This window comes from Natrix helvetica (genome assembly GCF_964273705.1).
Source record: "Natrix helvetica genome assembly, chromosome: 1".
Taxonomy (NCBI): domain Eukaryota; kingdom Metazoa; phylum Chordata; class Lepidosauria; order Squamata; family Natricidae; genus Natrix; species Natrix helvetica.
Genome location: NC_138548.1, coordinates 101,189,419 through 101,261,507, shown reverse-complemented (window position 1 = coordinate 101,261,507; position 72,089 = coordinate 101,189,419). Strand labels below are relative to the sequence as shown.

The following is a 72,089-nucleotide window of genomic DNA, read 5'->3' as shown; positions in this document are numbered from 1 at the left end:
CGCACCTTTTTTTCCTCAAAAAAGAGGCTGAAAATCTGGGTACGTCTTATACATTGAATATAGCATTTTTTTCCTCCCAAAGCTCCGCCCCAACACCAAAATGGCCGTGCATACCCTTATGGAGACTTTCAGAGACCTCCTGGGGGCTGGGGAGGACAGAAATGAGCAAAAAATAGGCCATTTTTGCCCCCCAGCCCCCAGCAGCACTCTATAAGCTTCCATAAGGCTATGCATGCAATGTTTTGACAAAAAATGGGCCAGTTTTCACGAAAAATGGGTCGTTTTTTGCTCATTTTTGCCACCCCAGGAGCACTCTGCAAGCCCCCCCCCCAAGGCTATTCATGCCCTCTTTTTAAAAAACGGGGCCGTTTTCACGAAAAATGGGCCATTCTTTTCTTGTTTTTGGTCCCTCCACCCCCCAGGAGCAAGCCCTCCCCCCGAAGCCTATTTATGCCTTTTTTTAAAAAACGGGCCCGTTTTCGTGAAAAACAGGCCATTTTTGGGAGGTTTGCAGAATGCAAAAACTTTTTTTACACATACCTACCTACTCTCTCTCTCTTCCTACCTCTCTACTGTATTTCTCTCCCCCCTCTATCTATCTACATACCTACCTACTCACTCTCTTCCCCTACCTATCTACTGTATTTCTCTCTCTCTCCCTCCCTCTACCTACCAACCTACTTACACTCTCTCCCTCCCTCCCTCCCTTCTGTCTCTCTCTCTTTCTCTCTCTCCCTTTATCTACCTAACTACTCTCTCTCTCTCTCCCTATCTACCTATTGTATTTCTCTCTCCTCTCCCTCTCTCACTCTATCTACCTACCTACTTTTTTTTAACTTGCCTCTTCAAAACCTTGGTGCGTCTTATACTCTGAAAAATACGGTAGTTGGAAAAAGGATGTAACCATTACAATACTAATATCTCTTGCTCACTCATGCTGATTTTATAATAGAGGGGTGTTCCTGGGAGTGCTTCAACACAAAGCAGTTCATCGTCTTTATTCTTCATAATTCCTCTAGACTTCACATTCTTAAGAAGTCAAGCTAAAAGGTGGCCAGAGGGCCGTGCTTTATTTTAATGTGTTCCTATTGCTTCCTTTCCCATGAAAGGAGGATATACACCACTTGCCAGACAAAAGAGGAAGTCAGTAGAAATGGGATAGCAGTGGGGTGAGGAATGGTGGAGATTAGAAATAACTTATTTGAGGGACAAGGAAAGTCCTCAGTTAATAGCACTAAATGGAAACTTCATTACTAAGCAATGCAGTTGTAAAGTGTGGTGTCATATGACCGCACCGACTTACAACAGCAGTTCCTGCATGTCTGGTTACAACCATTAAACAAATCCTCTGTGGTTGTTAAGTGCGAAGTCATGTGGACATCATTTGTGACCTCCTGCTGGCTTCCCCATTAATTTGGCTTGTTGGAAGCTGGTAATGAAGTCACAAATGTTGATCATGTGACTGCAGGATGCTACAACCATCAAAATTGCTAATTGATAAATTATACCAGAAGGGGGTGTGGTTTAGATGGTTGATGCCTGAAGGTATGCTGATATTCTGGGAGGAGACAAGAATTAGAATCAATACACCCATAGAGGCACAGGCCTTTATGGAAAAAAACAAAACAAACCTAGAAAAAACAGAAGACTCTACAACGGATATGCAGGACACGGGAGGGGCCGGAGCTCTGTCAGCGGGGGGAGAAGGGGCAATACCAAGAAAACTCAGATCACAAAAATGAATAAGAAAATCACATTGTTATAAACAGACCGAAAGTAATATGGAATTATATATAGATCATATACTACAATATATAAACTGATTGAAAATATTTTTAGAATTAATATGCTGATTTTATATAATTATGTATTAATGTTTTATACTCAGATGTACTCTATGAGTTTGGAGGGAGGGGGCGCCTGCCACACTTTGCAACTTCCAAAATTTGTATACCTTTCCATCTACCTTTTCCCCTATAAATGTTAAAAAAACCAATAAATTTTTTTGGAAAAAAAAATTGCTAATTGATTGTCAAGTGCCCAAATCGCAATCACATAACTGCAGTGACGCTGCAACAGCCACAACTTTTAAGATCAGTTCAGTCTCCTAGCATCAGTCACTCAACAAATGGTCATTAACCAAGGACAACCTCTTTTTGGTCTGGGAAGGGGGATATTGCAGAATATAACTGGGAGTCTTGCATGTTAACAAAATTCAGGAGAAAGTTAGAAAGGAAAACATCAGAGTGCTGAGCTTAGAAGAGAACTATGACTTTCTGGGATGAATAGATCACTTTTGTTTGAGAAATGTGAGTTGGAAAAGAGGGAATTGAGTTGAGGGATAATCCTGAATTACAATAAATGCTCAAGATAAATTTTTAATTGCATGCAGTCAGTTTCTTTGTTTTTTAGTCCTTGGAGTTTACTGTTCTCTGGGATTAGCTGCATCCATCACAAATGCTGCCAATCATCCATTTTATGATCAAATTTCAGTCACTTTCTCCAAACAACTCTGTCTGCAAAATGTTTGGATGGTTCTGTTTTATTATAAAGCCATTCCATCATTGCTGTGCTTTACAAATGTGGTGTTGGGTGGGAGGATTTGAATAGAAGATGTTTCCTGCAAAATTTCTAATACTTTCTCCAAGTATATGTTAGCTAGTGTGTCTTTATTCTTGCTTTGTGTAATTATTTATACTCTGCAACAGGTTATTCATTCTCCTCTTTCCTGTGAGCTGCTGAGAAATTTTCAAAGGGTGTGGTTGCCCTTTTCAGTGGCTGTGTTGAAGAATATTGGGCAATCGTACTTATTCTTCAATGACATATGGCATATACAGTAGCTATATTTTCACGCCTATGAATTTAAAACAATAATCACTCTGAGCTGTTTTTACAAGTTTCTGCAATTAAATGAATTATAACGTATTTTCCCAATGATCTAAACTCTACCTGTGCCACCTGAATTTGTGAGATTGTCCTTATTATTTGTGGTGGATTATTATATAAACAGTGTATGATATGATTCATTATTGGCATGTGGAATTATTGAATGTTTTCTTGAAAAGCAAAGAGAACCCTAACCCAAGCAAATAAAGGGCTACATATTTTAGCTCTTTTCATTTCAAAGGATGACTTATTTATATGTATCCAGTTCAAGTTGGGGGAAAAGAGATATTCTTCCCATTGAATAGCTATAGCCCCTTAATTCTTTGAGTTAGAAACTGGATAGTTCAAAAAGTCAAAACCTTTATGGGCCAGGAATTTTGAATCCAAACCTTAGATGAAATAACCATGCCTTTCAAAATTGCAGTGGAAAGTCACTTGGCAACAAATATACACCTGCAGTGAAAATCAAGGCAATATATTTCTTTGCATATAACTGAACTGTTTTTGGTTCTAGGGTGGCCTACATAAAGGTAGAATGCTAATTGCTTCTTATGTAAATGCTGTTTTTCTTACAGGCGGATTTAAATTGCAACATCCAAGATGATACAGGAGCATTCTATGGTGTAACTAGTCAATATGAAAGTTCAGAAAACATGACAATCACCTGTTCCACCAAAGTCTGCTCATTTGGAAAGCAAGTGGTGGAAAAAGTAGAGGTAAGGATTATTGTTGCTATCTCATACTTCTCTTTTTTTTAAAAAAAAAAAAAGAAATGCCATCTTTCAAATTGTGCATCTGAATCAATGCAGCTACAGTTGCGCTAATATAAAATTGTTGTGTATATTTTCTCCATATACAGGTATCTTTTGGGGGGGGAAAGTGGCTAGAAAAATGGAATATGCTCCCTGCTATTCAACTTGAACTAATTTGCTAGAAGAATTTTCTTTAATGAATGCCCTTTAAAATCCTTAAAGCAGTCTGGCTGTTTGGCAGCTGTAGTATTTTGTATTGCAGCTTGCTCATTATGAAATCTCTTTGTGTCTCAGATATGTAAGCATGCATCCCTGTAACAGCCTTTTCCACTATTTTTTGAGAAGTCTAAAATGCTGTTTTAGCCTACATATTTCCTCTGCTGAATCATAATATAGTACTTAGCAATAGCACTTATATATCGCCCCATAATACTTTACTGCATTCTCTGGGTGTTTCCAATGTCAGCATATTGCCCCTAACAGTTTGGATTGTCATTTTACTGACTTTGGAAGGATGAGTTCAACCTTGAGCCCCATCGGGATTGAACTATGGGCTGGGGCATAGTTTGCCTGCAATACACCACATTCTATTCTGCCACTAGAGCTCCTGATATACTTGCTTTTAGCTCAAGAATTAAGAACTCTTACCTAAATTCTTGGAACTATGAACAATCTGTTTTATAGATTTGAGAATCCACCACATACTGAATAGGGAATATTTCAAAATCTTTCTTAATGTTCTCAACTGATAAAATATGGATAATGATTAGGTTTAGTTTAGGTTTATTAAATTTATAGACCGCCCCCTCTCCCCGCAGGGACTCGATGATATAGGTATCTGCACCAAAAGCCCTCTGCCAAGGACACGTTTCCATTACGCTGTATATGAAGCTTCATTTGGCAGGCAAACACACCAAAACAATGATGCTTGTTGCTAAAAATGCATCTGTGGATTATAAAATTTAAACTATTAAATTAAATTGGGATTGACTTCTTAGTATATCAAACGAGCAACAGTGTTCCACTATTCTTATTTTGGCTTACTGCAATGATCAAAGCTCTGCTTAAGATGATGGGTTAAACAATGTCATATTTTCCACCATATCTTTTATGACAAAGTAACATTTCAGCTCCATTGTATGCTTAATTCAGTAGAATTATGCATTTAATTAAGAGCCACAGTTGACAATAATATGAATAACTTTGGTTTATGCAAGTGGAGTTTTCCTTGCTATCTTGATTTCTTATATTTTCTCCCCATATACACTCCTAACCTCTCATTTTCTTCAGAGGGTCTTCCCCATCTATTTTAGACGGTTGAAGATTTGCATTGGGTTGCAGAGGGAGAGAAAGTTAATTCCATTGTTGGGCGTAGTCTAAATAAAGACTCTTAATTTGTTATGCTTTTACAGTATTTAATTTATTATATTTAAGCGCTGGTTTAATTTAATGGGAAAATCAAATTATTTCTAAATAATTATTTGCAATAGTTCAATTTTCAACTTTATTTTTGCTTTGTTTTTCTTAGACGGAATATGCACGGTTCGAGAATGGTCGGTTTGTGTTCAGAATAAATCGCTCCCCAATGTGTGAATATATGATCAACTTCATCCACAAGCTCAAGCATTTACCAGAGAAATATATGATGAACAGTGTGTTGGAAAACTTTACAATTTTATTGGTAATAATTTTCTTCCCTTTGCTCACTGTTCTCTGGAGTGTGTTGGGAGGAGGTAGATGTTTCTTATGATTTGTTTTAATGAGTTAGAAATGCCACATCCTTCAGCTGAGAGGTATGTCATTTAAAGAACGGTTCTGATTTTTAATCTTGCCTGATAGGACAATATTTGAAACTTTATGTATTGAGGAGTCGGGGGGTTTTAAATAAAATTTTAGGAGTCAGAAACGGACAACGCTAACGTAGGATTTTTAAACATGATCTGTTGAACAAGCCATTGTTCCTACCTCAAATATGAAATCAAGGCACAATGGAATGGTTGCATAGTGCATTAAATGAAACAAAAAGCAAATTTCATTACGGCTTAATATTTCATGTGAATTTAGGCTGATTTGTGTCTTTATGGTAGAAATTTGGCTGTGTTTATACTTGGAGCTTTTTCCTCTTAGCCCTCATCTGTGAAGGCTAATAGGAATGAGATACTGACATTCACATAAGCCTGTTATACACTTTCAGATCTAGTGTGTGACTATTAATTATGTTAGCAATGGAGTTTACATGTTTTCTTTGGACTGGGTACCCAATGTGTTTATCTCATAGTATTCTGAGTGATGAAGTGGGATTCAGGGAAGAAGCTGGCACCTCTTTAGTACAAAGTGCAAGGAAGGTAATGTTTCCTTACGGCGTTTGGCAGTTTACTGATTTCAAGCAATGTTCGGTGTTAGCTATCGATTTTCACAACAGGCTGTATTTCAGAAGCTCCTGAAATTCTTGAGAACTTAGAAAGATTGGATATCAGGACATCTGATATAATTCAGATCTGTCTCTGTAACTTACTATCCCTCTGTTTTGTCATTTCTCTTCTCCAATACTCCAAACTCTACCCCATTTCTGAGCACTTTAGAGAAGCTCAAATAGCTCAAGCCATATGCCAAGCCTACAGTAGAAGAGCTTTGGAGTAGCTGTGTGTATTCTCTTGGGGCTTTAAAGCAAGATAGTAGAATGGAACTGCTCACTAACAGTTCCAAAATTCTAAGTTGGAGTAGGTTTGGTTCCATTTAAAAAGTGGTTGGAAATTCAGATTTCCACATGTTAGGATGGAACAGGTTATTAAAAAGTTAGGTGGTTCTACAATTGCACTATTATATTCTCTTTTATTTTAAGGAGCACGATAATATAGCATTTAAAGACACTGAGTTTGTCAGCTGGAAAACTGACAGCCTCGGTTTGAGACCGAGTGCCTCATGATGAGATGATCTCAGCTGCAGCTCCTACAAATCTAGCAGTTTAAAAGCATGAAAAAATGAGTAGATAAACAGGTAGCATTTTGGTGGGAAGGTAACAGTGGTCCACGTGCCTTGGCGTATAGTCATGCTGGTCACATGATCATTCATAGAAGTGTCCTTGGACAATAGTGCCTTTCTCAGCTAAGAAACGGAGAGGAGTACTGCCCCCTAGAATCAGACACAACCGAAAGGGGAAACCTTTATCTTTACTTTTATGCTGTTTTTAAAAAGTAGAAAATATCTGTGAACTGTTTTTTTTTAATCTTTATGAAAGCTTCTATGTTATTCTCAAAGTATCCCAAAACATATGAAGCACGTCTTGCAGGAAGGTTGCAGAAGGAGAAGGAACTACCCTGTTTCTCTGAAAACAAGACCTCCCCAGATAATAAGCCCAATTGGGTTTTTGAGCACATTCACTAAAATAAGTCCTCCCCAAAAATATTGAAATACAGCAGCAGCCATAAGGTGACCACGCTCGCCACCTCCTGCACCTCAAAAATAATAAGACCTCCCCGAAAATAAGACCAAGTACTTATTTTGGGTTTCAAAAGAAAATAAGACCCTGTCTTATTTTGGAGGAAACACAGTAATGTTCCCACCTCTTTGAATTCATGGATGCTTCAGTTGTTGTTTTTTAATTAACTAATGGACAGGGTTTAACCATTATTTTCCTTAAGAAAATTCCAAAAATATTCCTTCAGAGTTTGACATTGAACCAATTCCATCTTGCCTTGTTCTCATGTGAAGGTAGAATTGGAAAAAAATCTAACTTAAAAACTGCTTGTTTAACAGACTGGGTAAAAGTTTAGAAATATGTTATTTGTTGATATACAAATTGAAAAAGATGCCTGCTTTTGAAATTACATCCTTTTGTGTCTTTGTATACAGGTTTCTAACATGACATCTTTCTTTCTTCTTTCTTTTTTTCATAAAAAAAACCAAACAAACAGGTTGTAACAAACAGGGACACTCAAGAAACGCTCCTTTGCATGGCTTGTGTATTTGAAGTTTCAAACAGCGAACATGGTGCACAGCATCACATCTACAGGCTTGTAAAGGACTGAACAGTTATTTATAGACACCTTTTCAATATGACTCCTTATGAAAATACAGACTGTCAACCTCAACACTAAGTGGCAGTTTTCTTTGGCTGAGCTGTCCCCAACATTTTTCTAAACCTCATTGGAGTGTGTTGATAAATATTGTAGCTGTGAAATTCTGGTACAGTTGTACAAATTCTTTTTTAAAACAAAGTGTTCTTTAAATTTATAAAGCCACCCTTTTGGAGGGAGACTATATTTAAAAGAATTTGTGGAAGTTTTAATTTGTTGTATTAGAAAAATGTAAGACAGAGCAATTGCCATGGAAAAGCTTAACAGCAGTTTTAAGAATTTATGAGGTGTTTTGTCTAAATTAATAAAATCACGTTTCTAAGGTGCAAGAATGAAATGAATTTTGACTAAGCATAAATTAGCACACAAATTCTTTTTTTTAAAGTATCTTCATAACTGATTACTGTGGAAAATACAGACGAATGTAAATCACTAAATTATTTTATACTGCAACTCAATTTCTGTTTGAAGCCAAATGACAAACTTAGCCTTAAGAAATGCCTGATGGGAATGGATAGGTCCTTAAAGTAGGCAAAATATATTTTTTTTCTTTCCCTCTATATTAACTAATATTCTAATTCACTGAAACTTTCAAGCAGGTATTGCAAAGCGAGAAGACTTCCTTTCTTTTACTAATTTTATCTAGTGCGTTAAAAAATATAAAATATTTGTACTAATAAGGACATTCAATTATTTAATTAAAAGATGGCTCGTTTTTCAATAACTAGACAAATACTGAAAGATTAGACTTACAGTGTATGTAATCCTGTGTGCGTGATTATATATTATATGAAATGGTTTTGTTTTGTTTTTCTTAACTCAAATTGCAACACCCAAATTACCAATTATATGGGAGAGGGATTTGAAAGTGTTATTTTTTTAATTACATTGTCAGATAAAAGCCACAATTATTGTAATTGGTGGGGGGGGGGGGGGACAATAGAAGGTCTAAAACAAAAGGTTCATCTGTTTTAATGTTTTTAGAATCCTAAAAATATTTGACATTGACAAAAGACTGATTGGTTTCCTTAAGCTATTCTTGCGCAATGTGATCCACCAGACAATATATATAAAAACATCAGCTATTTGTGGAAGCCACATTAAGGACTTAATATATTTCAGAACTGTTTTACACTGACTCAGAAGACTGTTTCACCTAGCTCAGGTTTGCCAGTAGGGATTGAGAGTTATTTTCTAGAATTGTACAATGGCTGGAGAATTCTGGGAGTTGAAGTCCACATATCTTAAAGTTGCCAAAAATAAGAAACATTGCTCTAGGATATCAAGCATGTTTTTTTTTAAAAAAAAATCATAAAAAAATAAAAAAATAAAAATAAAAGTCAAGACTGGACCTTCTATATATAATGCCAGCATGACTATATCCCTTCACAAATAAGTAGCTTCTATGATTATTTGAAATCAATCCAAGACTGTCCAAAGTTAGCTGCCCAGAATGCATATCTGGTGAGCTACAGGTGGCTTGGTAGAATCTGTCTTAAAATTGCCATGATGAATATAACTTTCCCCAGCCGTATGCCCCTCCAGATGGGTTGGACTATAATTCTCTGAACATCCAACCAGCACTCATAGTTGAGTTTATGACCAACTTTTCTTTTGTAAACTTCTCAAAATATCTGTCTCAATCCCTGTTTTTCTTTTCCTGTCCACAATTCTGCTTGTCAGGGAAAGGAACACAGCGCTCCTGCCAAATGTTTGAATAGATTATTTACATAGAGCTTTCTACACAAGTCCTCCTCTTCATCTCTTCATTTTGGCTCCTGTACTATAATTTCTCTTCATCTGAGCTTTCCCCCCTCCCCCACTGTTTAGATATCCATAGTTCATATTGCTTAGGCACGCAATCTGATTGTACCTCTGCGGGCTTGTTTTTCCTTCAGTAACATCTTATGTACAAAATTTATGAAAATCTTCATAAAAGAGCAAGGCTGAAATGTGGCTTAATCAAGATTATATTAAGACATGCAATTTAGGAAGAGTACATGCTCACAAGATGGTTTGATACCTGCTTTACACAACTACTCTGATTCTAAGCCATCTCCTTGTGTGCCATAATTCAACTTAGTGGTTTGAAATGCTGGCACATGAAAATATTAGCCACAAATAACAACTAAGTCTGTCTTTGTTTCTTCACTTGTGGAATCAGATTTACTTGAGAAGTTTTCAGAAGCGTAGCAGTAGATAAATGCTGGAATGCAATTTCCATCTTCACACACTTGCACTCCAACATCTGAGACAAGGACATAAGTTATCGTTTTTCCATCATGATGTTAATTTGCACATTTTGTCATTGCACCCCTTGCCCTTTTTTGTGGGTGTTTTTGCACCTGGCAGTTCTGCTTCATAGCTCTAAATTTAAGTTTCTTTGGTTTGGGATTTTTTGAGGCATTTAGAATGAAAATTTAGCCTCCAGCTATCCAAAGCTGCAAATTGGGAAAAGTTCCTGAAAGAAATACAGACACTTTCCTCCTTCATATTGATTTTACATTCATGATAGAATGACAACAGTTGCTGCTCTTAGAGTCACAATTCCCTACAGTTTTGAAATTTTGGAGTCACTCTTAGGGTAAATGCTATATATAACATTTTAGGCACAGTGTTAATAAACTTCCACAATTAAAAACATTTGCATCAAAGACTGAGGATGTGTCATGGTACAGTTCATCTGGAAGGTTCTCTTTAACTTCATTGTTGAAGATTATGGTGCTTAACATCTGGAAGGCTGCATAATGCTGTGGTCTTCTGTCCATGAATGCATTCACCTGTCTAGTGGATTGTTGCAGGACAGGGCTCCTGAAACATTTTCTAACATATGCGTTTCACAAAAGTAAGAGGGTAGGCCAGCAGTAGAATGGAAGGCCAAGAAGAACGTTGAAATGCTTGGTAAACTGAGCATCTTTTGACTAGTAGATGTTAAGGCAGATGAACCTCTTGGGCTGCAATCAACTGGATGTCAATCCTGTTGAACTAAATAGGACTTACTTCTGGGTATATATGCACACAGGATTGTGCTGTCAGTCATTTTGTCTGCGAGCACTAGAACTGAACATTTATGGTTGGGTCTCTTCACGTGTTTCTAACACAGGCAAAGTATCTTAAATAGAAGCACTGCATTTAACCTAGCAGAAAGAGCCCTTTATTTGAAGCACTTGGTGTTACAGGTCTAAAATTCTCTTTTTCACAGTCAAGTATTATAAGGCTTTGGGTTTTAGATTTATTTATTTTAGGGGGGGGGGAGTTTTAAAACATTAGGATCTCTTTTCACACGTGAAACAGATTGGTTTGCAAAATAGGCACAGTTTTTTTTTCTTCTTCTGATAATGCAGCCTGCAACAAAACATATGTAATGACTATACAGTCTGAAGCATCCTGATGCTTCTTGATGTTTGTTTTTGTAAAAATGTATGGGGAACTGTTTGCCTTGTCAGTCACTTATTTGTGAATGTAAACGATTCATCCCCTGAGCATGTTTCTTCCTCAAGCCTTAAGTCTGTCAAAGGTTTTGTGTCTGGTCCCCCAAACGCTGCCTGGCAACTGTGAGCTCTTTTGTAAGCTGGAAGCATCTCTCTTGTTACTGTTATTTGTGGTAGGAACTTCTTAATTCCAAGCTGCCAAAGCATTACAATATGCAGTGCCTTAGTGCTATAGTAGGAGTACCTTCTAGCCTATCATGCCAATCATATGTAGTCCATTAATTTGGTTTATTTATGTATATATATAAAAAAATAATCTCCTAGAGGAAACGCTTTTGGTCAAAGAAACCTTCCTACACAAGTCAGTCCCCATTACCACATAGTTGGAATCTTTATACCAAAATGAAACAAAACAGTTCTAGAATTTTCTGCAGAAAGTGAATTGTATAAATAATGCTGCCTTTTCCAGTTCTCATGACCAAATACTTAGTTTTGACTCTGCACTCGTGCATGCAAGTGCCTTTGGTTTTGAAGTTCCAGCTTAGAAAAGTGCTGCCATAATAATGACAAATTGTAGAGACCAAAAATATTTAGAGATCACCATAATGCCTTTGGTTTATTGGACACAGTCAAAACTAACAGGCCTCCGTTCTCAAAGAGTATCTTTTTATAGTAGCATGCTTTTTTCAAATCACAAGAGTGCATAATACTGGAAACTAATACCCCTCTTGTTGTTTCTGAGGCTTTGATAACTAGCATTAAAAAGAAAAAAAAATCAGTATTTCACCTTTGCCATGTCGTTCTCCATCCAATTTGACATTTCTCCATAATTAGCAGAAAATTAAGCAAAGGACAAATGGGATTTTATTAATGTACTAACTAGTTCTGTGAAGGTGGCCCTCTTCTCCATCTTAAATTTGCACTTATTTTGTTTACAAACTTGAGCAATTGGATGTCTAAAATTGAAAAGCATGGATCAAAATGTTTCTGAAATTTAACCCATGCTTTTGGACACCATTTTTTTTTAGAAATGAATAAGAAATATTGTTAGAAAATCCTTTAGACTGGTATCATTCAGTCTGTTACTGTCACATTACTAGACAGGCAGCTTCTTTAATTAAAGGGTGCCATTTAACACAGTTTGTGAATTTGAAGAATAATGCTTATTTCAAGAGACATTGACAACGTTGGTACTGATGTACTCATTCAAAAAGGTATGTGTGCTTATGTGTATACATGCACACATACACACATGAGAAAACTGATAGCAGTAAAACCAAAAGTTGGCAGAGAGAATTGTAGCTATTCTGGTTTTAATAGTTTTTTTAAAAAATTAAAATTGCTGTGCAGCACAAAGTAGTAACATTTGTGATTGTTCCCCTTCTCTCTTTCATTTGCATTCATATTGGTTTTCTTGTTCTTCAAAGATTTAAATCTCCCTCACTCTCTTCTTGCATCTAATCCACCAAGGATTGCTTGGCCTCAAAAGTAAACTATATATATTTACAACTATTAAATATATCTGCTGAGACAGATATGAGTAAGGAAGTGGGCGGAGTATATTTTATTGCAAAGGAATCATTTTTATTTATTGTCTTATGTATAAATTGAGAGAAAAAAAGAAATGGTACAAGTTGTTGCAGTTGAAACATAGCTTTTACAAATGTAATTTTATACTTACTTGAATTCTAGAATGGCTTATTTAGGTACTGTACCACTATGTTGTGTAATTTGCAAGTTTCATATCTATTTTCTCACTTACTACTAGAGTCCATTCAGTTTGGCAACTCCCTTGAACTCAATCTTCTTGTTTTTATCACCTTCAAGTAACAGAGACAATTAAATGTAACAAAAGCAACCAAGTATATGAAGGTGATTTATAGAATTTCAAAAGCTGCAAAGTGGTAAATTTTAGTCTCGGTTCAATTCTTAGGGTATGCTTCATTTTGTTTAGTTTAGACATCATGCCAAACCAGGAAGGAAATTTAATGATGTTTTGGAAATGGTTCACACAACAACTGATTAAATCTTTGTTTGCTTAATGATGATTGTCAAATAAGCCATATTGGCTCGATTCATGTTACACATTAAAGTTTAACAAACAGTTTATAAAACATATTGGCTTGGATCTACTAAATAAAAACTAATCATATTGTAGTGTATGAACCAGTTTTTAAGTAATACCAAATTTTATGAAATCTAATCACAATTTTCCAAGTACAGTGAATCAGAATCATAGAGTGGAATGTTATGTGAATCAGTGTTTTATTCATTCTATACTTGATAAAACATCTGCATTAATGACCTTTTATTAAAAAGGTTCTTTACTCATCCTGCAGGAGCTGTGCATCATAGCACTTTCAAATCTCTGAACAATCATATAATCAAACATAGTAACTCATAATCATGATTTGCATACTATATTTTGTATCTCAAACCATAAATTAAGCTACCTAGAATTGGCAGTACATACATGAGTATGAGGAAGCCATTATTAAACATCTGAATTAAACATGTTAAAATAAAAATAGGTCAAACCTCAGAATCCCACAAATCTCACAAGCTGTTGTTTATATTTACAATATAAACAATTTACAATATAAACAATTGGTTTGGGCAAGTGAGAAGATTGATGGACATTTCATGTAATTTCATTATTTTTCCTCATGAAAGATTTTCTGTTCCCAAAAGGCTGCTCGAAAAATTTGCTGTTCGGTTTTTGGATTCTAGGTTGTAGGAAACAAAAACAAAAACACATGGTTTTGGCATGTTTTCTAAACTGACCTTGTCTTTTGACATTGTAGGAAAATCAGTTACAAATCAATCAACTTTAACACAATGCTAGCATCAGGTAACATGTTTCTGTTATAGGAGCGGTCAACATATGGGTTGCACCACCTTGTTTGCAGTTCCTCGTGGCTGGGTCTGAAATGCGGATCCAGTTTTTGGGGTAGTGGGCTGAAGGGTGAAGACTTGCACCCAATTCACCCATTAAAAGTCCTCTAATCCCTCCGCCAAATGGGCTCATTCTTCCCATGTTGGTGGAAGGGGGTTAAGGCCAGAGCAGATGGTATGGGCATCTGCCTAATACTGAAAAGCAAGGTTGAAAGGTAGGGCCTCACCCACTCCGCCCATACTTTCTACAGCCCCTGGGCATGATGCAGATACCAAGGACATCAACACAGGCTAAAAACTAGCCCATGTGTGTTCTATAGGACAGATATAATGTCCTACTGTTCTGTAGGATAGAGATACGTGGCATCCTTGTTCTGTAGGACACATATATGTGATTAATATATGCTAATCCAGGAAAGAACACTCCACGATCTGCAGTAGGTAGTGATTTAATTGCCTGCAATGCTCACACCCCAATTCCCATGTAAGGGGATTAGAGCACCCGAGGAGGCATTAAAGCATCACTCCCTGCCCACCTCCAAATGGGATATCCATAACAACATAAATTGGTTCCCCTTTTTCTCTCTACTCAGGTTAATTATTATTAATATTATCATTACTATTATTATTTTGGTTGCTATATAGAAATCTTGTTTGACTTTTTTTTTAGTCCTGGCCATTTCCATGAATAGAAAGACTGAATAATTGAAAGTACAGTGTAAATTTGGATTTGTTGATCTCCAATTGAGTGGATTACTATGGCTGTGAGAGTTTCCCAAAAGGTTGTTCTGCTGTATCAATTCCAAAATGCACTCACTTCACAAAGGACATACATCCTGTTACCTCCTCCCACGGTAGTTTTCTTTTTGTTTCTCATTTTGTTTTCTTTCTTTTACACGGGCCTCTCAATCAAGGCTCCTAACTGCAAAAGAAAAGCCTACAATATGTGCCTGAAAAAGACAAAATAATTTTATAACAGTTTTTAAAACCTGAATAGCCTTTAATTTTTTAATATCAGTACATTTTATGTAAAAACAAAAGGTTTTCTTTCTGTTTCCTTTTTTTTAATTTGACACACACATTTGTTCACATTTGTAAATGACTTAATGGAATTCTCACTTTGTTTCTTTGTGTAATGTGTATAAACTGGGTTTGTGACTTAAGCATATTCATATATGGTCAGTGGTTATTTTAATATTGTACTGCTGCTGGTTACTTTGGGAATAGGGGTGTCAATCTGCCTTGGATGACAAAGTACCTCTTGCTTAGGCATTGAGGGAAAGCTCTATTTTAAAAAGGAAAATGAACCTTGGCAAATTGTGTCTTAACATATTTTGAAGTTTTCAAAACAACTTTCAATCAAACCTTTTGGCAGTACAGTATTCTTGTATTTGTCGTCTGTGTGTAGGTACTGGTACCTTCTTTGTTTTTAAAAACGTTTTAAGTGTTGGCTTTAAAGTGACTTTATCTTTAGTATGATAGTAATATGAAATTATAGGGTTTGTGTGCAGAGAATTTTGTTATAAAAGTGCTTTGTAAAAAAAATTGTATTCTAGCTTTCGCGGTACATATGTGTGATACCTTTAATATCCATGACAGTTAAGTGCAATTATTTCATCACTCTAAAAATGCTATTTTTGTGTCGGTTACTGCAGGTGTTCATGTCTTTGCAAAGTGACACATTTTGATGCCTTCTTGATAAAGTGGTAGATTTTTTTGTAGCTTTCTAGAAAATTTGTATTCCTACAGTATTGATTGGAAATAAAGGAAATAAAATCATTGTCAGTTTTGTTTTAATTTGCTTCACGGTTGTCAGTTAGGCCCTGAGCCAGGGACTCTTTACACATCAGGTGCCCCTGGTGGGTGTGCAGGCAGAGTTTGGCTTGTAGGTCGTGAGATCTCACCCTGACACTTTTATCTTCTCAAAAGATAAGTGCTTTCAAAAAGCTGGATGTTAAACACATCATAATAAAGGGTCTTCCTATTATACATTAAAGCCTTGTGAACAACATCTTCCAATGGTCAAACCTTGGTAAAGAAGTTTAGAAGAATGTTAATTCCATGCACATACTTTCTTCAGTGGCAAGTAAAGAGCATACCAACTATATCTTACCTACAATATATCTATTGAGCATCTCTGTTGTGCTATTGTTGTTATCATTTTGTTGCTTGTATTGCCTTATACAGAGCACCAAATTACTACAGGATAGAGGTGAAAGGGTTGTGTAGAGCCTGGGTCCCCAACCTACTAACAGGCCTTGAGCCTTTCATTACTGGGCCGTGGAAGTGCTGGGCGAGCATGCTCAAGCATGTACCCCCACTTATGCAAGCAGTGTGTAAGTGCATGTGCTCTTTGCTTGAGCGGCGTGCCTGCGTTCCCACTGCTCACACAAAACCATTTCCTTTCCTACCCCCTGCTGGTCTGCTAAGCCAGAAACTCTGGTATAGAAAAGAACAGAAATGAAAATCCAACAGTGTTTCGTAGAACTTGCAGAAGTTCAGTGAAGACCATTTACAAAACATGAGCTCCATCTGGGAAAACAAAATAAGTGTGGAAAATAACCTTACAGTAGCCCCACCTTGTCTTTCTTTCATATAATAGGGAGGGTAGGGGAAGGGGCAACACTGTCTGATTTTCAATGTGTTTTTATTATAAAGTTAGCTTCTAGTATTTCTTCTGGATCCTGTTCCCAACCTGGCCCAACTCGAAGAATTGAGAGCTGGCTTACCTGAAGAAAAGATTCAGTGTACATAAAGACTTCTCTTAGCAAAGGATCACATGGAGATATTTTGCATAGAGATAGGCAGGTCAACATATATATCAGTGATGGTGAACCTTTTTTGCCACAGGTGCCAAAGGAACGTCCCCGCACTATTGCACGCATGCCCACACCGATAATTTAATAAGTCCTCCCCTGCACTGTGCCCCCTGGTTATGTGTGCATAACCCCCCCCACACGCTGCCCCACGCATGCACACATGGCTTTTTTGGAGCCTGGAGAGGGTGAAAACAACCTTCCCCACCCGCTGGAGGCCCTCCAGAGGCTGGAAATGGCCTGTTTACCAACTTCTGTTGGGCCCAGTAGGTCTGTTTTTCACCCTCCCCGGGCTCCAGAGGGTGAAAATGCCCCCCGCGCCCCCTCCCCAGAGGCCCTCTGGAGGTTGAAAATGCCCTCGGAAAGCCTCCACATGAGCTCTGTACTTACCTGGCATCGCATGGAGAGTCCTGGGAAGGGAAGGGCAGCATGGGTGGCCCAGCCAAAAGCCAGCTGTCACGCTGGAGCCGAGCTAGGACAACAGCTCAAGTGCCCGCTGATAAGGCTCTTTGTGCCACCTGTGGCATGCGTGCCATAAATTCACCATCATGGACATATATAGTGTCAAGCATAGAGCTACTAGTTAGTTGGTTTTGTTCCTTATTCACATCTTTGCAAATGGTTGGGAATAATGAGCAGGACTGCCACGAGGGAAATGTATTTCTCAGAAAATATTTTGAGGTTTAAAAATAAAGAGTTCCTAAAACTGAGCCAATTTTTAATGAACCTATTGACACCTCTACCTATTTTTCTTGCCCGTATGGAGGTGCTTCGTCATGCCGTCTTCTGGAAACTTTATGTAGGCTTGGACTCCTTAAATACTTTAAAATTATTTAATCTTCAGTTCAGTCTTTCAGCAATAGGCTTGTTTTTTAGATTTGGATCGACTTTGCTGTTCCACAAATATTAGGGGCCCAACAGTTCATAAAGGGATCTTTTCAGTAGAAGCTATTTTCATCTGGGAATTTCCTGACTCTTATCTTCTATGGCAACTCTTCCAAATGCACCAAGTCGCCAGAGCAGATTTAAAAAGGCTTTCAGGGGAAAGATTGCTTTGTCTCTTTTATCACTGACAACATCCTGTGATCAGAGTTCTGTGCAGGATTTCAAAGTTCAATCTGGCACAGAGGATCAGGACCATAAACTTCCAAATACAGGGTCTGGATCTTGACCCTCACGTGCTGCAAATAAGGCTGTAAGCTACAGATGGTGGTGGTGGTGGTGGTGACATAATATAAAGTTCAGGAAATAAAAGCCAAATAATTGTATTAAGCATAACACACAAATTCTTTCAAATAAAATGTCACATTTTACAGAATATGTTGGAAAAATAGCCTCTACTATTCCCTGATGGGTGGAAAAAGAACCGAGACGAGGCCATGCTAGATAAGCTGAACACATCACTTTCTGAGTTATACAGGGTATATTCACGCAACATATTAAGCAGCGCAGTATACTTTATTTCACTGTATGCAGGGGTGGACTGCTGGTGGTTTGGGAGAACCTCTAGCTAAGATTCTTGCAGTTCAGAGAACTCCCAAATCCCACTCCTGGCTGGCCCTGCCCACCCCGCCCCACTCCTCTCAGGAGTCCCCACGCGACCTGTTTAGGATGCAGGTAAGTGCAGGGCGCATGCAGAGGCTTGGGGAGGGCAAAAAATGGGCTTACTGGAAGTTCAGGAAGGCTGGAAACAGGCCCGTTTCTGACCTCTAGAGGGCCTCCGGAGTGTGGGGAGGCTGTTTTCGTCCTCCCAGAGCCTTGAGGAGGGCAAAAATGCCCCCCCCTCACTGCCATGGTGTATGAGGCCAACTAGGCAACACCCACCCAGCAACTGGGCAGAAAACCCCTTGCTAAATTTTTTGAACCCCACCCCTGATGGTATGTACCACCCCCAAACTCTGTTCTTAACAGCCATTTCACCATGCCTGTTTTCTGGGTATATCTTTCTTGCAATCGTAATGGAGCAATTTCTATTTTGGTTTAATATTTGACCAGCATTAGAAGCCCAATGTTTGCAAATTCTGGTAAGCAACAGCTGTTCCACACTTGTATGTATGCTTAGCCCATAGGAGAGCTATGCCAGGTATGGATAACAATGCATTACAAATGCTTGATTTAAAGTAACACATGTACAGAGCTGCAGCAAAAATGGGCAGACTTAAAGCTTAAAGTACAGAAAATAAACTGGAAATGCAAGCATACCTAAACTCTAAAATAAGCTAAAATGATTTCAGAAGTCATTTTTCCTAAACAAGAACCCCTCAAAAGCAGGAAAAGCATCCAAATATGTGGCTTTTCCATAACTCTTGCACTGCTCACTCTTCAAGCTGTGATAAGACAAAGCATTTTTGGAGGTGTAAAAAAAGCCTATAAATGAGGTGAGGTTATCATGGACAGGGAGCATCAAAGTTTTTTTAAAAAAAAACATTAAGGAAAGACATTTTCTATCTATGCAGAGACCTTTAAAAATCTCTCTGCTTTGTAATATGAATCGATTTTCATTCAAATCTAAACTATACTCAAGAAATGAATTTAGACTATTAGGACATCCCAGAGTGATAGCTATAGGATTTGTGTCAATAATATATCTGTAAGGGTTATCTTGCAATAGTGGTTAATGCATCAGGCTAGAACTTGGGAAATTGTGTATTCTAGTCCTGCCTTAGGCGTAAAGCCACCTGGATGACCTTGGGCCAATCACTCACTCAACCCAAGGAAGCAATGAAAAATCACATCTGAAAAACCTCACCAAGAAAACTGCTGGGTCTTGACAGTCTCCAAGAACCGGACAATGATTGAACAGAAGAATAAAATAATGAGATTGCACTGAAAAATATTTTGGCATCATATATCTGTATTGCTGTGTGTCTCAATTTCAACCTACTTTCATGTGGGAAAGGGCCATTGTAAAAAATATAATACTAAAAATAATCAAACCCCTTTCTTATTGCTCTGGCTGTTTTCTTTATAATTTCCAGAATCCTCCCTACCGTTTTCCTTATAATTTCTCTCCTGTGCCAAATGCATATTTTTCCTGTATAGGAGCCATGCAAGAGCCCTGCCAGACCAACATTTTGCTACTCACAGAAGCCAGCCAGATGTTTCAGATGTTCAGAAGTTGGAGGGGGAGGTAACCTTCTCTTTGTGCCATTGTTTGAATAAAATGTGCATCATCAAACTTCTGAGCTTTTTTTTTATCTCCTCCTACTTTTTTATTTGATTTTGTTTGATATTACCATTACTATATTTATTGCATAGCTTGGTAACAATTGGATGAGCCCATTCTTTCTCTTGAATTGTTGCGTAGAGTTTCAACAAATCTGTTTCACTAGGATTAACTTACATTCCATGAGAAACAATTGTGTTTCAAAGTAGTAAAGAACACTGGAAAATTTCAGAAATGCTGGCCTTTTCATATCTAACTACATAGTTCAGAGATGATGATTTGGCTTTGTTCCAAAGTATGTTTGTGTTTCATTCACGTTGACAGGATAATTGGGAGAACTGTGTATTTAGAGGAATGTTGGAGAAATTATTAAACTGACCTACATGTGTTTTGCATTTTTGCTTTTATTTTGCTTTTCTGTTCAGTGTGGGTTTTTTTTTTTTTTTTTGGCTTTGTTTTCTTCTCCAGATCATTTTGGTTCCTCCTGGCAAGAGATGCCAAGGCGAGACATTACAATGGGCAGATCCAAGGCTTTCCTACCCAAGCTTTAAGTACTATGTTCACTGTTTTCTTGGAGTAGTTGGTATGTGTTAGAGGCTCTGTCGTTTCTCTTAATTACCCAGATATTGTGAATACCCACAATATTTGGGCCACCATAGAGTGGAATGTCAGATCCTAGACAGTCTCAACTCTGTGTGGTCACTGCATGGACAGGAGCAAATGTGAAGACCAACTGACTTTACAGTATAATTGAACCCTTACCTGGCCTTGGGAGCAGACAATAGCAATCTACAAGTTCTGATGGAGAGTGTTCCGTTATTGCAAAAGCCTATGTCTCTTCCCTAGGACATTGCTGCCACTCTTTAATTTGCTAAAACACCTTTAGGATTTCCTAATTGCCTGTGATCAAATGACTAATAAAACCAGTCAGGTATGTGAACCCTGGATTTAATGGCTTAACCATCTCAATACTTTTGCAGTATAGTGTAGTGTAGTGGCACAAAAGGCCAATTAAGGGATACATACAGGGATACACAATCAGAGGCCCTGGGGCTGTGTAATGCTCTGTAAACTTTGGGCAGTGCGTCTCAGACAAATAAGCAAATAAAATAATCAGTGTATCAGTGCAAGAAATGAGTGGTGCGGTGGCCTGGAAGTGGAGCTCTCATCTCACAATCAGGAGGCTGTGAGTTCGATCCTAGGTAGAGGCAGATATTTCTCTCTCTGGGCACACTGAGAATATATCTGCTGAATATAACTCCGCATTGGCGACAGGAAGGGCATCCTGCCAGTAAACACCCAGTTCCATTCAGTTGCCCAGACTCCACCCCACAAGGAATTATAAAGTCGTTAAAAGAGGATGATGATCTGTGCAAGAAACATGATATTGGGTCAACTTTGGATGCTCATAATGGAAAATCATCTGTTAGAATTGTCCAGTGAGTGAAGGTCTTATCACGGCTGAGCAATGAATACCTAAAGAACGCTGGTGCCTTTGGGCAACCTGGCCCACAGATGAGTAACTATTAAATTTAGTTAGGAAAGGAGAAGAATCATGCACAGAATGTGTATTGATTCATAATATCACACACCAGGATCCTGCTGAAGAAAATGGCTGAGAAGGCAGCGGTGTCGCATAGACTTTTTGACAATTCAAGTACCACAAACGTGTCTCCCTTGTGTGACAGCAGTAAAGCCGGCCATAAATCCACACAGCCTTTTTGGCTTGCCAGCATGTACTTAATATAAACCTTGTCTTAGTAAGGAGGGGGAAATATGCTTTCGTGGCAAAGGGAGCTTTTCATGACAAAATTCAGTTTATTTTACAGCAGGTGTCTCTCCTTTAGTCCTGTATCATGCGAGTAAACTATATTGGAACTGGTGGAAAACGGAAGGTGGACTACTGAGGGAAATGATGTTTTACACATACCAGATAAGAAATAGTTACTGTCTGCAAAAGGCCGTTTGCTATTATTCTGGCTTCAAATGAACATGCCAGAAAGTCCCTTTCCCTTTATTGTGTACTATAAATTCAGCAACCATATTTTCTTGAAACAAATAAAGAACAAACCCAAAAAGAGGGCTCATCTGAAATAGGCTCATCGGGATTAAGAAATTGTCATGTTTATAACATTGCTTTACAAAGGAAAATCCGAGAGCAAAGCCAAGAAAACCTTTTAATAAACTCCTCTTCTAATAAAACTATCTAAATTCAAACAGTACAGAGTCACCTGGTAGTGAGGTGAGCGGCATATACATGTAATAAATAAATAAATAAAAATTTTAAAAAGACAATTCAATTTCAATCTTTTTCACAGGTACATGAAATCCTATGCACGAAGTGGTAGTATTTGTATAGTAAAAGTTAAGTCAAAAGTGAACCTTTGAAAAACAAAATCTAAAGGACATGGCTCTGAAAAAAAGAACTGTCTTTTGTAATAAAGGATGCATAGTTACAGCAGCTATACATTTATCTATTTCTAGGCTAACATTTGGTGTATTGCAAAATTTTGTGTATTGCAAAAGTGTGTGGTAGTGTTTTGGTTTTTTGTTTTAATATTTGCTCTTCAAAGAGCTTTAAGTATTTAGGGATAGAGTCTTAATTTTACTGCCTTTTGTTTTTCACACCTCTTTTAAATGCCACTTTGCCTCTCTTTGGAGAGTCATGTAAATAAATGATAAATGAATCCTTCGTGTAGAAAACAGTGATTTCCTTTACATAGAACTCTTTATTTTCATAAACCTAGATCATAATGGAAACTAAATCTGGAAGCAACTTAAATATTTATACTTGATTAAGCATTGCCTTTTAATCTATTTTACACTCCATGACAATGCAAGACAGAGCAGGAGAAATCTTATTCTTCTTTTACTATTTTTTTTAAAATGACAATTCTGTGGCTGTAAGCAGATCTTACGGCATTTTGGTTTCATTTTTGTTAAAAATGCGCTATTTAAAAATACTTGGAATATTTATAAAAATGCCTTTACAAATACATAATTAGATACACATATAGGAAGTTTTAGAAACAAAAAGAAACACGCAAGGTGAAAACGTACTAAACAAAAGCAACTTGCCTGTGCTTGAAATTATATCTTTTTCTCCCCTGCCATTAGAAAGCAAAATCAAAGTGGCTTCCAACAACAAATAAGTTCACCCTTAGTAATCATCCTCAACACATAAAAAATGAATGTCACTTATAACTGATGCCCACAAAGGAAGCAATTGATTCATGGGCTGACTAATAATTGATTGAACTATATAACTTGAAGCCAAGAATATTCCCCTAATATCATATGCTTTCTTCAGCAAAAAGTTCACTCCTTATTATAGAGTACATTAGTCCCAGTTTAGGATAAGAGGTATCCCAATTTCCTGGAATCAGGGAGTGTGCCGATTGCAAAAGTGAACAGCACCAAATCAGAGGTGTCATCCTAACAGGCAGGGGAGCAGGATGGAATCTCATGTAGCTTGAAGACTTGGAAAGTGTAACCTACACACTTGAAGGAACTGGTCAAAACAACTCTGTTTCACCCTGCAATTTGTTTTCATACAACAGGCCAAGTTGTTGGCAGGAAGTGTATTTTCAACCCAGGCCTGGGAGACAGCTGCTCTCAGAAGAGCGACACTTGGAATGCCTGACAGGGGTAACAATGAAGGGCCCCCTTTTCCTGCAGCCACTTTTCAAGAGCAACAGATTGCGAAGCATCCAGCACGGGTCTCTGATGTGGCAAAATGTACGGGGCTGCACCAAGCTGGGCTACATGTGGCAATATGGCCAAACAGATTGTGTAGCATTAGCACTGCTGACAAAGGGCCATTCATTATAGGGAACAGCAGGGTCAGGGAAGAGTTTGACGGAACTCCATTGGCCAGGCTCAGCTTAGCATATGTAGATTAGAGTGACATATGGCAGCTAGTGACTCTCCTGTCATTGATATGAAAGCTTTTGTTTTGATTGAATGCTTCACGGCCATCCAGTATATATATATATTTTCCTTTCCTCTTTCACGGGTGACCAAACCGAAAGAAGTGCAAAGTTCGCAATCCATGCTTCGGTTTGGATTGCAGGAAATTTGTCTTTTTGTTTCATTTTTCACTGGCATTCGTTTCATCGCTGCTGAAATTCTGCTTACTGTACCAACCTTAATGGAAAAGTAAATTGAGCTTCAAGCATGTGGAAGTCAGCATCTTCAGTGCCTCTTGAAAATCACAGATTGATTTTTTTTATTTTCCTGTTAGAATTTATTAGACAGATATTTGGAACCTTTATGTGTGTGTGTGTGTGTGAAAAAGTTCCCCTTGCACATATGTGCTAGTTGTTCCTGACTCTAGGGGGCGGTGCTCATCTCCGTTTCAAAGCCGAAGAGCCAGCGCTATCCGAAGACCTCTCTGTGATCATGTTGCCCGCATGACTAAATGCCGAAGGCGCACGGAATGCTGTTACCTTCCCACCAAAGGTGATCCCTATTTTTCTACTAGCATTTTAACATGCTTTTGAACTGCTAGGTTGGCAGAAGCTGGGACAAGTAATGGGAGCTCACTCCATTAGGTGGGGCTAGGGATTTGAGCCACCAACCTTCTGATCAACAAGCTCAGCGTCTTAGCCATTGAGCACAATATCATAGATGTGTGTGTGTGTGTGAGAGAGAGTGTGTATCTATACCTACCTACCTACACGCATGCATGTGTACGCATGCGCGCGCGCACACACACACACATTTGGAGTTGGCTTTCAAAAATATGCAGGCACTACATTCATTAGTAAATTATCCCTTCATAATTGAACACTCCCTAATTTCTCTTTAATTCATACAATTTTTAAACCAACGTTTCATTGAAGTGTCCCTATGTTAAAAAAAAAACCACTTAATGCTGCTAGAGTGGCAATTATTTAACATAAAAGGCGGATTTTGTACACCAAGGTGACAATAATGGTATCTCAAATGTCTCTGACTTGCCCCAATAGATGAACAAACAGATTAGTTACTCTGAAAATGTGGTATGTTAAAACGCATGAAATGTGAACTGTATTCATTTTTAAAAGAACAATATTCTACATCTTGGCAGTGATGAATAGCAAAAGGGCTAATAAATCTTTGTAGAAGTATTGCCGACTGTAGTAATCGTCAATAGAAAAGCATACTCACAAAATCTTGCTTTACGTCTTGCTAACCTTTTCCAGAATGTTTCCATTTAAATAATTGCTAAATTCTCGTGCGCGACCAAGTCGGTGAAGTTCTCTTTAGTTACTTGTTGAGAACATAAACATTGCGGTGCAGCTGATAATAGATTCCTTTATTCCTGAAAGACTATTTGTAAGCAGGAAAGGATAATTTTTTTCCTTCAGCCTTGTGTCTCTTTTGGGAACATTCACACAAGTGCCTATTGTTAAAGACAAGTTATATTGTAATTCATAAAGTAAAACGTATTGTATGTATCTTTTTCCTCCCCTTTTGATCAAAGCAAGAGGCAAAACAGAAGTGGCTCTGATCAAGAATATAACTTTGTCTCTTAGTGGAATATGATTTCAAAATGAACTTGATGATATACAGGACATCACAGAGTCCTGTTTGTTCATCCCCCCTCCCCTTCCAGTCTACTATGGAAAGTTTAACAGTTTCAGAGCTCTGTCACATGTGCTGTTAAAAGAAACTGGCATGCATTAATAGTTAAAATTCCTAAGTTAGGGGTTTGGATATCCCTGCTACAGGTAGACCTTGCTTAACAGTGGTAATTGGGACCAGAATTTTTGTTCCTTAGTGATATAATTATAAAGTATGATGTCACATGACTGCATTATTGAGGAATGACAATGCTGCGCTCCCCATCGCTGCCATTAAACAAGGATCATGGATTGTTAATCCAGTCCCGGGTGGCTTCCAAGCTGCCCAGCTGGCAGGTAAGGTGATGCTGCTGAGAGAGATAGAGTGCAAGCGGCTTGCAGGGTCAACTTGTGATCTTCCCCTTGACTTTGCTTGAGGAAAGCCAACAGGAAAGGTTCAAGTGGTGATCAGGTGACTATGGAATTTTGCAATCATAAGTGCAAATCAGTTGCCCAATGCCCAGATCACCTATAATCACATGATCCCCAGGTGCTGGGATGGCCAGAATTTTGAGGATCGGTCACAAGTACCAGTCAGTAAGCATCATGGTAAGTTTGCTCACTGAACAAATGGTCATTAAACAAGAACTACCTGTAGTAATTCCATCCATGATTCTCCTTAAATCCAACTGCTCTTTCCAGATCTCCACTTCTTCTATCTTTTACAAAGGGAAGTTCAAACAGAGACGTTGTAATTAGCACTGCTTCTAAAGCTTGAAAGCAATTTATTTTTATTTTAGGAAATTTATATTGCCGCCTATTCACACATGGCGACTCAAGGCAGTTTACAGGAATATAAAAACCTCACATATAAAACAGTAAAACTTATAAAAGTCAGCAATCATATAATAAATTAATAAAATAATGTAATAACCCCACACACCCCCAACAACACATCACATAAGCCATTAAATTGGCTCCTTCTGGAAGAGTGCTAGAGCGAGGGCCATTCTATTCTCTGCAGGAATGATGTTCCAGAGAGAGGGAGCCACCATGGAGAAGGCCCTTTACAGATGTTACTGCTGTACATCCTTCAGAAATGGTTAAGAAAAAAAGGCTTTGGACTTAGCACAGTTCTGTGTGTTTCAGTCATGGGCCATCCTGATCTGGGATGTGTATAAATCCTTGTAGACTTGTGTTGGCAGATTTACTCTGTAAACTTTGTGCCTTTTTAAAGACCTTATGCTGCAGGTTCTGGGAGCAGGTTGAGAAGCAGGAAATAGCAGGGGTTCCCTCTCGGAATCTTGCCCATAAGGTCAACATCAGTAAAGGAGAATACTTGTTGTCAACAATAGTTCTGATCAGTGATAGCGAACCTTTTCGCATTGGGTGCCAAAAGCACAGCGCTCTCGCTATCACGGGTGTACCCATCTCCATAATGTAATGCCCCCCATGCTGTGCCCCCTGCGCATGCGTGCATGACCCCCCCCTCTGTCCCATGCATGCACGCACAGCTTTCTTGGAGCCTGGGGAGGTTGAAAATGATCTCCCCTGCCCCTCAGAGACCCTCCAGAGGCTGGAAATGGTCCGTTTTCCGACTTCGAAGGTCAGTTTTTGCTCCCCCCTCCCAGCTCCAGAGGCTTTCTAGGAGCCCGGGGAGGGTAAAAACAGCTTAACGTGTAAACTGGAAGTTCAGGAACAGACTTCCGGGTTGCCCATTGGGTTGTTTTTCTCCCTCCGGAGGATTCAAGGCAAAAAGTCAGCTGGCCAGCGTGCACATATGCGCTGGAGCTGACAGGGCAATGCCTCGCGCGCCCTCAGAAATGGCTCCGCGTGCCACCTGCGGCACATGTGCCATAGGTTCGCCATCACGGGCTCTGATTATCTGATGTTAAGCACAAGCACCATCATGGGCTCCCTAGGAGATTCCGGATGCATCTAACTGGCTGCAATTCCAGAGACCCTGTTGATGCAAACTGATGAGGTTGTAAAACTTCCCAGAGTGCATCTTTTCATTATGGTTATGAGTGATTAAAACGAGGCAGACCAATAGGCTGAGTGAGACATCTGTTGCAAACAGCTGGTTTTAGTGTCCTTAAAGGGCAGCAAATAATTATTAGCTATTTACACAAGTGAGTAGTCTGAGATGCAAAAGACCATGATTAATATCATTGCTAGTTGAGAAACATTATGGATTGCATTAGAATTGCATCTGTATAATGAAGTGCCGGCTCACTGTGATTCAGCATACAGTAATTGTCTCCATATGTATTATTAAAGCTGTTAGGATAGATAGAGCATCAAGGCTGAGCAATGAGCCGCTAATGCCTTGAATGAATGACTTGCCATGCAAATGGAGCCACCTAGTGGCTTGTCAAGGTAACCCAACTTCAATTACTGCTAATTTCCAGGTCTTTGGGAAGATGCAAAATTACTTGTGTAAACTGGAACATGAGACTCTCTGAAATCAGGAAATGGAGCTGGAATTACCTGAAACAAGAAGTGTGTTCCCAAATGAGCTGTTTGAACTAATTCTCAAGAACTATTCAGTTTAAAAAAATTTTTACAATAAAGGGAAAGTTGGCATTAGAGGACAATGTGCCTCATTATGCTATTAACGAATTCCTGGGAAAGCATTTGTTGGCTTTGCCACAGACTGGCAATTTCTGCCAGAACTCAAGATGATCAGAAGTTTTTGAAAAACAAACATACAACCACTCCAGATTTTTAAACCTGTGTCCTGTTATCAATTGCATTTGCCAATAACTGCATAAATTCTTACCTGCAAAATAAATACATATTAAAATACATATTTAAAGATCTATATCAGAGCTGTAAATGCCCAGCTCGCAGGCTGGATGCATCACATGCTGGCCATGCCTAAGCCCTGTTAGCAAAGGGGGGGGGGGGGAAAGTCCCGATATGTCACATGATGCCGGCATGACAATGTGAGTTTGATACCCCTGTTCTAGATTGTCCTGTCGGTAGCCAAAGTTTGTATAAAGAAGCATAGCTTCCAAAATGCTTAGCTAACTTTCTGGCTATTAAAGTAGAACCAACCAGGTCTGGTCTCTATTACTTTAATCCCTTTCTCATATTGGTTTGTTTGGTGCTCATTATTTCTGTGACTAGTTAGTTCCTGTTGATGTCACCATCCTCATTCAAACCTTGTGTGAGCCCAGATTCTAAGAGTAGCCTTGCCCATCTGTTGTGGCAGCCAAAAGAAAAGAATTGAATCAAAAGAAAACTAACACTTTCGTCATCAATAAAACAATTTATTGTGGAATCAGTTTCAGGGGATGGGCATATTTGTGTATGTGTGTGTACATGTGAATGAATGGATGGTGACTGATAAGAGAGAGAGAGAGAGAGAGAGAGAGAGGGAGGGAGGGAGGGAGGGAGGGAGGGAGGGAGGGAGAGAGAGAGAGACTGACTGAGAGACAGAGAGAGAGACTGAGACTGAGACTACCATGGCTACAAATATTGTAGGGGAAGAACTTTCTTCAGTCACAAGTATATAATATAATTCTTATTTGGAAATCAAATCAAGTAGGACTATAATATATTATAAAGGTTATGTTTACATATGTCTTGGTCTATGACCATAATAAAGATTTGATTTATATTTATATAATATGCTTATTCGTGGTTAACTGTAATGCATTCGATTAGTCTAGTTTCCGGAGTTAACACATTGAGCCATACCATATTTTTCTGATTGTTTTTGCTTATCCAGTAAGAACTGGCAGGGCCAGGTTTCTCCAGATCGTATTAGCAAAGAACCCCAAAGGCTCTTCCTTCCCTGCCACTGCCATCTCCCCTTGGGAACACCACCTCTGCTCACTCCTGAACTTGTGGTTCTTCAGGACAGTGACTGAGTTGGAAAAAACATAAATGATATACAAAACTCACTAGTCTAACTATGCGGTTTGCTATTTTTTGATTCAGTGTTCCTGATGTAGAATCACGTGAATCCCACCTCTATCACTATTGTAGATTAAAAAATATATATCCTTGAAGTACTAATTCAAAGCAGCAATGTTAACCACGTTAACATTTTATGCAACAAGAAACTAATGACTGAGTTCTAAACTATTTTCCAGCTCACACACAAACACAAGCACAAAGTTAATCCTCAGGGTGCCACACTGTACATTCTTTGCTATTACAACAACAACAACAACAACAACAACAACAACAACAAAGGATGGTTATCATTAGGAGGTTGCTCATAAAAACTTCATTATCTGTGAGAACCCTTTTTATTAAAAAAATAATAATCTTAGTATTAAAAGTACATGAAGTCCAAAGTCCACAACTGGATAATTTAAAAAAAGAAATCCACAGGTTTAATCCTTTGTTGTCCTCAGACTCAGGTCAAAAATGCAAGCGATGGGGAAGAAGCAGTTGAATCCAAAATTTTGGCTGATGTTACAGTTCTGAATTTTTCTCCCTAGGCTCATTACGCAGATGGTTGAGGGCAAACTGAACCAATTAGTCAGTTAGTGTGTATTAGAGATAATTACACATAGCTTCCTAAAACAGATAAGCAACAACACACAAATAACGTTTCTGGAAACATAACAGCCTGGAAATAACTCAACGCTTACTTTGGGTAAACATGTAAACTGAGTTTGCAAAACGTGGTAGGACGTGTTTATTGATCTGAGATTTCTTCAATAAAGACATGGATTCCTCATAATCATCTATCATCATTTATGGATGGATGGATTCCAGATCACAATGGTTAGAACACACACACACACACACACACACACACACACAAATATAGTTGCTGTATTTTGACTTAACACGCTGGGTGATCTCCACCACATGTCCCAGGCTAGTTAGTCATAACATTTATATGAATAAAATTGGAAGTTAAGCAATCTAGCAAAGGAAAAGTCAACCGAACCCAAAAAACACAAGAATATCTAGCGGCGAAAAATAGTTAAGCCCTCAAAATGCATTATGTGTCTTCAGATGATGACAACTCATGTTTTTCTCGTGGTTACATTGAAGACACATTGCATTCAAGTTACGGGGGGGGGGGACATTGTAAAAGAAAAGGAAGCAAGGAATAGGCACAAAGCTAAAAGGAAGAATGTTATTCATGCATGTGGGGGAGAAAATAGCTTCTACTGCAGATGGGATGAAATAGAAATGCCAGAAAACCTGGTGCTGGATGTTGTTTACAACCACAAAATTGCTGAGTGGCATCAGTTCTATTGTTTGCATGTTACCCCTTGTTCCCAAGGCAATGGGACAAGCTGTGGAAGCTACAGCAGGGGTCCTTATGAAACATTAAACCAATGGTCTGCATCTGCTGAAACCCTTGAAAACCACAGACGGTGAGGCCAAATTTCAGGCTGCAAACTCAACAGGAACCATGTGGCAAACCTGCGCATTCAACAGTGAAGCTTGGCTTATTAACGACATTGGCCGCTAGCGTGTGGAGGGTCTTCAGTTGGAACCCAAGGAACAGATTCCAACTAAATGAAAACCCAGTCATATCAACTCCTACTTAGTTTAGAAAGAAAAAAGAACTTCTATAAGTGGAAGAGTGTTTTTGTGGTGTGGTATTTAAAAGAATAGTCTGATGACTTCTTCATACAAATTACTTTTGATGTTGAAAGTCATAAATCTACTTCAATGCAACAATAAAATTAACATGTTCCAGGGAAGTGGGCCTTATGACAGCCCTGTGGGGTAGAAGAATGTAGCTTCTGGAAGATAGAAAGCTGTTGACACAAAAGACTAAGTTTTTTAAAATTACTATTTAAGCCTGTTTTCTTATTTTAAATGCCTCTTTAGAGCTATTTTCCAAAGCATCAGAAGGCAAGGCAAGAAACAATAGATGGAAACTAATCAAGGAAAGAAGCAACCTAGAATTAAGGAAAAATTTCCTAATAGTGGGAACAATTAACCAGTGGACCAACTTGCCTTCAGAATTTGTGGGTGCTCCATCCCTGGAGGTTTTGAAGAAGAAACTGAAATGATATAAGGCCATGATGGCGAACCTATGGCATGTGTGCTACAGGTGGCACATGGAGCCATATTTTCTGGCAGGGCAGCCCTCAGCTCCATGATTTTTGGCCTTCCGGAGGGCGGAGGAGGCCATTTTCACCCTCCCCAGGCTTCAGGCAAGCCTTAGAAGTCAAGAGAGGGTGAAAAACAGGCCCAACGGAAGTTCATTTCTGAACTCCCGGTTGAGCCATTGGGCTGTGTTTTGCAGCCCTCCACAGACTCCGGAAGCTTTCCTAAAGCCTGGGGAGGGCGGAAAATGGCTCAACGAGAAAACTAGAAGTTCATTCCCACATTGGGGGGGGGGGGTCGTGCGTGCATTCACAGGTGGGTGGGCATGCATACGCAATAGCACACACACAATTTTGGCACACCTTTAGAAAAAGATTAACCATCACTGGGATAAGGTCTCCTGATTGAGCAAGAGGCTGGGCTAGAAGACTTCCAACTCTTTCTATCATCCTGTTATTGCATATATAAAATCTGCTTGGTTCCATAATGCTTCACCGCTGTAGCTTGTCCTCTTTTAGCCATTGCCGTGTTTAACAACTGCTTGCAGTTGTGATGGTGTGAAAAAGTAACTTTGTGACCAATCCTTGCATTCATTGTCTTTTGCAGGTCTGAAAGCAAAGCAAAGCTGAAATAAGATCATAAGCACATAGTTTCACTTAGCAACCACTTCACTTAATGACCAAGTTATGGTCACTAAATGACAATTACCTGTACTTCGACATGCAGTGCCTAAGAAATTAATCAACATAGCTGAATTACATTGATGTAAAGTTGCAAGTGTTAAGGAAGAATGAAACTGGGTGAGAAAGGAGGAGATGCAACATATTTTAAGGGCGACTATTTTTTCGGACATCTATCAAAGGTATGTAACTCTATACAAAGGCTTGATCACTCACTGCCTTATTAAAGGCTTTTTAAAAAACTTTGCCTGAAATATTTTTGGTACTTATTGTTGGCATGTGGTGATGATAAAAAAAAAAAAAACACTTTGCAAAAGTATTGGGTGTTTCTCAAATTTAGGGACTAGTTGCAGACTTGAGTGTCTGAGTTTCATGGGCAACACACTCAGTTTCCAGAAGATGCAGCTGCTTTAACTCTTCAAGGAGATTGTCCCAAAGGTGCTTTTTCAAGAGGCCTTTGGGGTTTCTGTTTTTTTCTTTGAAGACATTTCGCTTCTCATCCAAGGAGCTGCTTGGAGAAGCAAAACGCCTTCAAAGAAAAAACAGAAACTCCAGGGGCCTCTTGCAAAAGCACCTTTGGGACAACCATGACCCGGATGTCTGAGAATCTCCACAGACACTCCAAGGAGGTTGGGCTTTGCTCGTGCCAGGTTCTGTGAAGCAGTTATGTCCAATGACTGTTATTCCTAGCCATATGTTTTGCTTGCTTTCAGGGTCTGCTTGTTTTGCACAACCCTCACTGCAATTCTTATGGTGAAGAGATTAATGCGTGATGCAACAAGGAATTTAATTTTTCAGCCAGCTTGTCAAAGAAGCTGATGCTGATTTAGACTTGCCCAAAGTTACCCAGATGCATTCTCTCCCTCCCTCCCTCTCTCTCTTTCTCTCTCGTCAAATGGCTCACCCTATTCTTTTTTCCTAAGTTGATATAAGGCTGGCTTGTGCACTTTGGAGCCAAAAACCCAGCTACAGGCATCCCAACATTATAACTGGGATTATTAATATGATATCCTTTCTATAGTTCTTTTCCTTTTACCTTTACCTTTTATTTCGATTTTTATACCGCCCCCTCTCCCCAAAGGGACTCGGGGCGGTGTACAGTCAAATGAAATAGATAAAATAGACTACAAACATGGAAACATAAAAACATAGAAGAGGGGGCAATACAACACTGTACAGGTAAAGCAGATAAAAACAGTATATAAACAATCCTAAAAAATACCCAATTAAAATTACCCAGTTAAAATATATCTGCCAAGAGGTATAATGAGGTTATGAATGGTCCAGGCCGGCTAAACGGAACAGGTGAGTCTTCAGTTTTCGTCGAAAGGAGAGAAAGTCGGTGGTGGTTCTGATATCGGTTCTGATTTTCCCTCCAAGACAGTGTGCGTAGACTAAATGATCCCCTGGGTCCAAATATTACTTTGTCAAGAATCTTAAAAGTTGTTGAATGAAGATTTTCAGTCATCTTGGTCATGGCTAGATGTCCCCAAAACCACCATTAGGACTTAAAAGTTGTACTTGGTCTCAGGAGGACATTAAGGTCTGCAGCTGAGCATGATGTGAATCCATTTAGTAACAATAGGGATTGAGTAATTTTGACTCATCAACCTGTCACTTAAACAATTGTTTGTTGTGATCTGCATAAGCCAATCAAAATTGTAGGTATACATGTGATTTTACTACTAAGGTCTAGCCTCACTCTACATTGTCTACAAACATGCATGGTGTGCTCTCGGAGTAAATAGATGGTCATAATCCCCTTTGGCAATAAACTTGGAATGAAGAGCAGCTTGGAATGAAGAAGCAGGGGGAGGTCTATGTAAAAACAGCAGCAAAAGAAGAACCCAAGGGAAGGTTCTTGTCCTGTTGATTGGCAGATAAATTCTATGGCAGTTGGTGGCTTCTGCAGTGCAATGACTGTTGAGCTCTGATGAAAATCGTTGCTGATTCAAACTCTGCATATAGAATAATCATTGGGTAATTACTAGGTGAGTTGAGCCATTTGGGTTTTCTTGAGGTTGGGGGGGGGGATAAGGCAAAAAAGACAGTGGTTAAAAAAAGCCCACTTCCCAAAGGTAGCAGAGCTGATCTTTGTAGCTTCCAATTCTCTCTGCCAGTAAGAGGAACAATCTTGCATTTTTGTATTGCATCTTTCTCCTCCCCACCTCTCTCTCTCTCACACACATATCTCTATCTGCCTATCATATATCTATCAACTGTCTATCTCTGTCTATCATGTATCTGTCTATCATCTCTCATCTATATATCTGTCTGTTTTATTTATATCTATTCTCTCTCTCTCTCTCTCTCTCTCTCTCTCTCTCTCTCTCTCTCTCTCATTATCATCATCTATAAGTATTTCTTGTCTGTCTATCTATCTATCTATCTATCTATCTATCTATCTATCTATCTATCTATCTATCTATCCTCTAACTATCTATCATTGATCATCAGGCACCTTGGCGAAGGTTGTTGAGAATGTGGTGGCGCAGCAGTTTCCACGACACCTGGACGAATCCGACTATCTAGACCCACGCCAGTCCGGCTTCCGACCCGGGCACAGCACTGAGACAGCCTTGGTCGCGTTGGTTGATGATCTCTGGAGGGCCAGAGATAGGGGTTGTTCCTCTATCCTGGTCCTATTAGACCTCTCGGCGGCTTTTGATACCATCGACCATGGTATCCTATTGCGCCGGTTGGAGGGGATGGGAGTCGGAGGCACCGTTCTGCGGTGGTTCGGCTCCTACCTCTCCGACCGGAAGCAATGTGTGTTGACAGGGGGGCAGAGGTCGTCCCTGAGGCCACTCACTTGTGGGGTGCCGCAGGGGTCGGTCCTCTCGCCTCTCCTGTTCAACGCATATGTGAAGCCACTGGGTGAGATCATCCGTGGCTTTGGGGTTGAGTACCACCTGTACGCTGATGACACTCAGCTGTACATTTCAACCCCAAACCACCCCAACGAGGCTGTCGAAGTGATGTCCCGGTGTTTGGAAGCCGTCGGGGTCTGGATGGGGGACAACAGACTCAAACTCAACCCCTCCAAGACCGAGTGGCTATGGGTACCGGCACCTCGGTTCAGCCAGCTGACACCATCACTGGCCATAGGGGGCGAACAACTGTCCCCTGTGGAGCGGGCGCGCAATTTGGGCGTCCTCCTTGATGCCCAGCTGTCACTGGAGGACCATGTGGCAGCCGTGGCAAGGGGGGCGTTCCACCAGGTTCGCCTGGTGTGCCAATTGCGCCCCCTACTGGACCGGAGTGCCCTGCGCACGGTCACTCATGCGCTGGTGACATCTCGCCTGGACTACTGCAATGCCCTCTACATGGGGCTTCCCTTGGGACGCATCCGGAGACTGCAGCTAGTTCAGAACGCAGCCGCGCGGGTTATCATGGGGAGTACACGTTACTCCCACGTAACACCGCTCCTGCGCGAGCTGCACTGGCTACCTGTGGCCTTTCGGGTGCATTTCAAGGTATTGATCACTATCTTTAAAGCGCTCCATGGCATAGGACCTAGATATCTGCAGGATCGCATCCTACCACACACGTCCCTGCGACCTTTTCGCTCACACAGGGAGGGACTCCTCCTGGTGCCGTCCGCTAGGCAGTGTCAGCGGGCGACACCTAGGAGTAGGTCCTTCTCTGTGATGGGCCCAACCCTCTGGAATGACCTCCCCCCCGACATTCGAACCACCACCGACCTCCGTTCCTTCCGTCAAAAGTTAAAGACTCACCTATTTCAATCAGCTGGCCTGGCACTTTCTTAGTTTTACCTCCCGGGGATTTATTTTAATTGGGTTTGGGTTTTTAATTGGGGATGTTTTTAGGGTTTTAGAATATATTTATTTCTTGTACAGCCTATCTCCTCCATCCAAATGCATTTAATTGTTTTATGATTGTATTTTTATCTGCATTGACTGTACACCGCCCCGAGTCCCTTTTTGGGAGAGGGGGCGGTCTAGAAATCCAAGAAATAATAATAATAATAATAATAATAATAATAATAATAATAATAATAATAATAATAATAATAATAATAATAATAATAATAATAATAATAAATTTATTATCCATCATCTATCTTATAGATGATGGTTTGATCCATATACTTATTTCCCATCTTGCTGCTTTTGTATTTCCCATACCAAGTGAAAGAAGAAGGGCCCTTCTCAATAGAGCAGAAATAAGCAGCAAATATAGAAATGTTCAAGTTAGAAGATAGTCTGGGTCAGTCTCTAATAAAGAGACTTTCTTAGATAAAAAAAGGACTTCTGACTAGCAATTGACCAGCATTGAACCATTGCTTTTGAATGGGAGAAGCAAGATGTACATGTAACTATACCATTCACCCAACTGCTCAATAGTCACCCGAATCGTAGTAAGATAGTGTTGAGGAATCCCAAACACAGAGATGTGTAATACTTTTGCATCATATTATCATTATCTTGATGAGACAAACTTTGTGGCTGCTTTAGCACACTTCAATCTTGTATTAGACGTAAGGTAGGTCCAATCTGTCAATATGGAGTTTATGAAAGTTTCACTGTCGTAGACAAGTCACTAAGCAAGTTATGTTTGGTTGCCAAGTTGACTCTACAATGGATGGAAAGGAATCCTATGCTATTATTTACTTTTAGTGACATACAGATCCAGAGGGTTTCCTTGTATCTTCATTGACCAGAGGATCTGCCATGATCCTGCTAAATGTTCTCAGCAAACTGTTTAGTCCAACATGCTTTTATCCAAACTGTAGAATATTTCATCTTTTTAAAAACTTAAGCATAATGAAATGTGAAATATTTTGCAGGAGAAGCAAAATGTAGCTGAACTTTGATGAAAGCCCATATTCTTCAGTGTTGATGGCAGCAGGAAAAAAACCATTTCTAGCCTTTCTTGAATCTGCAAAGCATCGATGAACAGACCTCTTTCAGGTCATTAACCTAAGCAATAAGTCAGGAACTGAAACTTTTGGCCCCAGGTTTGCATGTACAGTATAGACGAGATAAAAGTTTTGTACGTCTTCTAACTTACATACTACAGTTTTGGCAGAATTAGAGATGGATAAACCATGCCATCATCTAACCTCGTTCTTATGGATAATTTTGAGCTTATGTGACTGAGGATGTTGACAATCTTCTAGAAAACTGTGGTTTACATATGTGCTCCTCCTCTTCCAACTAATGATACTCTCTGGGACAAGTACTGCCCCAAAGTGGTCATTTTTTAAAATAGAGAAATAAGCTTTGGTGGTCCTGAAAGAGGCAAGGCTGAAACCAAGACAAAAAAAAAACCCCTAGTCTTGATTGCTAGTCTTTGGCCAATTATTGTATTCAATTTTACCCCTCTCATTTCTGAGTACTCATTCATTTCAGCCTGTATTTGGGGTTTAGTTTAGGATAGTATCCACAATCTTGGAGATTGAGAAATTCACTGAGAATGGGCTCTAGCATGAGTCTGAAAGCTTGGAAGAACAAACACCTGGTGCCGGTGACCGACTCAGATTGGATCCTGCAGAATCCAGAATCCTGGTGATTCTGGGAGATGACTTTTAACATTTCCAATTGTGACCCTGCTCCTTTTGGAATGGACATGAATGGCTAGAACAATGTTTCTCAACCTTGGCAACTTTAAGAATTCTTAAAGTTGCCAGGGTTGAGAATCATCACAGGTTAGAAAGAGATGGCTAGGGATTTTAATTCTTGGTTTCCAAGATGCCATCTTATTCCCATACTTTCAATATCTACTTGAAACAGCTCTGACAAATTGTCCAGTGGTATATAAGCTGAGGTATCATCAAATGCCAATCATCCCATCGTTTAATCTAAGAAAGTAAATGAAATCCTCTGGGCAGAACTGGCATGCAGTAGAATAAATAGAGATCTCTGGGCTCCATGGCAAACCACCAATTATAATTTGGGAGCTTAAAACATACTAACACAGCACCCCAAAAGCAATCTAAAATTATTATCTAAAACCACTGTCCACAGTTAAGATCTTTGGGGAGGGGAGGATCTGTAGGAAGCAATTTGGATTAATTAAAAAAAATATTTAGCAGAAGTTGTATTTTCATGTTCCCTTTGTTTTAAATAGCAATTGCATTATTGTATGCTTTGTAATCTTGAAGTTGTTAGGTTAGAGGACAATGTACAAAACAAGTGGATTTTTAAAAAAAAATCCATTTCAAAATAAAGAAGCAAACAAGTATGCATGCATGCAACTAATGCCATTAAGATTTAACTTTTGCAAAATGAAAAAGGAGCACAGTGGCTTTTCCATTAACAGGAGACACTTGGTTTTTATTTATTCTGGTTTATCCTCAGCAAGCCAAATTCATGATCTTGTATATAGGTCTGATGTTGATTTATAGACTTGCTATTTCTTATCCATGTGAGCAACTCTTGGCCTTTTTTTTTTAACCAGCTTTCTCTGAGCTAACACACTCCTAATAGATTATACTATGGAATCTTGGTGCTCCCTGAACATGTCTGTTTCTTTGCAAATGTTTTATTACCCAACTAGGTAACGCCATCTGTCTGAGTAAGTGAGGTTTGCTTGCTGTTTATATACAGCAGCTTGCCCTTCTGGTGTTGGTGGGGCGGTGATATTCATCTTGGCAGATACTTGATTAAGGTATTGTTTTCTGCTTGATTGTTTGCCTAGCGTTAATCCTTGCTTATCTGGGTTTTGGCTGCTGGAGAGAATGTGCTCTGGTCTTTTGTTTTCTCCTTAGCTTTTTAATTGTCTCTTTTGAATGGTATGTAAATATTATATTATAAAAGCAATCACCCTCTTTTGGCAGCATTAAGGTGGGCAATTGGGGGTAGTAACCATTAGCTCACTTCTCGAGAAAAGCAGATATGCGTGATCAGCTCTTGAGGGTATAAATGAACATCTTGCTAACATTTTTTTTTTAAAAAATGGTTGCTTTCAAGAGTTCTTCAGTAACAGCTATTAACATTTATATAAAAATATAAAAATTTCAGCTCAAATGTACCTGTGGCTTTATTGCTGTAGAAGATCCTTAAGGCTTGTTGTTTGCATTTAAAGGGTCTTGGAATAAAAACTACAATGAAATCTAAGAATGGGCGGAAGTCCTTAACCTCCACTTGTGGAAACATAATCAGGCTGTGGTTTCTCTTAGGACTCTTTATATTATTAGCTATGCTCTGGAAGCAAGGCAAAAAGAGTTGCAAATGCTCCCAAATGACAGCATCCATGGTAAGTTTTTTTTAAAAAAAGAGTTCTGAAATAGTGTTGCTCTTTATTTTGTTCATTTTAAATGTTTTGTATTCTTACTATAGCAACTAAAAATGAAATAGTATAGTCTCATTTTGGGTGGTGCGATGGCTCAAGATACGACTTGTCAGGGCTGTTGGCCGCAGTTTGAGACCAAGCAACCTAGCAATTTGAAAGCTTGCAAATGCTAGTAGATAAATAGGTATCACTTCCAAGGGAAAGGTTACTGCAGGGGCGTGCGGTCATTGGAGGCAGGGGAGGCAGAGCCTCACCTCTCATCATGAAATAATAATATATAATAATAATATCCACAAGGGAGTTTCACATATATAAGAGGAAGAGGAGGGAGGAGGAGGAGTGCGCACGGGGCAGTGCCAGCTGGGCAACCGTGGGAGGCAGGAGGGTTCTCGGAAGCGCCAATAACCTTCCTGCCTCCGCTGTACTTTGCGCGCTCCTCGCAACTGCAATAGACGTCCAGAAGTGGCAGGGGCTTGATGACGTCGCCGCAGCTGCCATGTGCGGACGGACGGAGGTAGCGAGAGTGGCACCGAGGCAGTCCGGCGGACGAGCGACCGAGGATCAGGCTGCCTGATCCTCCATCGCTCGCTTGCTCGCTCTTTCATCCGCCCAGACCCCTTGGCGCCACTCTGGTTACCTCCGTCCGGCCGCGCCCAACAGCGACGTCGGCGACGTCATCAAGACGAAGTGGCTTGGAGGCAAAGTGCTTTTCAGTGCTTTTCTGTGTGTCTGGCGTTTAGGTAGATAGCCGGATGTCCTAAACACCAGACGCACAGAAAAGCAGCTGCTGTTGGGGATCGGGGAACACGGCGAAGCGCGCTCAGGAAGGCGGGGAATGGGATCACGTGTGCTTGAGGCTGAGGCAGCCTCAGGCTCCAGCACACGTGGTCCCATTCCCCGCCTTCCTGATGACGTCACTAACCTCACCAGCCGTAAACCTCACCGCATGTCACTGGGTTACTGCATTCCATATTTTAATGCCGGCCACATGATGCAGCCAGCATAGAGAATTGCCTTGACTGAGAATTGGAGGGGAAACAGCCCCTTTGAGTTAGTCATGAAACTTTGAAGCCTTTAATATTTTCTTAAGAAGTTTGTATTTTGTTTTGCTTGATTTGTATTCTTCGGAGTGCCTGACTTTTCAGTATGTGTGTGTAAGTGTGTGTGGGGGTGTAGTATACATGACACATATGTAACATTGTAGTATAATTAGAGTAGCATTGGAATTAATCATGCTTTTTTCCTTCCCATCAATGGTGTCCGATTCTCAGAGGCTGCCTAAACAAGTCCCTGAGGTTTTCTTGGCAAGGTTCTCAGAAGTGGATCATTGTGTCCTTCCTGGGCCTGAGAGAAAATGACTGGCTCAAGTTCATCCAATTGGCTTTGTGCCAAAGGCAGGACTAGAATTCATGGTCTCCAGGTTTCAAGCCCCATATTGTAACCACTACACCAAAGTGGATCTCATGTATTAAATATGTATTATTCTTATAAAGTATTTCAATGTAAAATGTAGGTTTAGTGCAACTCTGCAGAATGTCTGTGGTTTGACAGTTGATGCATAGACTCATGCATAGACTATAATCAGGAGTGGGATTCACCCGGTTTGGACAGGTTCAGGTGAACCGGATGCTAATTTTACATCTGGTTCACCGAACTGGTAGTTGCAAGGACTGGCTGCCCCCCCTCCCAGGAATCTCCACGTGGCCCATTTTGGATGCCAGGTAAGTGCAGGACCTGCATGGAGGTTCCCTGAGGGTGAAAAATGGGCCTCCCAGAAGTTACAGAAGTCTGGAAATGGGCCCATTTTTGGCCTCCGGGTGGTCTCCAGAGCCCGGGGGAAGCCATTTTTGCCCTCCTGGAGGCTGGAAGAAATCCTCCGGAGTCTGGGGATGGCAAAAATACACACACACACACACACACACACACACACACACACACACACACACTGTAGTGGAAGAGGCTGAGTACGCTACACCCATCATGGCCTCGCCCACCCAATAACCGGGTAGAGAACCAGTTGCTAAAATTTTTGAATCCTACCCCTGACTATAATCAACAACACTAGGCAAACATTTGCATAGATGGAAACTTTCAACTAAATGAAAGTTTAGAATATAGAAATTGAGAGACAAAGAAGTTCCTGCAGACTTTACACTGATAGTCATTTCTGACTCTAGGGGCAATACTCATCTCCATTTCAAGGCCACTGACACAGCGCTATCGAAATGTATTTCCAGTCATGTGGCCAGCATGACATCACAGAATGCTGTTACCTTCCCACTGAAGTGGTACCTCTTTATCTACTCACATTTGCTGGATTTTTAACTTCTAGGTTGGCAGGAGCGGGGGCATGGATGGGAGCTCATCCCATTGCAGGTCTCAAACCTGGGCTTTCCAGGCGACAAGCCCAGCATCTTAACCACTGAGTCACCACCCTTCCCAGAATAGAAATTGGGCTGACAATATTTCCAAGGCAAGAAAATATTCATCATGAGAAACTCTTCAGGAGATGACAGGAGAACCTCTACTGAAAAAATCTCCATGGGAGACAGGATAACCGGTTTGGACTGGTTTGCCCAAACCAGTAGCGGTAAAAGAGCTATGCAGTAGAAGACACTCCTTGGCCAGCTCATAACTTTAAAAGGTCAAGAACACCATATTCCACCCCTGAGACTTTCTCTGACGAGAAATCTTTTCTGCTGTGAAATCATGTCAGAAGGGGTTTTTCTTTCATCAAATTAAATGGAAACCTGAAGAAAAAATACAGGATAATTTTTCTCCCTAGTGCTAGTATTGAGAAGCTATCACTAGAGTATATATAGTTCAGCTTTCCTTGAGTTCCCAAACCATAAAAATACAAATGTCATATCACAACCCCATCTTGGAAATCACCCTCATTATCTAAGTTGTAGGAGGGGTTTCCCCCCCATTTTTTACTGAATTTATACAGTGTCGTAGTTTTCAGTTATATTGACCACGAGGAGGCACGGTGCCACCACTTTGGTAGGACTTCTCAGCTGAGGATATACAGATGTTGTTCTACCTCTTTTAGAAAGACCTTTGACCTTGATTGTATTGACTCTTAAAAGTGTCAATAAGGATTCCCATCCATTTGCTGGAAAGGTTACAAATCTACAATAATCAGACTTGCATCTGTAAACCATAAAGCCCAAGCAAATTTGATCCAATGGTTAAGTACTGGACTAGGAGTACAGAGATATGAGTGCTTCATTCAAAGCCAAATGAATGACTTTGGGCTAATCTTTGTCTTTTAACCTTAAGGGGAAGACAATGGGAAACCAAAAATGGTTCCAAGAAGCCACACAGCTAGGAATCAAGTTTCATTTGAAAATACACAGAGCTAACACACAAGCCCACTGCCTTCAGTGGATTGTCTTGAGTGTGGTTTGGAAGCTTCAGAAGCATTCTCCCGATTTCTAAATTTTGTAGATGTTTATTGATTTCAAAAAACGTTTCCTGTTTTAAGATGAAACAATATCCTAGAATAAAGTAGTAGCAAACTGTGTTTATATCATGCCAGGAAAGCTATATGGTTGTGTCTCTGTAAGTCAATGGGGGTTGAGTTTGTCTTGAAGGTGACTTTTTAAAGATATGTTAGCAATCAAAGACAGGAATAAGACTGAAATGAGAAATAAAAAGGAAATAAGAGTAATAAAACTAGGAAACAAAATGTATAAAATGGAAATCAAAGATAATAATGAAATAAGGGGAGCATAATAATGAATTAGTAGTAAGAAATGAAATAGGAAAATAATAATTGCAATTATAAATCAGTAAAGGAGAAACCAAACTAGGCCCTTGCTTACTTTCCTGTTCTGGCTCATCAACGTTTGATAGGAGACGTTGCCAACCTCTGAAAAAAGTCAAATAAAGACCTCTATCAGTGGTTCTTAACCTTTTCTTTACCATGGATCCCCCTTAAGTACCTTTTGTGGCCAAGGACCATGGCCACGGATCCCCAACTCAAATCTTAACTCAAGATTTAAATCATAACTTTTCTTCAAGCCTTCACGGACCCCCTGAGATGACAAAGTGACCCCCCCCAGGAGTCCACGGACTGCAGGTTGAGAATGACTGACCTCTGCTATTCCAGAATACAGAGAATGACTTAAAGGTGGTGATAACACTCAGGCAACTACAAATAGAGCTAATGGATGCCAGTATTCAAATATGCTTTTTTACATTTAAGGCTACAGGAAGAAAGAAGATTATAATCCCAGAGCATCCTTTTTGGAAGAAACCAGAGAATCTAAACATTAGTGTACTGGAAAGCTCTTGGGGTCCTTTACCCATTAAATACCAATATCTTGTTGGATCACCTTCCTCTAAAATGAGTAAGTATAGGCTCTTTTTCTATAACACGGTTATTAAATTTATCATTCTTTTCATGTATGCATTTCTGGAATGGTGGTTTGCCCAAACATTTTTATTTATTTTATTAGATTTGTATCACATCTCAGTGTCCTGAGACTCCTACAAATGTACAAAATCTAAATAGTCCAAATAGCAATAGCACTTAGACTTATATACCACTTCACAGTGCTTTACAGCCCACTCTAAACAGTTTTACAGAGTTGGCATATTGCCCCCAACTATCTGGTCCTCATTTTACCGACCTCGGAAGGATGGAAGGCTGAGTCAACCTTGAGCCTGGTGAGATTCGATCTGCCAAAATTGCTGGCAGCCGGTGATCAGCATAAGTAGTAACCTGCAATACTACACTCTAGCCACTGCGCCACCATGGCAAATAACTCCAAACAGTTGATGGGCTATATTGTATAGTTTGATCTAAGCACCATACTGGCTAAATCAACAACTTAATTTATCACATATAAGGCCTGCCACAAATATCCCTGTTCCTCTGATTGGTTTATGATCAGCCATGTTGCTGTCTACATGTGGAAACATGCATTCTATGAATTCCTAAATCCATGAAAGCTTATGACAAAGAGTGGCCAAAAGACTTACTATGCTCAAAGAATCTCTGGCAAGGACCTCTCTGTCACTTTAGAACAGTATTTCTTAGTCTTCGCAACTTTAAGATGCATGGACTTAGACTCCTGGCTGGGAATTCTGGGAGTTGAAGTCTATGCATCTTAAAAGTGTTAAGGTTGAGAAACAGTGCTTGATATATCAGGTATAACCCTAGAATAGACTTACAGCATATACCACTTCACAGTGCTTTGCAGCCCTCTCTAAGCAGTTTACAAAGTCAGCATATTGCAACAATCTGGGTCCTCATTTTACCAACCTTGGAGGAATGGAAGGCTGAGTAAATCTTGAGCCAGTGATAATTGAACCCCTTGCAGTCGGCAGAATTAACCTGCAGTATTGCATTCTAACCACTGTGCCACCATGGTGTCATGGTGCCTTCAGAGCTCAGTTCCAGAGCCCCTGGAGGAGAAGTTGGAATTGGGACCATCTGACAAGGTTTGTCCGTAGGGCCGTTTTTCACGCTCCGGAGGGTGAGCTAAGTGACTTCCGGTTTGCCTGTAGGGCTGTTTTGTGCCCTCCAGAGCCTTCGGGTGGCTTCTATGAAGCCTCCGGAGCGCGAAAAATGGCCCAACATGCAAACCGGAAGTCCATTCCCGATGAAAATGGCCAAAAAAGAAGGCCGAGGTCAGTTGACCAGCATGTGCATGCGCGCTGGAGCTGACAGTGTAATATCTGCCCTAACAAATGGCTCCACGTGCCACCTGTGGCACCCGTGCCATAGGTTCACCATCACGGTGATAGATGATAGATGAATAGCTAGCTAGCTAGCTAGCTAGCTAGGCAGATAGATAGATAGATAGATGATAGATAGATAGATGATAGATAGATAGATAGATAGATAGATAGATAGATAGATAGATAGATAGATAGAGATAGATAGATAGATAGATGATAGATAGATAGATATAGAGATGATAGTCTATTCTTGTATCTCAACCACAATTTGAGATGGGAATCTATTACTATACTAAAAAATAACCTACCTAACAGAGCTTCCCAAAGAATCCATAAGAAGTGCTTGTCACAAAGGATATGTTTTATCATTGCTACAGATGCTTGTTTTATCTCTTTTTTTCCAGAGTTCATGAGTATTGGAATCTCATCGATCTACAAAGAGAAGGAATACCATTTATTGGCGACAGTTGAGTCCATTTTCAATCACTGCTCTCCAGAAGAACTGAAGAAGATCCTCCTAGTGATATACCTTGCCAATAATGATTCTGAAATGAATGTCGAAATTGCTGAAGAAATTAAAGCAGCATTTAATGAACATATCAATGAAAAAAGGTTACTTGTTATCCAAAGCTCTACAGCAAGTTATCCTCCATTATGGAATTTGAAGGAAGGACATCGGGACAACAAGGAGGACATTGGCTACGCAGCCAAACAAAATGTGGACTATGCTTATTTAGTTAATTTCTGCGCCAATCTGTCCCACTATTATTTGATGTTAGAAGATGATATTGTTTGTGCTTACAATTTTGTATCCATCATACAAAGCTACTTACACGATGCAAAGAAACACTGGATCACAATATCATTTTCCCCGCTGGGCTCCATTGGGAAGCTGTATCATAATGCTGATCTTAATAGGTTAGCCCGATTCCTCTTGATATTCTACCATGACATGCCTGTAGACCACCTTCTTCAATTGTTCCATAAGTCAAGGGCTCAAGAACTTACCATAACCTTCCGGCCTTCCCTTTTCCAACACGTAGGGAGGGTTTCTTCATTTCACAATTTCGAAAGTGAGATCACTGATCCCGAGTTTGAAGAAGATTCGGGAGACTCGGGAGATTTCCTTAGTGCTTCCTGTTTCACAAATATTCCCATTGTTTTAAATTATCCACCGGAAAATGTGTGCCCTCCTGGGAAAGGTGTCTTTTGGGGCAAGGAGGTGGAAGCAAATAGCTTTTTCACCATTGTTTTTGGGAATCCAATTATTATCCAGAAGATTCGGATCTACACAGGTTCAGCTGAATATATGAAGGACATCCTCTATGATGGCCAGGTTGAAGAGGGAAGGCTCAAAGTTTATTTGGAAGAGGGGCAAACATGCATGATATTCAGAGGAATAGGAAAATTTAAGGATGGGCGTTTTGAGTTGGAAGATAAGCGAAGAAGCAATGACATAGAGTGCCTCCGAATTCAAGTCAGAACATCACAAAAGCAATGGCTGAGAATAAGGAAAATCGACATTTGGGTGAAGAAGGATTGAAATGCACTTTCTCTTGTACAAGCTAGTTGCCTTCATTGTAACCTTAAGTTTTCATTCCTGATTTCTGTAATTGAAGAGCAATTCTGTTTCTCCTTAATTAAAATAAAACATGGAAGGCAAAAAAAATTAAAATAAAGTGAAAATAAAAGCAACATTGCAACATGATCATAGTTTTTTTGCAGAGACTATGGCTCTGAATTCCCCACCCCCTACAAATATCTCATTTCTGATTACGGCAGAGCCCTTAAATATTCCTAAATGGGCCAGGCTCAGCTTTCTGATATGATACTAAGGTGCCATTGTGGCTGTGGATCTTTTCTTGAGTGTCCTAAGGTTACTTGCCTCGCCAAAGTGTTTTTTTTAATAAAATGGTCAGCTACTATACCACAAAACAAAGGGCCACCCTCAGATGTAATCTGATAGTTTCCCCTGGGTTTTGCAGAAGGGCATCTGTGGAAGAAGGGAGTGAGGATGTGTGTTTAAAATTTTAATATGGTGGATTCAGCCATGCAGTTGAAAGCAGTGGTGGGATTCAAAAAGTTTTACTACAGGTTCTGTGAGTGTGGCTTTGTGGGCATGTTGTGGCTTTGTGGGTGTGTTGTGGCTTTGTGGGCGTGGCAAGAGAAGGATACTGCAAAATCCCCGTTCCCTCCTCACCCCACCCCACTAACCTGTTTTCCAGCTCCGTTCTCCTGTTCAGGGCAACAAAAGAAGATCAGCTGGGAGGCAGCGGGGGCAGGGCCAGTCTATTTGCCGGTTCTCCGAACTACTCAAAATTTCCGCTATCAGTTCTCCAGAACCTGTCAGAACTGGCTGAACTACACCTCTGGTTGAAAGCTTTTCTTTCATATTGAAAAGGGCAATGCTTCAGTCATACAGTCCTGGCCACCATATTGACTTTTTCTAGCCTCTGACCTCCAAAGATGCGTCTGGTATCCCATCTTATTTTACAAAATAAAAATGATAAGTGAGTTGCAAAGTGATGCCCTGTTTCAAAGTGTGCCCACTTACCTGGAATAGAATAAGTAATTGTGGGAGGAAAAAAAGATATATTAAAAGATGAGAAGCAGTCCCATAACAGGTACTCCCCTCTTAAAGATCACATTTGGAACTGAAAAGTCTGTCACTAAGAGACACAGTCATTAAGTGAAACATGTAACCAATGCAAGGTCACATGACTGCGACTTGTGACCTTCTGCCACATTCCCCATTGACTTTGCTTGTGGAAAGATGGCACAAAGTTCACAAATGGTGATTGCGCAACTGCAGGATATTTTGACTGCCATAAATGCAGGTCAGTCTCCCAGCACCCAAAACACAATTGCATTATGGAGACGCTGTGATGGTCTTCAGTTTGAGGAATGATCTTAAATCCATTTTCAGCACTGTTATATAAGTTTGAATTGTCACTGAATTAGGCAGTCATTAACCGAGGGCTGCTTTAATTTGTTAATCATTTAATTTATTGCTCATTTCTGCCCTCCCCAGCCCCCAGGAGCTCTCTAAAAGCTTCCTAGACGCTCTGCACAGCCATTTTGATGAAGAGGGCGGGGTTTCAGGAGGCAAAAAAATGCTGTATTCAGTGTATAAGACGCACCCAGATTTTCAGCCTCTTTTTTGAGGAAAAAAGGTGCGTCTTATACTCCGAAAAATACGGTACTTTGGGGGGCAACACTAAGAGGTGGCTTGTAACTTCTTCAGGTTTTTTTTCTTTTTTCTTTCTAATCTAATCTAAAACCCTGGCATTTCCTTGAGCTCAAGTAGTCAACTGGGCTCAGCCTTGCTTAGTTTCTAAGCCTTGCCAAGGTCAGTCAGGTGCTGCCACCTGCTGAGACCTTAAATGAGGGTCTTGTTGTAAGCAATCAGTGGTGATGGTGGGCGAATCCATATGCACAGAAAATAAAAGATGTGCCTTGAGAGTAAAGATAGATATTTATTTATCTCCAAATCATGAACGACATACCTCTCTTTGGTGAAGCATACTTTATTTATTTTATTTAAGAATATTATTTAAGAAAACTTCTATAGTCACCCACTAGCTCTCAGTGATTCTGAGTGGCCGAGCACAGTCACCTCATGGCTGCTGTTGTGTTGCAATATTTTCAGAGAGGGCTTATTTTCATGGGAGGGCTTATTTTAGCCCATGCGCTCAAAAACCCAATTGGGCTTATTATCCGGGGTGGTCTTATTTTCAATCAAACAAGCAAGCTACTCAATGGGCTCCATTCCACTCTGGGTTCTCTAGAGCCATTGGTAAAACCAGATCTTCAGAGCTTTGCACAAGAGTGACAAAGTGGGAGGCAATTTAATCTCTGCAGGAATGATGTTCCAAATGTACCTCCTTAGGAGAGGAGACCCACAGCATTCCCCGCCTCCCTGCTCTTGTGAGTCAGGTAACTGTGACCAGGAAAGGATGGTCCTTCAGCTGACCTGGTCCCAAGCTGTGTAGGGTACTGAAGGTGACAACCAGTATCTTGAATTGTTCCCGGAATCAGATCAGCAGCCAGTGCACATCCAGCAGGAGAGATGATACAATTGCACGTGCATAGACCATGCAAGCCACTGCATTTTGAACCAATTGGAGCTTCTGAATACCTTTCAAGGGCAGCCCCATGTAAAGCATGTTACAATACTGAAGGGCATAAGAATTGTCCTGCTTCAACAACAGGACAGTCCTGTGATCCCATAGACGAGTGTTTTTCAACCTGGACAACTTTAAGATGTGTGGACTAGTCAATTCTGGAGCAGAATTGCCAGATGTCTAGTATGCAGGAGGTCTTCTCCAGTATGGCTCCCAAGCTATGGATTGCTCTCCCATGGGAGTTGCATTTGATCTCTACTCTTCCAGTATTTAGGGAAGAGAGGGAGAAATGCATTTCTCAACTCCTGTGCTCCTAGGCTGTTGTATTGTTTTTTAAAAAGTTTTTTTCCCATTTTCATAACATATAATCACATGTATATTATTACATAGCCAACATCATATTGCATTATTAAATGTTTACATCAATTCACCTTACCATCAACTCCCCAAAACAATTATTGGCTCTTCTGCTCTCTATACACCATATTTGTACCTTATCCATCACTTTCTTCTCCCTCTCTCCTCCCCTTCCTATCTCCTTTCTTCCCTCTGTCATCCTTCTCTTCTCTACTTCCCCTTCCTCTCTCCTTCTCCTCTCTCCCATTTCCACTCCTCCTTTCTCCCCTCCTCTTCCCCCCTGCCCTCTCTCCTTCCCCTCTCTTCTTCCCTTACCTCTCTACTCTACTTCACACTCTTCATATCATTTACTTGGTATATTTCAGCTTCTGAGCGAGCTCCATTTTATGTTGATGGTATTTATAATTCCTTTTCAATATACATGTTTAATTTTGACATATATCTTCCATCTTTTTTTTAAAAAAGAGAACAGAAAAGTATACATATATAGTCATTCTGCTTTTAACTCCCCCCCCCCCCCCGCATTTTTGGCCGAGATATAGACCTAGTTACAATTCCCAGCTATTCTCATCATTATATTTATATAATTATACATCCTTACATGCCCCAATGTGTGATTCTGAGTTAAATCTCAATAGTTTCCCATTGTATTTCATGTTCCCTCTCCAAACAGTACACATCTCACTTTATTAATCATCTTAAAGGTTCTATATAAATATATCCATGTTTCATATATTTTAACCCATGCTTAATTGTCCTTCTACTGTCATATTCAATCAATTAGCAATTCAGTTTAATTATCATGTAAAAAAGTGAAACACAAACCTCTGCTGTACAATCTCCCCATATCAGTTTCATATTTGTCCATATTCCATATATTTTGACCTTTATTTAATTACTTTCCATTATCATATTCAATCAATTAGCAACTCCATTTTATTGTCATGTTTAGGAATAAACCCCTTATTTTAGCTTTATATTTTCCCATATAATAATTTCTAGTTCTCTGATTTTTTCCTAGTAAATCTTTTGTCTTACTTCTCTGTTCCTGCCTTCTCCCTTTCCTTTGTTTTGATATGTCCACCCTCTTCAATTTTCTCCACTCCACCGTCAAAGAAATATTTTATATTTCTCTTTGTTGGGGCGCAACTTCCTATTTCAATTTTCCTTATGCCACTGTCAACCTCTGAAACATCTTTTGTCTGCTTTTTATTCCCTTTTGTTGGGACACAAACAAATTTTCCCTATAGTACTGCCAAGCCCAATGGATTTTATGTCTGCTTTTTATTTCCCACCGTTTCTGCCCCTTCATTATCTTTTCCCCATTCTTCTTCCCTTCTTCTTTAAATCCCTGCTTCTTGGGGTTCAGAATTCTATTTAGGCTTGATTTTAATGATTTATGCATATTTTTTATTATTTCACATAGTTCTTCAAATTCCCAGCTTTCCATGATGTTCAGTTCCAAAATTACAGTTAGTTATACAGTTATTCTTTCAGAGTTAAATTTATCTACTTCAGCTGCTGTGGGGAAGAGCGACAGGACCAATCTTAGTCTTTTGTTCTTCCTTAAACGTCCAGTTCTAAACTTGCAGTTACTTATGCAGATCTTATTTCGAGGTTCTGTTCCACCTTAAATTTAGCTAATTCAATTAATGTGAAAACGGAAGAGAAGCTGGAGCCATCTTTATTTTTTGCAGGAAAAAAAGAAGAAGAAAAATTTCATAGTTTCCCAGTTCTTTATCTTGTTTTCCCCCTTGCTACCTTCCACCTCCGGTTGGTTATAGCTCCTCAAAATATATTAATTGGAACAAACTTGCAAACAGCCAGACTCCGGTATGTTTCTCTTTGCCTCCTGCTTTTCCAAATTCTGATTTATGGCAGTTGGTTAATTAAAACTTCCCGCACAGTCAAGATTAGGTTATCAGTTATCAGTGAGAAGATAGTGCTTTTTTCTTGATTTTTTCCCTAATTGGAGTTGCTTAAGATATATTAGTTGGAAGAAGTTCAGAAGAAGTAAATCCCTCAGAATGTTTGGTTTCTATTTCAAATCCAAAACCAGATTTGGAGTTTGTATTTGAGTGGGTTTGTCACTTCTCTGATTTCACCTTTTCTGTCTGAATTGTTTCAAATAGCTTTTTGGAAGGGCTAGTGTTTCAACCCTCCATTTTCCTTTTCTTTCTTTCCTTTTGCCAAAATCCATATCTGTCTATTAATATTATTTGTAGTTTCAAGATTCTTTGCCTTTTCCAAGTTTTGATTTATGACTGTGGGTTAAATGAATCTTTTTATCGGTTTTTCATCTCGTCTCCGTCACACTCCTGTTCAGTTGCTTTGGCTGGAAGCCAGCTTCTGTGCAGCCATGTTGCCATGCTGCTGCCCCTGCTCTGATTCAGAGGGCAAATCTCTGACCTGCGAGAGGCCTGTTGCCTCCCCCTGGGTCTAATGAGACACTGCCCCATCTTCTACAGGAGGGTTCTGATCCAAAAATGATCTCGGAATAGATTTGTCAGACAGGGTTCATGTGAGGCTCTTGAGAGTCCCCCCCCCCCATGTCTGTCCAGCTGGAGAACTTCGAATCAGGCTGTTGTATTGTTATAATAATAGGATCATTATACACTGGCCATGCTTACAGTAAATTATTTAATAAAACAACCTCTTAGCCCATTTGCAGGATAGTCAGAAGAATTCAAAGGGCAAATAAAGATGCTGTTGCAAGGAAAATTTGTATTTGCACCCTGTGCATTGTTGTGATCAAAATAAACTAAACACAATTATAAATCTTTGTAATCAACTGTATATACATTATACTTTACATTATTTTCTTTATGACATGTCTACATCTTTGACCCATCCTGAAGTTTGATCTGACATATCTCTAACCAAAGTTTAACTGGCAATTTTGTTTTGTGAGTGTGAGGGAGTAAGGATTCATTTTAGGGTGCAGCGAGGTGCCCCATAAGAAAGTGGATATTGTAGACTTCCTGGCAGGCTGAACTGAAACTCATTAAGCAGCCATAAGCAAATTTGAGTACTCCCTCTAAGTAATTCAATATAGAAAAATTAAGACATCCATTCACAAGAATCTCAGCAACTGCTCTATATCGAATGTGAGTTCTTTTCTAATAATCAGGATTTACCTTTCCTGTATCTTTTTCGCCCATCCACTCAGCAAGAGTTAGAATTTAAAAAAAAAATTCCTTTTGGGTGTGATAGAATTTCCATATATCCCTTGTGTTGATAAGGGTCTAATCCCTTATCAATAAAGGGTGGGAATGGAGATTTCATAGTATCCTTCCCCTGGAGTGGGGAAGGAATGGAGATTTTGCACTATCTTTCTCCTGCCGCGCCCACCAAACCATGCTCACAGAACTGCTAGTAAAAAAAAATCGAATTTCAGCACTAAATGGAAAGATAATGTAAAGCTACGGAAAATGAAACTCTGAGGAAAGTTGGAAAGGAGAAGGGGAAACATGTTTCCTTTCCCTTCACTCTGTGTGATGAACTCCATCAGGCTTTTGGAGTTGATAATTTGCCTGTTACACAATCTTAACATGACATTTCTCTGAAGTCAAATGAAACCATTCTTTCAGTGGGCTGATGGAAGATGAGCAGAATCAAGTGTGTTTAACAGTTAAGGAAAGCAAACCACACTCAGCCTTAGTCACAAGGCTGAGAAGCTTTAAACAAAATTTTCTTTCCTCTCTCTTTACTATGATTCACTAGATGGCAGCAAATCTACATCAGAGAACTTCCTCACCAGATAACCTCTTTTTCCACTACCCCAATAGCTTCATTCTAGGATGGTACCTTTTTTTCAAATCCACACTTCAAAGCAATCTAAAATGTTTGACAGCAGCATTGAGGTATGGGTGGTAAGAATTTGTGTGAGTTGTTAGATGAATACATTTGTTGTTAAAAGCAGAAGGCTTTAGGCATCTGCATATTTCCCCTCACACAATTCTTTTTTCTTCATCAGTACAGATAACTAACAAAAATAGAACTCATGTACAAATATCAACCAGTAGTTTTTTTTTATTATACTAATTATCTTCAACCCAATATAATATTTCATGTTATAGGTCCTTAGGATTAGGTATTATTCTGGGTATTGGACTGTGATTACTGATTTTTAATCTTCAGTCGGTTGGTCTCCTTGATTTGAACTGTTGCTTTAACTAAACCTAGGTAATTTATACTGGTGGCTCATAGTATATTATCTATTAATTGAAAAAGAATACTGACTTTCACTACTATAATTCTTTGTACAGTGATACATTCCAACTTTGGCAGCTATAATTCCAAAGTACACTCACATCCCTAAACCATATCATTATTTTCAAAAGTATATTAATACATCTATGAACATCAAATCAAACAAACTTTGCTCAAGTTATTAGATTTCTTGTTAAAGGCAGAGGGTTTTAGGCATCCGCATAAGCACGGCCTCTCCTTCATTTTATTATTATTATTATTATTATTATTATTATTATTATTATTATTATTATTATTGTTATTGTTATTGTTATTGTTATTATTATTATTATTATTATTATTATTATTATTATTATTATTATTATTATTATTATTATTATTGCATCAACAGAAGTGTATCACAGCGGCCAGTTGTTTCGCCGGATTTGGCATTAATTACTAGTCGGACCCCACCCAGGGGCCTAGGACGTCGCAACGTATTTTCGTAATATGTGTGCAGATCCAAGCAGTGCAGCCTTTTGCATTTGACTGATGGTGATTTTGTCAATTTTTAACTGTTTTAAATGTAATTCCAGTGCTTTTGGAATAGCACCCAGTGTGCCGATTACCACTGGAATTACCACTGCTGGTTTGTGCCATAATCGTTGGATTTCGATTTTTAAGTCCTGGTATTTCGCGATTTTTTCATATTCCTTCTCGGCGACCCTGCTATCACCTGGTATTGCGATGTCTATGATTGTAACCTTATTTTTCTCAACCAGTGTGATGTCTGGTGTATTATGTGTATTATGTGTATTATGTGTATTATGTGTATTATGTGTATTATTATTATTATTATTATTATTATTATTATTATTATTATTATTATTATTAATTCAACTTATAAGCTGCTCCCTCTCCTCGAAGGGACGCGGGGCGGCGTACAATTAAATACACAACATATTGCACGGAGGAGATATATAAATAAAAACAATTATTACAATTCATAAATAACAATAACAATAAAGTTAAAAAGACAATAACAATAAAGTTAAAAAGACATTAAAATACCCTAAAATTTAAAATTTAAAATTGCCAGGGGGATTAGAGGATAGAGTTCTAGTTAAGCCAGGCCGGCTAGTTGGTACAGGTGGGTCTTGAGTTTCTTGCGGAAGGAGCGGAGATCAGTAGTAGTCCTAATGTCGGGGGGGAGGTCATTCCAGAGGGCTGGGCCCATCACAGAGAAGGCCCTGCTCCTGGGCGCCGCCCTCCGGCACTGCTTAGTGGACGGCACCCGGAGGAGTCCCTCTCTGTGAGAGCGAATTGGTCGCAGGGATGTACGGGGCAGGATGCGATCCCGCAAGTAACTAGGTCCTGTGCCATGGAGCGCTTTAAAGATGGTGATCAACACCTTGAAACGCACCCGGTAGACCACAGGGAGCCAGTGCAGCTCGCGCAGGAGAGGTGTTACATGGGAGTATCTCGTACTCCCCATAATTGCCCGCGCGGCCGCATTCTGGATCAGCTGTAGTCCCCGGGTGCATCTCAAGGGGAGCCCCATGTAGAGAGCATTGCAGTAGTCCAGACGGGACGTCACCAGCGCCTGAGTGACTGTGCGAAGGGCATCCCGGTCCAATAGGGGGCGCAATTGGCGCACCAGGCGAACCTGGTGGAACGCCCCCCTTGCCACGGTTGCCACATGGTCATCCATAGACAGCCGGGCATCTAGGAGGACGCCCAAATTGCGTGCCCGCTCTACGGGGGCCAGTTGCTCGCCCCCAATGGCCAGCGATGGAATCCACTGGTTGAACAGGGGGGCCGGTAGCCACAGCCAATCCGTCTTGGAGGGGTTGAGCTTAAGTCTGTTGTCTCCCATCCAGACCCGTACGGCTTCCAAACACCGGGACATCATTTCGACGGCCTCGTTGGGGTGGTTCGGGGTGGAGATGTACAGCTGCGTATTGTCAGCGTACAGGTGGTATCCCACCCCAAAACCACGGATGATCTCACCCAGCGGCTTCATATATGTGTTGAACAGGAGGGGCGAGAGGACCGACCCCTGCGGCACCCCACAAGTGAGCGGCCTCAGGGTTGACCTCTGCTCCCCTGCCAACACGCATTGCGTCCGGTCGGAGAGGTAGGAGCAGAACCACTGCAAAACAGTGCCCCTTACCCCCAGCCCCTCCAGCCAGCGTAATAGGATACCATGGTCGATGGTATCAAAAGCCGCTGAGAGGTCTAATAGGACCAGGATAGAGGAACAACCCCTATCCCTGGCCCTCCAGAGATCATCTACCAACGTGACCAAGGCCGTCTCTGTGCTGTGCCCGGGTTGGAAGCCGGACTGGGGCAGGTCTAGATAATCAGTTTCCTCCAGGTGACGTGGGAACTGTTGGACCACCACACTGTCTACAACCTTCACTAAAAAGGGAAGGTTGGAGACGGGACAATAATTAGCTAGCTCAGATGGGTCCAGAGAAGGCTTCTTGAGTAAGGGCCTCACAACCGCCTCTTTCAAGGCGGCCGGTAAGGACCCCTCACTCAATGAAGCGTTCACTAGCCCCAGGAGCCAGCCTCGTGTGACCTCCCAGGATGCCAGTACAAGCCAGGAGGGACACGGGTCCAATAAACATGGTGGCTCGCAGTCGCCCACGCAGCCTGTCCAAATCATCGGTGGCAACAGAGTCAAACTCCTCCCAGAATGGTATCTCAAGACTCGCCTGGGACGTCCCCCCTAGCCCACTGAGGGGGATCCATTCCCTCCAGATTTGAGCGATTTTATCCTGCAGATATTCCCCAAATTCCTCTGCCCTGCCCTGCAAGGGGGCTTCCCGCGGCCTCTGTGACAGAAAGGAGCGGGTCACCCGAAACAGGGCGGCAGGACGGTTGTCTGCGGACACAATAAGAGCGGCACAATATCGACGTTTGGCCACTCTTAATGCCACAAGGTATGTCCTTAAGTAGGTTCTTACCTGTGGTCGGTCAAATTCGGAACGGGAGGATCTCCATTTGCTCTCTAGGCGTCTCTTGTGGCGTTTCATCACCCTTAGCTCCTCGGTAAACCAAGGGGCCAGGGTGGTTCGTTGCCACAGGAGAGGCCGCAAAAGCGCAACCCGGTCTAAGGCCCCGGCGGCCGCACTATTCCATGCGGTCACCAGGTCCTCCATCCGGGAGCGGGTCAGGTCTACAGGAAGTGGCCCAAGCTCCATCTGGAACCTATCCGGTTCCATCAGGCGCCTGGGGCGGAACCATCTAGGACGTTCTGGTTCCGCCTCCCCGCGGTGGAGGGTAGCACCAGGGAAGTCAAGCCGGAGAAGTGAGTGATCTGACCATGACAGGGGCGTAATAACTAAGTCCCCTATTCCCAGATCACTCGTCCACTGGCCAGAGACAAAAACAAGATCCAGCGTGTGGCCTCCCTCGTGCGTGGGGCCCTGAATTAATTGAGTCAGGTTCATGGCTGTCATGGAAGCCATGAACTCCCGAACCACCTCGGATACTTCACCCATCGACGGCAGGTTGAAATCCCCCATAACCAAAAGTTTGGGGGTCTCAACCGCCATCTCTGCGATCAGCTCGAGGAGTTCAGGCAGGGCCGCTGATGTATAGCGAGGAGCCAAGTATACAATCAGCAGGCCCAACTGTCTCCCTGGGCCCCATCTCACGCCAAGAGACTCGCACCCGGATATCTGTGGCACAGTGAACTCTCTCGGTTCCAGACTCTCCCGTATAATCACCGCTACCCCACCACACCTACCCTGGGCCCGTGGCTGGTGGAATGCTCGGTAGCCTGGTGGGCACATTTCCACGAGGGGTAAACCTCCCTCATGGCCCAACCAGGTCTCCGTTATTCCTGCGAGGTCCGGCTCCCCCTCCGAGATCAGGTCATTAATGAGGGGGGCCTTGTTGACAACGGACCTCGCGTTACATAACATCAGCCTCAGGCCCTGGCTCTGTAGATCCTGGCCACCTAGAATGCGGGGGTTGGTACAAGTGACCGGGCGTGTCCAACGGCCACGGTCTCCCAACCGACTACAAGTTCTTCGTCTGTCCTCGCACCCACCCCTCCCTACGACCGTTGGTATAGCGAAGCCCTCTGTTGGAATGTCATTTTCCCTCCCCTCCCCCACTCCGCTCACTCCCCTCCCGACCACACTTGTTCGCCTGGCTCTAATCACACTCCTGGCCTGATTAACCCTCCCCCCCACTCCAGAACCCCCTAAAACTGTTAAAAAACACTTTATTAAAAAACCCCTGAGTCTTCGCTTCCTCCACCTCTCTGGGTTAATGAACCCATCATCAAGGTGGGCCCTTGGAAGGGCGGAGGGCCATACCTGCGAGAGGGGGGACTCTCGCGGCGGCAGCAGGTCTGACCTCGAATAAATCTTGTTCATATATTTGCCACAGGGCCAAGCTCGTTTTTGGGTGCTGCAGTTGTTGCCATGAGTTTGCAAGCCGGGATTCCCTACGAAAGGGGGATAGATAGATGGTAATTGTCTACCCCTGAGTGGAAGGAATGGGGTGGTGAGTTAGCCAGCTGGTCTATGGGTGGAGCTGGGAGGCAGTTCGTGGCGGACGGTAAGGGCAGATAGCCCATAGTCAGAATGGTAAAATTGATAAGTGAGCGGGGGAGGCAAGTTGTCAGCAAACGGCAGGGGTAAAGAGTCAAAAGAGTCAAACCTTAGGCATATGGCCACTAGCTTCTCCAGCGCCTCCCCTCCATGTCCAGCCTTCGTCGCGAGTGGCCCTCCGCCTACTCGGCGACCCAGAGCCGTTGTTCCAAAGCCCGCAGGACCGTTTCGGCCTCCCCCACGGTCCTCCTGCCAATCTTCTGGTGCCCCCCGATGCCTCGGGCCTCATTCTCCCTCTCGCGGCCCTCCCGCTGGTCTGGGACTCATGGCGACCGAGGTGTTCGGCGCTCGGCATCTCCGACCACCACCACCGCCGCCGCCGCCTCCATACCGCCGCCGCTTGGGCCGCTCGGGTCTCTAGGGTCGTCCCCATCACCGCTCCTGTCCACATTATTCCTCCGCTCGGGCCTTCGCCGCTCTGTTCCGCTCCGCTCAAAAAACGCCAGCTCAAAAATGGCAATCCCCAGCTCCAGCCGGCACGCTCTCCTCTTCTACCCGGCTATCCGACTATTCTGGTGGGCCAGCCTGGATCCAGGACAAAGCCGAGGGTGGTCGCCAACAAATTCCCGGCCCTCGAGGTGGAACAGAGGGCCGGCAGCATCCCTACCCCGGCAAAGAGCCCCCGCAGTCATGCGGAGCTCAGAGGCAGGCCGCCATTTCCCTCGGAAGCTCCTCCTCCTCCAACATAACAGTTATCTTTCACTTATTATATTTTTATGTCATCCACTTCTCCTATAAGGCAACTCTGGGTAGCTTGCAGGTTATAAAAAGACAATTAGAAAAATAATTAAAATATTAAGTTAAAGGTAAAGGTTCCCCACACACATACGTGCATGTCATTCCTGACTTTAAGGGGCGGTGCTCAACTCAATTTCAAAGCTGAAGAGTTAGTGTAGTCTGAAGACATTTCCGTGGTCGTGTGGCCGTGTGCTGAAGGCACATGGAACGCTGTTACCTTCTCACCAAAGGTGGTCCCTATTTTTTCTACCTGCATTTTTACATGCTTTCAAGCTGCTAGGTTGGCAGAAGCTGGGACAAGTAACGGGAGCTCACTTTGTTTCGCGGTGCTAGGAATTCGAAGCGCTGAACTGCCTACCTTTCTGATCGACAAATTCAGTGTCTTAGCCACTGAGATACTGCATCCCAAAAATATTAAAGCTATGCAAATTAAAATCTTAAAACTATACCAAAACCAGGACTAAGAGACGGGCAACATGGGGACAAGGTCTTCTTACCCCATCAACAGCTTCTTGTGATGAGCATCTTCTCGGGATCCCAAGCCAGCTGGCAAAATCAAGTTTTAATGCTCTTCTGGAAGGCCAAAAGGGTGAGAGCAGTTCTCAGCTCCAGTGGTAGAGGGCCACAGCAGAAAAGGCTCTTCTTCTTGACCCGGCCCATCAGAATTCCTTAGCAGATGGGATCCATAGCAAGCCTCCTCCCACTGGCTTGAGTGGGTCAGTGCTAATAATGGAACCTTTTGTATGCTTCCCTGAAGTATTCAATGAAGAAGGAAAATATGTACTCTCCATGAAGGGTAGGCTGATCCTTTATCATTTATTATTTGTTAATTTAAGACATTTAGAATTTTTGTTCCAAAACTCTTGCAAGTAACCAATATTCATTTTAACAATACTTTAGTTGTTAATTTACATTACAATCATCCAACATACTTTTAATCCAACAATAATTATGTGTTTCTGAAGCCACAATTGTCTGGACGATCTTGTGAACTCAAAAAAATATTTCAATTGGATTTAATGCTAATCCCCAATTTTGAACGATCCAAATTGCTCTTACAACAATTCAAGTTGTTTTGATAGTTGATCAGAAATAAGATAAAATCTTATAAAATCTTAATGCCCCTATTAGCTCACACATATCTAAGAGTCTTTGCTTACAATTTTGAAATTTAAGCCTATAAAGAGGATAAGAGAGAAAATTATAGGCTTTGCCAGCAGCAAAAAGACACACATCTGAAAAATAAATAATCAACTTCCAAATATGTCTTTCAGTCTTAGTGCTAGAAACACAATGAGATCATGACTCAAGAGACAACCAAATACCAAGGGGGTTATGTAATAACTATTTGTGCTCATAGAGATTTTTGAATTTGATCCATCAAATTAAAAAAATCAAAATATAAACCCCAAAACTAAAACTGAAAATCTGAAAATCAGTTGTCCCATAAGATTATTATAATTTGATAAAGAAAATCAAATTTGTTTGATTGAGGTTGTCTTTCCCCTAAAACTTCCTTAATTAATTACCTGTTTCAACTCCATAAGGGCTCAAGATAACGTAGGGGACACCTCTATGTATTAAAAAGATTCTCTATAATATTCTCTATAATTCATGTGCCAGAATTACTCTCAATATTTTTTCATTACCATAACCAAAACTTTGTTATTATAAACCATTCATTAAAAGAGCTAAAACAGAAAAACCAGTCAGAATCCAGAGATCTCCAATTTCCATGGATAACAGCATCTATTATTCCTGAAGGATGCAGTGACGTCAAGTGCCTGCCCTGTATAATATTTCAAGATCTATACAAATACCAAATAGTTTCTTAAATCATATAATTATTAAATTATATATTGTATCATTCTTGAAAGTGGGAATACCATTCTTAGCTTTTTCAGTTAAAAGACTGATAGTTTACTCAGTCATTCTCCTTGCTATCAATATCTTCATTTAATATGACACGATGGATATTCCATACTAAGTGCAGATATAGACTCATAGCTGACAGGAAAACTTTTTGTAAATTGTGTGTTTCTATATCTATAGCTATCAATCCCATCTGTATCTGTATCTGTATCATCTGTATCTGTATCTATATCTATATCTATATCTATATCTATATCTCTATCTCTATCTCTATCTCTATCTCTATCTCTATCTCTATCTCTATCTCTATCTCTATCTCTATATCTATATCTATATCTATATCTATATCTATATCTATGTCTATATCTATATCATCTATATCTATATCATCTATATCTATATATCTATAATCATTCATCCAGCAGACAAAGGTAACTCCACAGTGGTAAGGAACACATCTGACTACCAAGCCAAACTATCCAACCTACTCCAAAACCCCGCTTACAAACCTCTAAACACAGAGACCACCAATCCAAAATAAAAGCCTCTCCCATCAGTGAAGACATCTAGCAAAGAATCATCCCCAGAGATAATTCATCCAGATGCCCCAAACTCTATGGCCTCCCCAAGATACACAAAGAAGGAAAACCACTCAGACCATAGTCAGCTCCATAGGCTCACCTCTACAGCATCTTGCCAAATTCCTCGCCAACAGGGACGTGCGGTCAGGGGAGGCAGGGGAGGCAGAGCCTCACCTCTCATCATGAAATAATAATATATAAAATAATAATATCCACGAGGGAGTTTCATATATATAAGAGGAACAGGAGGGAGGAGGAGGAGCGCGCACGGGGCAGTGCCAGCTGGGCAACCAGCGGAGGCAGGAGGGTTCTCGGAAGCGCCAATAACCTTCCTGCCTCCGCTGTACTTTGCGCGCTCCTCGCGACTGCAATCGACGTCCAGAAGTGGCAGGGGCTTGATGACGGCGCCGCAGCTGCCATGCGCGGATGGACGGAGGTAGCCAGAGTGGCACCAAGGCAGTCCGGCGGACGAGCGACCGAGGATCAGGCTGCTTGATCCTCCATTGCTGGCTCGCTCACTCTTTCGTCCGCCCGGACCCCTCGGCACCACTCTGGTTACCTCCGTCCGTCCGCGCCCAGAAGCGACGTCGGCGACGTCATCAAGACGAAGTGGCTTGGAGGCGAAGTGCTTTTCAGTGCTTTTCTGTGCGTCTGCCGTTTAGGTAGATAGCCGGATGTCCTAAACACTAGACGCACAGAAAAGCACTGAAAAGCAGCTGCTGTTGGGGATCGCGGAGCGTGAGCCGGCGGAGCGCGCTCAGGAAGGCGGGGAATGGGATCACGTGTGCTGATCCATTCCCCACCTTCCTGAGCGCACTCTGCCGGCTCGCACTCCGCGATCCCCAACAGCAGCTGCTTTTCAGTTCTTTTCTGTGCGTCTGGCGTTTAGGTAGATAGCCGGATGTCCTAAATGCTAGACGCACAGAAAAGCACTGAAAGCAGCTGCTGTTGGGGATTGCGGAGCGCGAGACGGTGGAGCGCGCTCAGGAAGGCGGGGAATGGAATCACGTGTGCTGGAGACTGAGGCAGCCTCAGCCTCCAGCACACGTGGTCCCATTCCCCGCCTTCCTGATGACGTCACCAGCCTCACCAGGCATAAACCTCACTGCACATCACTGCTCGCCAAACAACTCCAACCCTATGCTGAATCCATCACCTCACACATACAAAACTCACTCCACTTCACAGAAACAATAAAGAAACAAAACCTACAACTCAATGACCTACTCGTGAGTTTCGATGTCATATCCTTCTTCACCCAAGTGCCTATGAAAGAAGCCTTGACAGCTATCCAGAACAAACACAACCCCCCTAAACACATATTGGACCTGACCAACCATTGCCTAACCAACACATACTTCATCCATAATGGACAAAGATACAAACAGATAGAAGGAGCACCCATGGGATCACCCCTCTTACCCATCATTGCAAATTTATACATGGAACATTTTGAAACTAACGCCTTAGATAAATGTGAACACAAACCCAAACTCAGGCTTAGATATCTTGATGACACCTTTGTGATTTGGTCACACGGGAAAGAAAAACTGGAAAACTTCCTCACACATCTCAACAGCCTACACCCCAAAATACAATTCACTATGGAAATAGAAGCAAACAAGCAACTTCCCTTTCAGGACATCCTAATCTACAAAACCCCAATGGCTCCCTAGGACACACCATTACTGGAAAAAAAACACACAGCAACCACTACTTAAACACACAATCCCATCACCACCCTCACAGATCAATTCTATAGCCAAGACTCTCATCACCAGAACCAAATCCCTAGCTGACAAAGACCACCTGAAAACTGAATTACACACTCTCACAAACGTATTAATCTCCAACCGATTCCAAAGAAAAACAATTGCCAACCTAATCCAAAGGGAGACTCCCCCAAAAAACCGAGACACAGAACAGGACAACAGCATCACCCTCCTCCCTTACATCAAAGGCACCACAGATAAAATCAGCAAAATTCTCCACAAACACAATATCAAGACAGCCTTCAACACTGACCAAAAAATACCCAACATTTTAAGAAATCCCAAAGACAAAATATAGCTAGAAAACCAAGGAGTCTACAAAATACCATGCAAAATCTGCCCTGCAATATACATAGGACAAACAAACAGGAGAATAAATGCCCGCATCGCAGAATACAAGAACGCAGTAAGAAAAAAAAAGAAAAAACTTCCTCCCTTTTCCAGCACCTTAAAGCTACAGGACATGAAATTAATTTTGAAGGAACCAGGTTAATCTCCAAAACTGAACACTTCAACAAGAGAATATTTATGGAAACTATCGAAATAAAGAAACTCCCCCACAACATGAATAAACGTGACGATACCTCCCGCCTACCAGATATCTGGAAACCAGCCCTAGTCAACAAATGAGCCCCACCAACTACCCAGGCCGTTACAACACGAAACAACAACAGACACACGGCCAGCACCAATCAGCACCAATCAGCACCAATCTACCAATCATGATACAACCACACAACCAATCCACTTACTGAAATAAAGCCAGCACTCCCCACCTCCCCACCAAGATATATAGAAAGGCTGCAGCTCCGACCACGCTTTAAACCCAAAACCCAGCCTGAAGATGGAGAGTGAGACCTCGCCGAAAGGTTGCCAAGACAAACTCAATCTTACATGGGAAAAGACCCAAATACAACAAGACCAGCATCTATGTCTATGTCTATGTCTATGTCTATGTCTATGTCTATGTCTATGTCTGTCTGTCTGTCTATCATCTATCTATCTATCTATCTATCTATCTATCTATCTATCTATCTATCTATCTATCTATCATCTATCTATCATCTATCTATCATCTATCTATCTATCTATCTATCTATCTATCTATCTATCTATCTATCTATCTATCTATCTATCATCTATCATCTATCATCTGGATTTTATACAACAATATGACCACAAATATATGCCTTACCTAGTAGTCATCAGACTTCCACATCTAATTTTAACAGAACATTATGCAAAATCTTAATTGTTCCATTTTATTAAAAAAAGTTCTTAAAAATGAAGTAGGTGTATTGTCATGAAAAAAAGAAAGAGGGTTATTTACAGTAATCGATTCAGCTATATTGCAACTTGAATTGCATTACATTTATGCAATTGTTTAATTAAAATTTTTAAATGCTATGATCTGACAAAGATTATAAAGCTTATTTAAAATCTCTAGCCATAATTATCTGATTCTAAAAAGACATTCAAAACACCTACATAATAATCTAAAACTCCTGGATTATCTTTAGTGGGATCATCATAATCAACATAAGCAAAACAATTATTAGACTATTTAATTGTCTGTATTTTTAAAAAGCATCTCTAGATCACTTATTTCTTGCATCACTATGAAAACTGTTAATTGTAGTTGCTACAGTATATCTGTACTAGTTATTGATTTTCCACTGATGTGGAGTTCACAAGCTTATCTTCTGAAATGTTTTTTTTTTGATATGGGATAATATTGATTACTTTTTAAAATTCCAATTTTTAAATTGTCCAGATTAGTATCTGTATTCTTTTAGAAGAACCATTAAGGCTATTTACTCTGTGAGACAATTTATGAAGTTTAATAAGTAAAAATATATTTTATAAAGAAATTGTTAGATATTTGCATAAACTGCTGTAGTCTCCACTCAGGTCCGCCACTAGGGCAGGAACAAGGGGTTGTTCTGATTGGACGGGAGGTCTGCCAGCTCCCCATAAAAGGGGAGCTGCACAACCCCGTATTCAGCTGGATCACTACTACCTAACTAATAAAGAGCTGTTGTCACAATCGTCTGGAGTCTGTCCTCTCGTTGCCCGAATCTAACACTGGCAACGAAGGTGGGATCGAGAGGCAGATAGGACGAAGATCTACTAGCAAGAATCTACAGATTCGATCCAGCCCTGGATTTCGGCGGAAATCCCGGCAGCCATCTCAGCGCAAATTCAAATGCAGGACAAGATGGCGATGCACGCTCCACCAACCCCGTACGACCCAGTAGCCGAACATTGGGAATCCTACATGTTGAGATTCGAATGCTTCCTCGAGGCAAACGATCTCATGGGAGTACCAGACTCCCGGAAAAAGAATATATTCCTGGGCTACTGTGGTCGAGAGGTCTTCGAGACGGCCAGGGATCTATTGGAGCCAACCCCCATCCAGGCGGTAACATGGACGGCGCTACAACAGACGCTACAGATGCATTACGGGCCAAAACCTTCCCGCCACGTTCACCGCCACGAATTCCACATGAGGAACCAAAAAGCAGACGAATCCATCAACCAATACGTTGCAGCACTCCGAAAAGCAGCAACGTATTGCGAATTCAGGAATCTGGATGAGCACATCCTAGAACGCCTCATATGCGGAGTGTGGGACATTTCTTTGCAGAAACGGTTGTTGGCCAAACCCAACTTAACCCTGCAAATCGCACTTGATGAGGCAAGAGCTTCGGAATCGGCGGACAGATCAACAGAAACGCTGCAACGCGGGTACAGTGCACCCCAATCCGGAACCAGACAGACCGGGTGCATCACGAAGCCACCGATCAGGAGACCGAGGACAGCGAGTGCGAAGACAGCCATCGCATGCGCAGTAGCCACACAAAACTGGCGCGAAAATTCAAATCCCGTTTGCCGCCCTGCGCAAGCTGCGGAGGGAAACATCCCCGGTCTACCTGCCGTTTTAGAGACGTTGTTTGCCAGCGCTGCGACAAAATCGGACACATTGCAAAAGTGTGTCGGAGCGAAGTCCCTGCTACAACATGGCAACCGCCATCTTATCGCCAACAGAAGCCCACCCCAGGGGCTTGGCAGAAAAACAAAGGGCGCCCAGAGAGAGAACCAAGGGACTCAGCCAAGAGAGAGTATTCCCAGAGAGAACCACTGAGAACCTATCTCACAACGATAGGACAGGTCCGCACAAAGCGACCTAAAAAGCTGAAACTCACTGTCCTCCTTGAGGACTCTCCATGCGAGCTCGAAGTCGACACGGGATCATCGCTGACGATCATCTCGTGGTCAGCGATGAAGAAGGCGATTCCCAACCTGAAGAAGCACCAACTGCGGAAACCAGACATCCTGCTTCGCGATTACCAGGGGAACAGGGTCCCCATAGCGGGTCAAGGCACGTTCCGAATCCAGTTCAAAGACATCACGGCCCACCTGCCCGTAACTGTAGCCAGTGCGCCACTGCAGAGCCTCCTGGGATTGGACTGGTTCGAAGCCCTGGGGCTGGAAGTCACCAGCATCAACGCCATGGGCAATAGCAGCGCCGAAGGAATTTTTAAGGAGTTCGAGGATGTGTTCAGCCCCGGCCTTGGTAAGTATGTGGGGACACCAATCTCATTCAATTTGGATCCAAATGTGGCGCCTATCAGACTCAAACCCAGGAGAGTGCCTTTTGCGCTCCGACCCAAAATCGATAAAGAAATTGATAAGCTGGTAGAGCAAGGAATCCTCGAACCAGTGGACCACGCTCGCTGGGAAACCCCAATCGTGACCCCGGTTAAGCCAGACGGGTCAGTCCGCATCTGCGCGGACTACAAATGCACAATTAATGTCGCTCTCCAACAGAGCGCATATCCTGTGCCCGTAGTACAGCCCCTATTGCACTTGTTGGGACCAGGAAAAATCTTTGCAAAACTAGACATGGCACAAGCTTATCAGCAGCTGCCAGTGGATAGCCCCACGGCGGAGGCCCAAACCATAGTGACGCACAGGGGTGCTTTTAAATGCAACCGTTTAAAATTGGGCGTAAGCATTGCTCCGGGATTGTTCCAAAGCGTCATGGAACGGCTTTTGCAGGGCATACCAGGAGTCGTCCCTTATTTCGACGACATCTTAGTATCGGCTGCAAATGAGGAGCAACTATTAAAACGTGTTAGGATTGTTTTGGCCAGAATTCGAGAAAAGGGTCTCCGCCTGAAAAAGGAAAAATGCCAAATTAACGTGCCCAGTGTAGAATTCCTGGGTTACAGGATCGATGGACTGGGAATACACCCGACATCGAAAAAAATTAAGGCAATTCAGGACGCCCCCACACCACGAAATCAGACCGAGTTGCAGGCCTTCCTCGGACTTCTTAACTTCTACAGCGTCTTTCTCAGACAGAAAGCTACCGTTGCTGAACCATTGCACCGACTTCTAGCGAAGAACGCAAAATGAACCTGGGGATGTCCCGAGGCGACCGTCTTCGCCGCAGTCAAGCGCCTGCTGACGGCCGACTCTCTGCTAATCCAGTACAGCCAAACCCTACCGCTGGTGTTAACTTGCGATGCCTCACCTTTCGGCATCGGCGCAGTACTCAGCCACAGAATGCCAAACGGCAACGAAGCCCCCATCGCATTCTACTCAAGGACATTGTCTTCGGCGGAACGCAACTACAGCCAACTGGACAGGGAGGCGTTAGCCGCTGTGGCGGGAGTCAAGCGTTTTCACAAATATCTCTACGGCCACGATTTCGAACTTGTGACGGACCACAAACCATTGCTGGGTCTACTGGCGGGAAACCGACCCACACCGGTCTCCCTCTCCCCGCGCATGACCAGGTGGACTGTTTTCTTGGCTGCGTACTCCTACAAACTGGTACACCGACCGGGTTCTACATTGGGACATGCGGATGCGCTCAGCCGCTGCCCGTTACCGGAACTGTTGGCCGACCCCACTCCAGAAATACCGGTCCTTTTGATTGACTGTTTGGACATAGGACCAGTATCTTCTGTGGACGTTGCTAGGTTTTCTGCTAAGGACAATGTAATCAGACAAGTGCAAACTTGGGTATGGAGGGGGTGGCCCAAAGTGATTGTGGGACCCGAATTCAAACTGTTTTGGTCTAAGCGGGATGAACTGTCGGTTTTAAAATGTTGTTTATTGTGGGGGGATCGAGTTGTTGTACCACACAAATTGCGGAAGAATGTATTAGAAGCTTTGCATGTAGGGCATCCAGGGATCGTAAGGATGAAGCAAGGAGCTATGTTTGCAAGGAGCTATGTTTGGTGGCCTAACATGGACAAGGAGATAGAGGAATGGGTGGCCACTTGCAAGCCATGCCAAGAATCCAGACCAGCTCCCCCTGAAGCGCCCTCTACGGAGTGGGACAAACCACAGGCACCCTGGTCGCGAATACACATAGACTTCGCAGGACCAGTTCAGGGCCAGATGTTTTTAATAGTAGTGGACGCATACTCCAAATGGTTAGAAGTAGTCTTGATGACCTTGATCACGGCAGAGGCGGTCATCAAGGTACTACGGTGACTTTTCGCCACGCACGGCCTGCCCGATCTTCTAGTCTCCGACAACGGGCCCCAGTTCACGGCCATGCAATTCGAATCCTATTTAGCAAGTCAGGGAATTCGGCATGCCCTCATCGCGCCATTCCATCCGGCATCTACTGGTCAGGCGGAAAGAATGGTGCGAGCTGCAAAAGAGGCCCTCGCTAGGATGGGCCCGGGTGATTGGTAAACATGGGTTGACCATTATCTATTAATTCAACATATTACCCCTAGCGCCACGACGGGAAGGAGCCCCGCTGAACTCCTCATGGGTCGCCGGCTAAGATCTCACCTAGATCGGCTACACCCAAATTACTCTTTACTTTATTTTACTTTACTTTATTTCAAACTTTTATACCGCCCCCTCTCCCAAAAGGGACTCTGCCACATCGCCCCCAGACTCCACTAGCAAAATTCGGAATTTTAGCATAGGGCCGTGATGGCGAACCTATGGCACGCATGCCGGAAGTGGCATGCAGAGCCATTTCTCCTGGCACGCGGAGCCATCACCAGTTGCTCTTCCGGGTTCGGGCGCAGCATCCAGCTGGTCTTTACGTGCATTGGCTTGCCAGAAAACAGAAGAGGAGCCGCCCGGTGCGCATGCGCACGCCAGGAAAATGACCTTGTTTTCAGTGTGCACATGCGCACGCAAAAAACACCAACAGGAAGAGCAAGGGCCGCGCGTGCCAAAAGACGTGGAGAGGGGATCCCGGCCGTCGCTTAGTAGAGCAGAGCTGTGGTCGGGGTTTCCCTCCCTCCCTGCCCGAGTGGGCTTCTTGCGTGGCCCTCGCCCTCCAACCCATGGCTCATCTGCAGTCCGAAGGGCTTGGCCGGCTCGGGCACTTCAGAAAAGCAGCGGCAGCGGCAGCCACAAGGGGAAGGGCAGGAGCGGCCAGCCGGTCCCTGCAGCCACTCCCACACCAGCCAGAAGCGGCACTGTGATAGCCGCCAGGGCTTCCCTCCCTCCCACCTAAGTGGGCTTCTTGCACGGCTCCAGGCTGCGCCTCCGATGAGGATCCGCGGTCCAGAGTGCTGCCGCTTCCAGCGGGATATATTCTTCCAGGCCCTTGGCGGCGTCTTTATGCGGTTAGCTCGCCTCCCCACCAGCAGCTCCTCCGCCAGCATCCCGGCTGGAAGTAGCAGTGCAACAGTCGCCATTACCAGGGGCGAAGGGGTGGCAGTGGCGAGAACAGGTGACCGCCACCCCTTCCTCCCTTCCCCAACAGCGGCTGTTGCGCTTTTGCTTCCAGCCGGGATGCTGGCGGAGGAGCTGCTGGTGGGGAGGCGAGCTAACCGCAAAAAGAGGCCGCCAAGGGCCTGGAGGAATATATCCCGCTGGAAGCAGCAGCTCTCCAGACCGCAGATCCTCATCAGAGCCGCAGGCTGGAGCCGTGCAAGAAGTCCGCTTGGGTGGGGAGGGAGGGAAGCCCTTGGCCACCCATCCTCGCCACCGCCACCCCTTCAGCCCTGGTGCTGGGACGCCTTGGCAGCGCTCGCCTCGCGCGGCAGCAAAGTGTGTGTGTGCGTGTGTGTAATGGGGGTCTGGCTGGGACCGATCAGCTGAGAGGCTGGCAAAGAAGCGGCGCTCAGAGGAAGAAGGCAGAGATGCTGGCTGGCATTCGCTTCCCTTACTTTTCGCTGCCGCTGCCCCGGCAGGACAGAGCATTACCACCCCCTCCCTGCTGATTGCAGCCCAGGCCCCGCCTGCCCTGCTTAGCTGAAAGTGGCGAGGGAGCAAGCCGCGATGAGCAGGAAGGGAAATGAGCGCCAGCCACACACACACATACACACACACACACACACACACACACACCACTTGTTGCCGTGCAAGGTGAGCGCTGCTGGGGAGAAATCAGGGGGAGAGGGGGGAGAAGACCATCCCTAGCAGAAGATTGTTTTCTTCTCCCCTTCCCAGATTTCTCCCCAGCAGCGCTGGTCTCGCGCGGCAACAAGCGGTGTGTGTGTCTGTGTGTGTGTGTGTGTGTGTAACGGGCTGGATGGGACCAATCACCTGAGAGGCTGGCAAAGAAGTCTTCCCCACTGCCGCGAAAAGGCAGGGATAGTGGCCAGCGCTCATTTCCCTTCCTGCTCATCGCGGCTTGCTCCCTCGCCACTTTCAGCTAAGCAAGGCAGGCGGGGCCTGGGCTGCAACCAGCAGGGAGGGGGTGGTAATGCTCCATCCTGCTGGGGCAGCGGCGGCAAAAAGTAAGGGAAGCGAATGCCAGCCAGCATCTCTGCCTTCTTCCTCCGAGCGCCGCTTCTTTGCCAGCCTCTCAGCTGATCGGTCCCAGCCAGACCCCCATTACACACACGCACACTTTGCAGCCGTGTGAGGCGAGTGCTGCCAGGGAGAGATCAGGGGGAGGCGAGGGGGGGAGAAGGCATCCCTAGCAGAAGTTTGTGTTCTTCTCCCCCTCCTGCTGATTTCTCCCCGGCAGAGCTAGTCTGGCGCTGGGGCAAGCAAGGCGGCTCTCAAAGAGAATGAAACGGGCGCAGCGCTCTTCCAACAGCTGAGGAAGGAAGAGGAGCCGGGCTTCAGGAAAGCCCCCCTGGAAAGGACAATAAACGGCCCCAAAGAATCTGTTTCTACTTCCAGAGGACATCTAGAAGGGCGGGGGAGGCCATTTTTTCCTTCCCCAGGCTTCAGGAAAGCCTCCGGAGCATGGGGGAGGGGGTGCATGCAAGGGGTGTGTGTGTGTGTGTGTGTGTGTATGTCACGTGCGCATGCGCAGTTGGGTGGGGAATTGAGTGGGCACGCGGGGGGTGCAGTAGCGAGCGTGCACGCAATTCTGGCACGCCGTAGAAAAAAGGTTCGCCATCACTGGCATAGGGGATTCCGTATACGCCCACAACTATGCAGGGGGGATGCTGGGGATTCCGGCAAAGGTAATAGGCATCACCGGGCCTCGTTCCTACTTGTTAGAATTGGAAGACGGTAGGAACTGGAAAAGACACATCGACCAACTCCGAGGTCGCCTGACGCACTCCAACCTAAGATCATCTAACGAAGAGCTTATACGATCGGAAGGAATGCCGACACGACAACCCGACACATCCATCGCA

The 72,089-nt window shown here is 42.1% G+C and overlaps 2 protein-coding genes across 6 annotated transcripts in view; both read left to right on the top strand.

Moving 5' to 3' along the window:
* Positions 1-15,816, top strand: part of TEAD1 (TEA domain transcription factor 1) — a 219,176-nt gene extending 203,360 nt beyond the window's left edge. For all 5 annotated transcript variants that reach the window (XM_081936859.1, XM_081936856.1, XM_081936860.1 and 2 more), the window contains 3 exons: positions 3,462-3,602; positions 5,167-5,319; positions 7,553-15,816. In XM_081936859.1, the coding sequence (XP_081792985.1) occupies positions 3,462-3,602; positions 5,167-5,319; positions 7,553-7,666 (408 nt within the window). In that variant the 3' untranslated portion in view covers positions 7,667-15,816. The remainder of the gene's footprint in view (positions 1-3,461; positions 3,603-5,166; positions 5,320-7,552) is intronic.
* Positions 15,817-33,960: 18,144 nt separating this feature from the next.
* Positions 33,961-46,916, top strand: LOC309383875 (alpha-1,3-mannosyl-glycoprotein 4-beta-N-acetylglucosaminyltransferase C-like). Its single transcript, XM_081936855.1, has 4 exons — positions 33,961-34,275; positions 39,335-39,505; positions 43,752-43,896; positions 45,637-46,916. The coding sequence occupies exons 2-4, from the start codon at positions 39,356-39,358 to the stop codon at positions 46,773-46,775; spliced, it is 1,434 nt and encodes a 477-aa protein (XP_081792981.1). The 5' UTR covers positions 33,961-34,275; positions 39,335-39,355; the 3' UTR covers positions 46,776-46,916.
* The last annotated feature ends 25,173 nt before the right edge of the window (positions 46,917-72,089 follow it).

Bases quoted from the DNA above. Each gene is read 5' to 3' on its own strand.
- LOC309383875 (XM_081936855.1), top strand. From the start codon at position 39,356: ATGAAATCTAAGAATGGGCGGAAGTCCTTAACCTCCACTTGTGGAAAC. The intron at 39,506-43,751 runs GTAAGTTTTTTT...TTTACATTTAAG, and splicing joins CCCAAATGACAGCATCCATG to GCTACAGGAAGAAAGAAGAT. The intron at 43,897-45,636 runs GTAAGTATAGGC...CTTTTTTTCCAG, and splicing joins ATCACCTTCCTCTAAAATGA to AGTTCATGAGTATTGGAATC.